The 70,685-nt window shown below is 39.1% G+C and overlaps 8 protein-coding genes and 1 non-coding gene across 16 annotated transcripts in view; 7 read left to right on the top strand and 2 right to left on the bottom strand.

Moving 5' to 3' along the window:
- Positions 1–1,630, top strand: part of LOC140855484 (protein ASPARTIC PROTEASE IN GUARD CELL 1-like) — a 1,695-nt gene extending 65 nt beyond the window's left edge. Inside the window, exon 1 of the mRNA XM_073251371.1 lies at positions 1–1,630. This exon is cut by the window's left edge and continues 65 nt beyond it. Within this exon, the coding sequence (XP_073107472.1) occupies positions 1–1,468 (1,468 nt within the window). The 3' untranslated portion in view covers positions 1,469–1,630.
- A 3,505-nt stretch (positions 1,631–5,135) lies between these two features.
- LOC140855483 (protein ASPARTIC PROTEASE IN GUARD CELL 1-like) lies at positions 5,136–6,799 on the top strand. The gene has a single exon (XM_073251370.1). It carries the CDS (start codon positions 5,144–5,146, stop codon positions 6,635–6,637), a length of 1,494 nt encoding a protein of 497 aa, XP_073107471.1. The 5' UTR covers positions 5,136–5,143; the 3' UTR covers positions 6,638–6,799.
- A 14,278-nt stretch (positions 6,800–21,077) lies between these two features.
- LOC105046502 (uncharacterized) lies at positions 21,078–29,400 on the top strand. Of its 6 annotated transcripts, XM_029266106.2 has the most exons (5): positions 21,674–22,945; positions 23,076–23,242; positions 23,405–23,495; positions 23,690–24,505; positions 27,824–29,400. In XM_029266106.2, exons 3-5 carry the CDS (start codon positions 23,469–23,471, stop codon positions 29,204–29,206), a joined length of 2,226 nt encoding a protein of 741 aa, XP_029121939.1. In that variant the 5' UTR covers positions 21,674–22,945; positions 23,076–23,242; positions 23,405–23,468; the 3' UTR covers positions 29,207–29,400. The 6 variants fall into 6 exon arrangements, with proteins under 6 accessions (XP_010923405.1, XP_010923396.1, XP_029121939.1 ...); XM_010925103.4 differs by lacking the exons at positions 21,674–22,945; positions 23,405–23,495 and adding an exon at positions 21,078–21,551 and having other exon boundaries at positions 27,869–29,400; XM_010925094.4 differs by lacking the exons at positions 21,674–22,945; positions 23,405–23,495 and adding an exon at positions 21,078–21,551.
- Positions 25,574–25,639, top strand: LOC114913059 (small nucleolar RNA snoR101). Its single transcript, XR_003799085.1, has one exon. It is a non-coding gene; the product is annotated as a small nucleolar RNA snoR101 (small nucleolar RNA).
- A 611-nt stretch (positions 29,401–30,011) lies between the features above and the next one.
- On the bottom strand, positions 30,012–33,266 carry LOC105049250 (pentatricopeptide repeat-containing protein At4g04370). Its single transcript, XM_010928838.4, has one exon. It carries the CDS (start codon positions 33,099–33,101, stop codon positions 30,801–30,803), a length of 2,301 nt encoding a protein of 766 aa, XP_010927140.1. The 5' UTR covers positions 33,102–33,266; the 3' UTR covers positions 30,012–30,800.
- Positions 33,267–37,185: 3,919 nt separating this feature from the next.
- On the top strand, positions 37,186–45,907 carry LOC105046479 (zinc finger BED domain-containing protein RICESLEEPER 2). 3 transcript variants are annotated; one of them, XM_010925071.4, is made up of 5 exons: positions 37,186–37,325; positions 37,619–37,661; positions 37,754–39,730; positions 39,819–39,940; positions 45,558–45,907. In XM_010925071.4, exons 3-4 carry the CDS (start codon positions 37,756–37,758, stop codon positions 39,938–39,940), a joined length of 2,097 nt encoding a protein of 698 aa, XP_010923373.1. In that variant the 5' UTR covers positions 37,186–37,325; positions 37,619–37,661; positions 37,754–37,755; the 3' UTR covers positions 45,558–45,907. The 3 variants fall into 3 exon arrangements, with proteins under 3 accessions (XP_010923373.1, XP_019702284.1, XP_019702280.1); XM_019846725.3 differs by having other exon boundaries at positions 37,619–39,730; positions 39,867–39,940; positions 45,558–45,740; XM_019846721.3 differs by having other exon boundaries at positions 37,619–39,730; positions 45,558–45,740.
- A 2,188-nt stretch (positions 45,908–48,095) lies between these two features.
- On the top strand, positions 48,096–53,544 carry LOC105046469 (uncharacterized). The gene is made up of 5 exons (XM_010925067.3): positions 48,096–48,386; positions 48,535–48,677; positions 48,870–48,999; positions 51,535–51,726; positions 53,113–53,544. The coding sequence occupies exons 1-5, from the start codon at positions 48,216–48,218 to the stop codon at positions 53,323–53,325; spliced, it is 849 nt and encodes a 282-aa protein (XP_010923369.1). The 5' UTR covers positions 48,096–48,215; the 3' UTR covers positions 53,326–53,544.
- A 912-nt stretch (positions 53,545–54,456) lies between these two features.
- Positions 54,457–58,842, bottom strand: LOC105046458 (uncharacterized). Its single transcript, XM_010925058.3, has 7 exons — positions 58,652–58,842; positions 56,527–56,592; positions 56,385–56,434; positions 56,251–56,315; positions 55,145–55,236; positions 54,965–55,036; positions 54,457–54,765 (listed from the first exon to the last, which is right to left on the bottom strand). The coding sequence occupies exons 1-7, from the start codon at positions 58,652–58,654 to the stop codon at positions 54,727–54,729; spliced, it is 387 nt and encodes a 128-aa protein (XP_010923360.1). The 5' UTR covers positions 58,655–58,842; the 3' UTR covers positions 54,457–54,726.
- Positions 58,843–61,688: 2,846 nt separating this feature from the next.
- On the top strand, positions 61,689–63,006 carry LOC105046452 (uncharacterized). The gene has a single exon (XM_010925047.4). The coding sequence runs from the start codon at positions 61,795–61,797 to the stop codon at positions 62,635–62,637; it is 843 nt and encodes a 280-aa protein (XP_010923349.1). The 5' UTR covers positions 61,689–61,794; the 3' UTR covers positions 62,638–63,006.
- The last annotated feature ends 7,679 nt before the right edge of the window (positions 63,007–70,685 follow it).

The raw sequence follows: 70,685 nt of genomic DNA, 5'->3' as shown, positions 1-70,685 counted from the left end.
CTCCCTCTCCCTCTCCCTCTCCTTGGCTCTCTGCCGGGTTAAAGATCCATCGGAGAGCCCTGGAACCACAACCACTCTCGACGTCACCGCCGCTCTCAGGAAAACCACCCAAGCCCTCGCCTTCGATCCACACACAGCCCATCGACAACTCCTCGACAAAGAGATCAAAACCACCACCCTTCGCTTCTCCGCCTCCACCGCCACCCTCTCCCTCCAGCTCTACCCCCGCGACTTCCTCCCGCTCCCCAACTTCACCACCACGCACAAGGACTACGAATCACTGACCCTCGCCCGCCTCCGCCGCGACTCCGACCGGGTCCGGTCCATCTTCGCCCGGGTCGCCATCGTCAACAACGGATTCGATTCCAGGGCCCCGAGGGCGGCGGCGATGCCGGGCAGCATCCGGGGCACGATCGTGTCCGGGAGCAGCCAGGGGATCGGGGAGTACTTCTCCCGGGTGGGCATTGGCCGACCAGCGAAGCCCCAGTTCATGGTGCTCGACACCGGTAGCGACGTCAGCTGGGTGCAATGCCTGCCCTGCACCGACTGCTACAAGCAGGCCGACCCCATCTACGACCCCACCGGCTCCGATACCTACACACCTCTCCGCTGCTTCTCCGAGCTGTGCCTCTCCGCCACCAACTCCGCCTGCCGGAACGCGACCTGCCACTACCAGGTCGTCTACGGCGACGGCTCCTTCTCCATCGGGGAGCTCGCCGCCGAGACGCTGACCATCGGCAACGCTCCACCCATCGAGAACGTCGCTATGGGATGCGGCTTCGACAACGAGGGCACCTTCGTCGCCGCCGGCGGCCTCCTCGCCCTCGGAACGGGGGCGCTGTCCTTCCCCTCCCACCTGCCCTCCCACTCCTTCACCTACTGCCTCGTCGATCGGGACACGCCCGGCACCTCCATCATCGACTTCGGCCCTCCGACCGCCCAGCCCGAGGCCTCCACCATCACCACCAAGCTGCTCCGCAGCAAGAAGATCCGGACCTTCTACTACTTGGAGCTGACGGGGATCAGCGTGGGCGGGACGAAGCTGGCGATCCCGCCGTCGGCGCTGGCGATGGACTCGGACGGGTCCGGGGGCGTCATCCTGGACACGGGCACGGCGGTGAGCCGGCTGAACAAGCAAGTGTACGAGCCCCTGCGGGAGGCGTTCGTGAATGGGACGCGCCACCTTTCGCCGGGGACGGGGCCGGGCATCTTCGACACGTGCTACAACATGCCGCCGATGAAGAGGGTGCAGGTGCCGTCGGTGGTGTTCCACTTCGGGGAGGGGAAGGAGCTGAGGCTGCGGCCGAACAACTTCCTCATGCCGGTGGACTCCAAGGGGAACTTCTGCCTCGCCTTCGCCAAGACGCCGTCGCCGCTGAACATCATCGGGAACGTCCAGCACCAGAGGATGCGCGTCGTCATCGACATGGAGAACTCCATCGTGTCGTTTACCCCCAATAAGTGTTAAACATGTTTAAGACTTTTGGTGTCGGTCCGTCCCCAGTGTAGCTAGCCATGCTCGTTATGTGTATGTTGCTAAAAAGAAGTGAAGTAGGTAGGTTGGGAATGCAACGGACCGGGGAGCACATCTTCATGCTATCAGTAAATAAAGACGAGAGTATTTGGTGCACTTGTTTAATTAACTTATGCTCTAATCTTTGATTGTGACTCCGGACGATAGGATTGGGTTCTTTATTTACATATGTCCATCTATACAGAGAGAGAGAGAGAGAGAGAGAGAGGGGCTACACGTCGCATTATAGAGGCTACATACAAACAAGACCTACGTCGTCAGCCTATTTAATGGTACATGCAGATAAGCAAATCATCATCACTTATTAACGATCTACATGCTGATAATTTATTGACAATAATTTTAAGTTATTGAAGATAATTTTGCATCGAAAATGATCCCTTGATGTGATGAAGCCACCATTTCATAGCTATGACATGAGAAGAAGCAAAGGACGCAAAGCGTTGAGAGAGAAAAATCCATATTTGCTCGATCAAGGTGACTCCAACTATATAATGAAGAGCCTATTCTGATAGTATAGCATTGATATGAGAAAGAAGTATCTATCCCATTCATATTATGAAGCATAGTTTGGATGCATTGGGGAAGGTGGTGGAAGTGAGCCATCAATGAAGGGCATAAGCTTATGTTCCCATAGAATTGGTTCAAAGAGAGACTTCTAAAGAAGATAGTTATTGTCATTAAGTTTGATTGAAATTAGATTTGAGATATTGGAGATGATAAAAAAGGTAGCAGGAGTGGATTCAAGTTTGGATAAAGAATGTGATAGCTAGTACTCATTCCTTCTGTCTTTACCAAAACAAGTCGCCATTTTAGATATTGTTGGGATGAAATTTTTGATATGAGAAAAAGAGTTGGGTTTAGACAAGGAAGATAGTGATGTCAAGTTATGACTCTATGAAAGAAACAATAAAATGGCTAAAAAATCTCATTTGATTCCTTGGGATTTCTTTGAGTATGTATTGAATATATAAAGTATGTACATATAAAAATAAAAAAATATTTCAGCAACAATTCAAAATTTAAATTTAAATTTAAATTTGAATGAAGAAAAAGTAGGAGAAAAATAAGAAAAGGATTACAATAACAATTTGAATTCAAAATTTAAAAATTAAATTTTGAATTGAGATAAGTTATGGCATATTATTATTTTTTAATTTAAATATAAAATAATTTTTGTAGATTAAAGATGGATAAAAGCATGATATAAGGTGGAAAGATGATATTCTAGGGTTCTGGTTTGATTACAAAAATAGAAATAGATATTAGTAATGGATGGTCTCCTAAATTGTATCAATAGTTTTTCTTACACTGGGAGAAGAAAAAGTGGTGTTTAAACTAAGTACTAAAATAAACAACTATTCCATCCCTACACTCATCAATCTTATATGGCAACAAAGGACTCACATAATATGCAAAGATTTAACTTTAAGGTTTGGTCACTCCTGATACATCATGTTAATGAATATCACTTAATTGCCATGTTAGCCATAGAACATAGAGTAATGTTGGTTAATTTTTTTTAAAATAAAATTAATTTTATCAATCTAAAGATGGGTAACAATGCGATATAAAATTGTAAGAGGATATTTTGGAATTTGGGTTGGTTCCAGAGATAGAAATGGATAATGCAATAGATGGCCTCCTAAATTGTAGTTCCTTTCCTCTCTCTCTCTCTCTCTCTCTTCCTGAAAGAGAGGATTAGAAAGTAGCATTGTGATCCATTTTGCTTCATTCACTGCTCAATTCACTGGACTTACATAGCAATAAAAGATTCACATAGTGCTAGGGTTTAGCTTTTAGCTTGGGCCATTCCCGACAAGCAATGTCGACTGATACTAACAAATTATCATCTCACCAATCGAAAATGGAACGGTGGCATTTTGCATTTTTAATTTTAAATAAAAATAATTATAAAAATATAGCAATGGGCAACAACACGACATGAAGTCGGAAGGCGACATTCCAAAGTTCAAGCTAGATTCTAGGAATAGAAATAGATAATGTTTTAAATAACATCGTAAATTATAATATTAGGTTTTTTGTTCCGAGCAGAATACTTAAAATGAGTATGACCAACCATCACTGCTTTGTTACTCAATTCATCAGTCTTATTGGCAATAAAGGATTTATATTAACATTCAAAGTTTTAGCTCTAGGCTCTGTCACCTTCAAAGTATCTTGCTCAACGTTGATTAACTGTTATATCAATTGTGAGAAATAAAATTATAATTTTTTTTATTTTAATTAAAAATAAAAAAAATTAGCAATCCAAAGGTGGACAATTATATGACATGGAAGAGGACATTTCGATGTTTATATTATATTTTAAAAATAGAAAAAGTTAATGTAATAATGCATAACCTCTTAGATTGCAGTATGTTTATTTTATTCCAGAGAGAGGGAGAAACAAGAGTTGTGAAAGACCTGTTAGCATCGTAGATATCCAAGCGGAGAAACATAATAATAAGAAGAGGGGTACAAACTATGACATTGAACCCCAATTCATAAGTCATGGTGAGTGATGTTATAGCAAACCCTTGATGTTATGCTTGTTGTATAAACTCACCTTATATCTTTTCTCCAAAAGTATGTCAAATTATCGCTCCATTAATTCTCCATTTCCAGTGTGGCATTTACCGAGCGTTCATTGGTTCTCTGGCTCTGTAGAACCGTATTTGGTAATTAATATTGCAAGTTCTTATGTAACACACACGCAAATAAAAATCACATGGTCATGAAATTAGCTCATGGACGAAATTCGAAAAAATTGAGACCCTCACGTTAATCGTACGCAACCCAAAGCAGATATAAATCAGCAATTGGTTGGATGCGCATAAGATAACCATACATGCAAATACCACAAAGTAACTTGTTTTGAGCCTGCATATTATTGTATGCAAATTCTGAATCATATTATTAATTATTTTTTAAAATTAATTATTTTTTAAATTAATATGATAAAATAATATTTATCTAGATTGTTGATATCAATTCATATTTTTTATTATATATATTAATAAATTTTAATTATAAAATATAATAATATTATATTTTATTCACATCACTTAATTCGTATACATGAACCTCAATTCAATCATTTAATACTATAATATTTTTTATTTAATTTAATAATAATTATAAATTTTTTTTGATCGATATGATATTTATAGATAATAAATTGATGTTTATACGGATAACTCAACTTGTTAATATATTTTTTTTAATTTTTATTTATATATATAATATATATATCAGATATATTAGATTGCATCAATTTTCGGTTGCGAGGCATGGCAATAAACCGAGCCGGAAAAAATGGAGACGCGCATGCGGCGGTGCGGAACTACCGACATGCGTATCGGTTGTCCTTTTTTGCACTGACGGTTGACGGGTCATAGAAAATGCCACTTACGTTCTCTTGCTTTTTACTCTTCCGTAGAAGGGATGACGTGGCCCCGCCTTCCCATAAGCTCACAAGTCACAGGCATGAAAGCCAAGCCCCCATCTCAGCCGTTTCGCCCACAGCCCACCACGTATCCTCTTCCACCTCTTTATCATGCCCATTCCATCTCTTCTCACCCATTCTCCCACTGTCGACACACAGCAATGGCGAGCCTCTTCCACCTCTTCTTCCTCCTCTCCCTCTCCCTCTCCTTGGCTCTCTGCCGGGTTAAAGATCCATCGGAGAGCCCTAAAACCACAACCACTCTCGACGTCACCGCCGCTCTCAGGAAAACCACCCAAGCCCTCGCCTTCGATCCACACACAGCCCATCGACAACTCCTCGACAAAGAGATCAAAACCACCACCCTTCGCTCCTCCGCCTCCACCGCCACCCTCTCCCTCCAGCTCTACCCCCGCGACTTTCTCCCGCTCCCCAACTTCACCACCACGCACAAGGACTACGAATCCCTGACCCTCGCCCGCCTCCGCCGCGACTCCGACCGGGTCCGGTCCATCTTCGCCCGGGTCGCCATCGTCAACAACGGATTCGATTCCAGGGCCCCGAGGGCGGCGGCGATGCCGGACAGCATCCGGGGCACGATCGTGTCTGGGAGCAGCCAGGGGATCGGGGAGTACTTCTCCCGGGTGGGCATTGGCCGACCAGCGAAGCCCCAGTTCATGGTGCTCGACACCGGTAGCGACGTCAGCTGGGTGCAATGCCTGCCCTGCACCGACTGCTACAAGCAGGCCGACCCCATCTACGACCCCACCGGCTCCGATACCTACACACCTCTCCGCTGCTTCTCCGAGCTGTGCCTCTCCGCCACCAACTCCGCCTGCCGGAACGCGACCTGCCACTACCAGGTCGTCTACGGCGACGGCTCCTTCTCCATCGGGGAGCTCGCCGCCGAGACGCTGACCATCGGCGATGCCGCACCCGTCGAGAACGTCGCCATGGGATGCGGCTTCGACAATGAGGGCACCTTCGTCGCCGCCGGCGGCCTCCTGGCCCTCGGAGCGGGGACGCTGTCCTTCCCCTCCCACCTGCCCTCCCACTCCTTCACCTACTGCCTCGTCGACCGCGACACGCCCGGCACCTCCATCATCGACTTCGGCCCTCCGACCGCCCAGCCCGAGGCCTCCACCATCACCACCAAGCTGCTCCGCAGCAAGAAGATCCGGACCTTCTACTACTTGGAGCTGACGGGGATCAGCGTGGGCGGGACGAAGCTGGCGATCCCGCCGTCGGCGCTGGCGATGGACTCGGACGGGTCCGGGGGCGTCATCCTGGACACGGGCACGGCGGTGAGCCGGCTGAACAAGCAAGTGTACGAGCCCCTGCGGGAGGCGTTCGTGAATGGGACGCGCCACCTGTCGCCGGGGACGGGGCCGGGCATCTTCGACACGTGCTACAACATGCCGCCGGTGAAGAGGGTGCAGGTGCCGTCGGTGGTGTTCCACTTCGGGGAGGGGAAGGAGCTGAGGCTGCGGCCGAACAACTTCCTCATGCCGGTGGACTCCAAGGGGAACTTCTGCCTCGCCTTCGCCAAGACGCCGTCGCCGCTGAACATCATCGGGAACGTCCAGCACCAGAGGATGCGCGTCGTCATCGACATGGAGAACTCCATCGTGTCGTTTACCCCCAATAAGTGTTAAACATGTTTAAGACTTTTGGTGTCGGTCCGTCCCCAGTGTAGCTAGCCATGCTCGTTATGTGTATGTTGCTAAAAAGAAGTGAAGTAGGTAGGTTGGGAATGCAACGGACCGGGGAGCACATCTTCATGCTATCAGTAAATAAAGACGAGAGTATTTGGTGCACTTGTTTAATTAACTTATGCTCTAATCTTTGATTGTGACTCCGGACGATATATAGGATTGGGTTCTTTATTTACATATGTCCATCTATACAGAGAGAGAGAGAGAGAGGCTACACGTCGCATTATAGAGGCTACATACAAACAAGACCTGCGTCGTCAGCCTATTTAATGGTATGTGCAGATGAGGAAAAAAAGGACAAAAAAAAAAAAGGTACAGCACGTAGTATTTATGGGATTACTATGTTAATACCCCTCAAATGCATCTTTACCAAAAAAAAAAAAAAAAAACCTTCAAATGCATCATCGCATGAGCATGGAAGAGCTGTCCAGGGAGAAACGATAATAATGGATTATGGTAACCATGCCTACTTTAAGTCGCACAAAGTGACTGGTATTTAGCATTGCTACTGAAAAAGGAAACTTCAATTTGTATGATTTGATTCGGAAGTGACATAAAACAGTCAGTCAGATGGTTGCTGCTAAAGACGGGCCTCTAATCATAGAGGAAGTTTTGTCGAGGTCACACCACACACAGCGTAGAAAGGCAAAAGCTCCTCAAGGAGGCGACGTGAAGTTTTGTCGAGGTCACTTTCTCACAACGTAGAAAGGCAAAATCTCACCGAGGAGGCAACGAGGCCGCCCCCCCTCCACCGGATGTTTCTTCCCAGACGTGATTGGCATTGAAACCCTTGGACAATTGGACGGGTGGAACTCCATAGCAGGCCTAGGCACTTCTCCTTTGCCCTCCAAGGAGGACGAGCTTAGAACCCTCTTCCCTTTTAATTTTATTGAAACATTCGGGATCTTTACAGCACCAAAGATGCATTTGATTATACTTTTTAATTTTTATTTTTTAAAAAATATTTTTTATTTTTTTAATTTTTATTATTAAATAAAAATAAAAAAGTAAAAATTATATTTGATAATTATGTTACTATAAAGCAAAAAGCAATATTTGGAGATGGCAGGTGAAGAACTCAAAAAGGAAGAAAGATTTGGGAAGGAGGGAGAAAGGAATGGGAAGGTGAAAAACTCGATGAGGAAGAAAGATTCAGACTTTTTATTTTTTGATTTAATATTTTAGACGTAGGAAAGAAAAAAAAAGTTTGAAAAATAAATAATTTTTACTTCATATATAAAATAATTATTTTGATTATTTTGATTTTTATTTTTACTTTTCATGATATTATCAAATATTATTTTTTAAATTTTATTTTTTAAAATTAAAAAATAAAAAATATATTTTTTTAATAACTAACCAAATGTACTCTAAATTTTTTTCAGTGAAGTGAACGTCATCATTGATTTTCAAGAAGATGCATCAATTTTCAGTACACCCTAGTATGTGATGTGCGATGGACTAACAATAGCTTCAAAAAAAAATTTTGATATATAAATTAAAGATCACTGCAACACAAAAATTTTAGTTTCTGCATCAATTTTATACATAGATCAAATTAAACAGTTTGGATAGCAAATTTGAATGGTCATCATTAATTTTAAAAAAAAATGTACCAATTTTCTGTACACCCTAATATAGGACAAACTCATAATAGCCTTGAGAAAAGAAATTTCCGTACATCTCAAAGTCAAAAGAAAAAATCAATGATGAACTATAATAGTCTCAAGAGAAGGAGATATCCACCCATCTCAAGTAAATTAAATATCAGCAATAAAATATCTAAGTTGAATATATATATCGTTTACCCATTTTCTACCATCGAAATTACCTAGAAACCAAGTATCACATATACGGCGGTCTTCAAGTTACTCGTCATGTGCTAGAAGATAAATTCAAATTCGAAAGTGCTCTTTCCTACTCTCGAAGAATAAGGGGCAAAAGATTGATAAGAAAATTTTCTCGTTTTTATTATAAAATCATGATTTGATCTTTTATATATATATTTGGAACAATCACAAAAAAATCTAAAGCATAAGGAGAACAATACAATGCTTAGAACAACACAATTACAAAAAATCCCAGCTACAAAAAAATATAAAGTATAAGGAGAACAACACGAGACTCACTCGAGATAGGAACGGTCACGTAGAAACATAAATTTTGATAATGACATATTACGAAAAGATGCATGAAATTGCCAAACCCAGAAGGAAATGGCATGAAAATGAAATAAGATGAGGATCTGGCTGACATGCCAATTGTGTTTGTACGCACATACAAATTTTTTTTTTTTCATAAAGAAAGGTCAATACCGACATTACAAACCAGTTGGTCGGCCTGCACCTTGCTAAATCTATCGCACACTTGAATATTGATTAAAAATGCCAAGAAACAGTTGTGCTTTATTCAAGGTTTGCCTCAAGTAGACCACATCATTTGATTGTAGAAGTTTAATTAACTTCAATCTTAAAAACAAATACCCGGTAATGTCACATGATAATTTATGTCTTACAAATCTCTGACCCTCTAAATTTTGCCGCTAAATATCTAACCAAAGAAACCTGCGTACTCTTATACCAAAACATGCATTGATGCTTTCGAAATTCTCATGCTGAAGACTTCAAGGATCTGACAAACGGTACCATTGTATAAGAAGATGAAGAGAAGACTAGATAATGCCGGATAAAAGGAGGGGTGGGGTGGTCCCAGAAAAAGGAAGAGGTAATGATGTCCTTTTCTACACTATTAATAATAAGAAAACTACCAAAATAACCAGGTTTCTATATAAGGCTTGTGTGACATATCGGTCAAGCCTACAACTGAACTAAAAGAAATTTTTTGTGCACTGACGGTGCAAAACTGCATGCACTACCTATGGTGATTAGCTCCTACACAGAGTCGGAAGAAAAAAAAAAAATTCGCACTCCATGCTCCAACTTTGCGTGTGAGCCGATCATCGCGAGTGCACCTGCGGTGCACAAAAAATTTTTCTGTAAAACTATAGCTAATCCAGTAGAGAGAATATTTTGTCTTTCTATTCCATCTGATTTTCTCTGTATCGCACTTTGAAATACTCTAAGAGTGCAGATAATCTCGCATAGCTGATATTGCATATCTGTATGAGACGAATATCTCTCTAATTCTTCGATACGACAGACTAAATTATGAATATCCAGTCTTATATTTTGCACTGCTGAAATAAGATTGTCCAATTTTGCTCGAACGAAGAAGAACTATGTATCTCACTAGGATTCATACATACAGTGCTCTCTCCTGAAGATGATGACTGAAGAATAGATACAACCTCTTAAGTGATTGCACTGACCATATCTGGAGTCATCCTCATTTGCTCAACAGGTTCCATACCATCCATAGACCTAGAAGATCCTGCTTCACTCCTCCTCCTGGAAGAAGGTCTTGCTTCACTCCTAGGTTTTTCTTCCTCAGCTGAAATATTTTCATCCACATATTCTCTCCTTCCATCCTTTCTAGTCCACTCACCATCAATTTTAAATCAATGCATTCTGTGTAGAGCTCCTTCATTGATTTTGCTACTTCAACCTAATTTTATTGATTGTTCACCCTGAATTTTTACTCCATAATGTTTAAAGACATGGATTAACATCATGGCATAAGACAAAGACGTCTGTGCCTTACCTATCACTTCTTGCATAACTTTGATTATCATTCTTGGAAGGTTGAGTGAGATACATTTGACTATATGATATATAATTGCTAAATCCCTCTCTGTTACAGTATTAAATCCTCCAGTCCGAAGTTGTATAATCCAATAAATAATTATATGGAGTAGCCTCATTTCAATATTTAAGTATCTTCCATAAATTCTCTGGAATTGATCATGATCTTCTATCCCAATAACAGTTTCTACTCTTGTAGTTCTATCTCTTCTACTATCCTGCAGCTCACCTATGGTTGGACGTTTTAAAATTTTTCTTAGTATTTCATCATCCAAATAAAATTTTTTTCCCTTAACTGAAGATGATATGGTATGTTCTTCAAATGAAATATTCTCATAAAATTCTCTAACTAACTTCATAAATATTGGGACTTCAGTAGTATAGATAAATTCTCATCCTATGGCTCTAATTAAGTTTGTAATCTCAAATCCCTCTGAATCTAAAAGGTTCATATCAACAATACGGCTGGAGAGAATATTTTTATCACTTACTGAAGTTCTCGGAGGAGGTGATCTTGAAGGAGGAGTTCTCGGAGGAAGTGATCTTGAAGAAAGAGGTGATGGTGCTTCGCTTGCTTCTCTTCTCCTTCTCCTTTTGCTTTCTTCTCCCTTTCTGCTTTCTTCACTTCTGCTTGCTCTTTGGCATTGGGGAAGATGCATCTTCGGAGCCATTAATCGAGAAGGAGATGGAAGGAGGTTTTTAGCTTGAGAAGGAGATTTTTCGTTTGAATTTAAGATGTGAGAAGAGATGATTGTGAAGATGAAAGCTAAGAATTCTGAGAGGAATGGAGGAGAAAGAAGATGAAGGAGAGGATATTCTGATCTAATTCAATGATTTGAAAATATATAAAAATGATGGAAGAAGCTACCTAAAATAGGATCGGATATAGCCGCCTAAAATCAAAAAACAACCCAGATGTAGGTGCCTACAACCGAGATGTAGGCGCCTACATTTTGGTTGTAGGCGCCTATATCTTGGTTGTAGGCGCCTACAACCTAGATGTAGGTGCCTACATCTGGGATGTAGGCGCCTATATCCCAGATCCCTCGAGGCGCCTACATCCTGGCTCACTCCTGTTGGGTCACGGGTGGGTCACGAGAACTTTAGGTCAGATCACGAGAACTTTAGATCAGGTCACAATATCTGAATGCCAAGCAAGTCATGGGTGCCTGCAACATGCAAGCGTAAGTGCACATCAGAACAGTGCTGGTTGGACATTAGCGACATCCTTAGAGATGAGCGACCGTCGGTCCAATTAGGTTACAGGCATCCACTCACATCAATGCACATCCATGATGATGATTGGATATCTTGGAGATCATCTTCCTCTCCCTATAATAGGTCGCCCTATAGTAGGGTGGCTCTATCTGATCACATCTGATCATCTAACCATGACCTTCGATCGGATCCGATCGGAGGATGAGAGCTGGGAGGATCTGATCGGAGGATGATCGGATCCGATTGGAGGATGACCGAATCCGACTGAAGGATGAGAGCTGGGAGGATTCGGATCTGATCGAAGGATGAGAGCTGGGAGGATCTGATCGGAGGATAACTGGATCTGATCGGAGGATGAGAGCAGGGAGGATCCGAATCCGACCGGAAGATGAGAGCTAGGAGGATCCGATCGGAGGATGACCGAATCCGACCGGAGGATGAGAGCTGGGAGGATCCGGATCCGATCGGAGGATGAGAGCTGGGAGGATCTAATCGGAGGACGATCGAATCCAACCAGAGGATGAGAGTTGAGAGGATCCATATCCGATCGGAGGATGAAAGCTGGGAGGATCTGACCGGAGGACGATCGGAGGATGAGAGCTGGGATGATCCGGATCCGATCGGAGGATGAGAGCTGGGAAGATCCGATCGGAGGATGAGAGCTGGGAGGATCCGGATCCGATCAGAGGATGAGAGTTGGAAGGATCCGATCGGAGGACGATCGGATCCGATCGGAGGATGAGAGGTAGGAGGATCTTCATAAAGTCGCCATGTAGTAGGGTGAGTTTATGAGTCGTCCTTTGATATGGCGACTCCTAGAGTCGCCCTTCCATACCATGATTTTTTTGGCTGATTCAGCACTCCCACATAGCGTGAGGGCGGGTTAGGTGGCATCTAAAGTCACCCTATGATAGGACGACTTTCTTTCGAACAGTATTTTCATAAATACTTTTTGAAAAATATTATTTTTATAAATTATTTTAAAATTAATAATAAATCAATAAAAAATTTAATTTGGATCGGTATAGGTCGGTACGGTACCGGTACGGGATGGTACGGGAATGATATGGATTGATTTTTTTTTTGGGCCATTGGATAGATTTTTTTGAATGGAGGGGGGTGTAACTAAGAAAATGCCATTTGTTATGGCGTCTTTGAAAACGTCATTTAAAATCACATTTTTGAAAATACCATTTGAAATAATGCTTTCAAAAGCGCCATTACAAATGACGATTTTTTTTTTATTTTTTGATTCTACGGGGGACTTGGGGAGGAGATGACGTGGAGCGAAGAAATGCCATTTCAAATGATATTTTCTATCAAAAAAATATCATTTGAAATGATATTTTATGGTTTTACATCATTCCCGTAAATAAGTTGAAAGGTATATTAATTTTATAAAAAAAATTTTTAATATTATTTGGATAAAGAACTCATGATGCAAATATAAAATTTTTTTATTCAAATAGTACAGTTTCGAATTTATTTACTAAACAAATGCAAAAGCTAAAACTATCATTTGAAATGGTATTTTCTCTTTGAGAAAATGCCATTCCAAAGACTCTTTCTGCCCAATCAGCCCAATCCTCCACAGCTTACGTGGAACCTTAAAAAAAAAGTGCCATTGTGAATGGCACTTTTAGAAGTGACATTCCGAACGGTGCTTTTAGAAGCGCTGGAGAGTTGGCGTCGGATGGAAAGGAGAAGACGGAGTAGGAAGGTTATTTTAAAAGCGCCATTTATAATGGCACTTTTATTTTTTTTTTGGGTTCCACGTAGGCTACGAAGGGTTAGGCTGATTGCATAGAAAGCACTTGAGAAATTGCCATTCTAAATGACACTTTAAATTTTTACATAGTTTGGTAAATAAATTCAAATCTATATTATTTAGATAAAAAAATTTTATATTGACATCATTTGGGTAAAATACTCGATCGGTAAGACTAGCCAACTTAAATGAAAAATATATTTTTTATAGGCTATGTTACGGAAACTTAGGCAAAGATTATTGAATTGTGCATTACTTTTAACAAAACAAAAAGATTATTGAATTTCAAATCATTTATAGAAGCCTGGAAGTATCAGGCATCACGTGCAAGGATAAAATTTTTTTTTTTTAATGAAATGATAGGACCTTTTCTATATGTTCTTTTATTTTGAAAATAATATCTTAAATTATATTTTTTATCTATAATATCTTTGATTATAGAAGCTTAGTTCTAAACAAAAGAGATTTTGGTAAGTAAATTTCTAACTAAACAAAAATAAATTAGAAAACTTTTACTTTGGTAGAATTTTAGAAAAGATATATTTTTTCCTAGTGGGATTGGGGAAGAAGAGTTCGGCTAATTTAAAATCTATGACATGGGTTGCTTGATTTTTCTATGATTTTTTAGGATTTTTTTTTTTGAATTTTGAAGATGGTAGAGCTTTCTCTCTCCTATCTCAAATATAGAGATATATCTCATATTGATAATATTATATCATATTGTAGTAGTGTATTAATATATTATATTATGTGTTATACAATAATAATATAATATGTCATATTATATCTTTTCAATATTACATGCATACTACATTATACTAAGTCATATCATACATTGTGGTATGATATTATATTATATTATATTATATTATATTATATTATATTATATTATATTATATTATATTATATTATATTATATTATATGGAATAACATAAACTGGCAAAAGAAAATTTTATAACAAAATGGCATTATAGCATATTAATGTTATTAAAAATAATAAATGATTCTTCTATTAGTAAACATAGTTATCCAAAATTATGATGAGTCATATTATGATTCAATATAATTTGAGGGTATGTTTGAAAAAAATATGATTCGACCTGGTAAGATGAGCTAGAAAATGAAAGAAGAGTGCAAGAGAGGTGGAACTACCACCAAAAAAGAAAATGGAGGAAGAGGTGGAAGGAGTCCATGTGGGAGCTATGTAGTCGGATCTCTGGTCCTCCTCACCTCCCTCCTTGTCTTGTGTGCGGCAACAAACGAGTAAATTGAATTTCCCTTTCATGCTTCCCAAGATATACAAGGCAAAGTATGGGGCAACACGAGCTGGTAACACTCAATTGTTACTCATATAGTTGCGATAGATGTATTTTTCTGCTAACATTACATTTTCGACGAAATCCTTTGGGTAAAAGATTTTATCTTATTACCTATCTCAAGGGTGGATTAAACTAACGCCTCAAAATACGCAGGTTGCATTTTGGTAGCTAGCAATCTATCCAGATTGCTGAAAATTTAATGTGATTATCTGGATTACTATATTTGATATGCTTTTTAGTTTGGTAATTCAGATTGCCTTGACAATCCAGATTACCTCTCAAGAGATAATCTGGATTACCAAGAGGAGGAGTGACTATCTAGATTAGCATTATTTTGATAATCTGATAATAAAATTTCTGAACGTAATTATCTTCGTAAAAAAATAATCAAACAAAATTCAGAAGCCAGCGGGTTGTCTCCGAGAGCCGACGGCGGAGCTAGATGATGCAGTGTTGGATGCGAGCCTGAGAATGCCCCAACGACTGTCACAGGTGGCGGACGAGAGCATCAGCCGGCGAATCCCGCGAGGCCATCGGTGCGGTGAAGGAGAGGGGAGGGGTGCGGATGAAATCGCACTAGTACTCCCACAAATCACAGAGCATCGATGTGCTCTGCGATTTTTATCAAGGAGGGAAGGAGAGGGGACAACGATGGGTCAGGCCGCAGAGGATGCAAGGGGCAGTCGCACGAGGTGCAGGTGGTGCGGGAGGTGCTCGGGGTGGTGCCGCAAGGGGTGGGGTGAAGGGGTCGAGGCTCGGGTTTGCGAGGGCCGGGGGAGGAAAGAAGAGGGGACGACAATGGGGTGGGGCCACAAAGGGTACAGGGGGCGGACGTACGAGGTGCAGGAGGTGCGGGAGGCACTCGGGGTGGTGCAAGAGGATGGGAGGAGACACAGATAGACGGAGGGTAATGCTGGAGGCACGATGATCGGAGGGCGGTGTCGAACAGTCGGGGTTGGGGGGAGGGGGGAGGGGAGTGGCATGCGGGAGAAGGAGAAGGAATGAGAAGAAAATAAAAATAATAATAAAAATAATAATAAGTATTAAAAAAATAAAAAATTAAATAATTTAATTATTTAATTTTAAATATTTTTATATAATAATTTTTATTATTAAAAAATTAAATAAATAGTTTAAAATATTAAACTAATAATAAAGATATTTTTAAAAATTTAATGTTACATGACCTGCAATCTGATTATCATAAAATATGTCAATCAAGATTTCTACTAATTTTACTGTAACATTACCTGCATATATCAAATACAGTAATTAACATTACTGACAACCTATCTAGATTGCAAGTAATCCAGATTATCACTATCTGATAATGCACCAAATATAATCAAAGAAAGGTGATGCAATACATAATGTAGTAATTATCAAAAAAAAGTTAATCCAATGCTGCAGCATCAGTTATATTGATTTCGAGGCCAGTGACCAAGCCTGCTTACAGGACCATGTCAGGCTTTGACTGCTATAGAAGTATCATATCATTTATGAGCATTGCCTGCAAATGGAACAAAATTAAAATCCATTTCTTGTACATTTATCCTGTGATTTTTTCAGGTTTTTGTCGTGTTAAAAACTTGTTACATCGAGAATATTTCCCATAAGCTTCTTAACGCTTACTTTCATGCCTATGGCCAGCAGAGGAATTATTTTTTACAAGGAACAAAGTCTACATATATTAGCTGGGAGAGCCTCGAATCTCACATGATACTGTCTGCTGTAAAGTCATCGGATCAAGCGTGTGCAATGCCAACGACAACCCTGAACAATTCCATGAGCACATGAAATTGCTGAATTGAAGTTTAATTAGAATAAGAACTGTAAAAAATAAGGTAGCACCTGTTAAGGTGGATGAAGAGATACCCGCCTTAACAGGTCCCTTGAAATAAAAAATGTCTTCTTCTCATATAGCAAGCGAACCAAATCGAGAGGAGGGGAAAAAAGATCATCAATTTTGCACAAACTCTTGGAAAATTCAGAATTCTTTTAAGGTTTGTTAGTGAAGAAAGCCATGTACATGGAAAAAGTGCAGGCGAGATTTTGCAAGCTTACATAGGCATAGACAGAAGAATAAAATCACAGATCTTACTTAACGACAGCGAAGAAAGCTGAAGTATGATACAAAGAAATCAAGTGCATCATACATACTATAGCACCAAACAAAATGTTGGTTCTTACGACATTCTGCATGAAATCCAGATATAGGGTCAATATCTCCAGCCAGCCTCCATGGTGTCAAGAACTGGGCTTGCAGACGTCCCTCATATTCACCCCACCATGACCATCAGGTAAAATATAAACTGTTTCAATCTCTGACGGCCTTGAACTATTAGTCATTGCAGAAACTTGCCCGTTGGGGTGCAAGTCTGCTATTGCCTGAAAATATGCATGGGGCCACCAACAAGCATGAACAGAAACCACAAGGTCCATTGATTTAAAAGGTGAACAGCTTTCATGGTTTAACTTCAAGAAGCACAAGTACGATGAATTAAATTCATGGCTGCACTGTTTTCACGAGAAGTCGGTGTTCCAGGTTGTGTCAAGCCGAATGGCACAACCTTTTGCCTAAAGAATTGGATGTGCTTCAGGAAATCTATTTGTTTTTCTTGCTTACATGTTAAAGTTTGCCATCACTAATTTAGCACAGGAAAATCAATTAAAGAATGACACAGGTAATATAGTTGTCAAGTACGACAATCTTCCACTAGCAAAAAACTGCATGCATAAACTTTTCATGAGTTCTTTATTTCTCGCATCTATATTGTTCTTGATTTTGTGATTTGATTCTCTCAGGCTTTCGGCATCTGACCTCTTTTTTCAAACTTTCGCAAAAGCTTCTGTTAAAGATTAGTTTGAACTACAAATAATAACTTTCTGATTGCTCTCAAAAGATTAATGATAAATGATATTAAAGGTGAGCTAAAGCATGCTCTGCAAGACAAGCAAGGCCCAAGAACAATGCTTTTCCTAATCACGGGCGAGGTGTCTTCATTCAGGTACCAATAAAGCCTCAAGGTATACATCTTTCAGAAAAGCCCAGGCACTTCCTCTATTTAATTGCAAGCATACAGTGCAGTACACTAAATGAGGTTAAGCCTTTTTTTAATAATTTAATGAGGTCAGAAAATCAATAAACATCCTATTACATGGACAACTAGACACTTCCTCAAATCTTCCTGTTGAGGTCTGTTGGGATATACTGACCGCCGACCGACGGACACCTCCGACGGACGACCCCGACCGTCGACCGACGGACGACTCCGACGGACGACTCCGACCGACGGTCCCGACAGACGGCTGCCGACAATATCCGACCGAAGGTGTGTCGGCCGAACCGATCCATGCTGTTCCCGACCGACCGAGCGGTCGAACCCATATTACCGACTCACTGTCGGGGGTGGCAGCCGACGTCCGACTTAAGCAAGACACCAGACCAGCCGACGGTGCCTTCGGGTCATCACCCGACGTCCCGGCAGCCGAATGCCGACCGACCTCACTCATGCCGACTCATCATCGGGCCTACACGTCCGATGCCCGACTTCACCGACCGACCGATCGACGGGTGTCGTTACCGATCGATCGACGGCTATCGATCGACCGAGGATACGTCGGTCGGACAGATCTTTTCCGCTCTCCCAACCGACTGCACTATGGAGTCCGATGTCCGATTCCTGCAACGTGCCCGACTGACTGTCGGAGGGGCCCAAATTTTCACCCGATGCCCCTCAGCTGGACGCCGACCTATGGTCGACGACTCCTCCAATCGCCATACTACTGTCAGAGACTGTCAGTCCTGACAACGGTATGCGACACTGCCGCCAGGGACATTATCCCACCTAGGGCATTGTCAACCCTAGTGATTTGACAGTCCCACGGCGACGTGACACTGTCACAGTGACTCTGACAGTCTACAGTGAGTTGACAATTCCTCAATTATCTGCGCCATTAATGACGGCGCCATACTACGCTCCACTATATATATCGGGGAAGGCAACAGTGCTAGAGGTCCCTTCGAGAAAACTCACAGGCTTGCCCCCTCCCTCTCTCTCTCGTTGAGTTCTTTGCTCTCTTCTCGCTGTTGCCTAGTCTCCTCTCTGACTTGACCGTCGGAGGGTCCCCGCCGGAGCCGCCTCTAGTCAGTGCAGACTTTCTTTTGCAGGCACACGTTCCCGACGATCTGGCGAAGAGGGGATTGGCCGCAACAAGGTCTAAATTGTTCTCACGGCTTTCAAGACGAGTAAGTTAGTATTTACTCATGAAATGAAAAAAAAATCTTAAACACCTAAGAGATAACTAAATCATTTTCTTATCAACCGAAAAATTAATCTTTTTAATTCATTTTTAATATACCATTAACCTTATAATAATATAATATAATATAATAATAATATAAAATAATATAATAAATTATATATTAATATTTTATAATATATTACATTATATTATTATATATAATAATATTATAAAATATATATTATCATATATTATAGTATATTAATATTTTATATTATAATATTATAATTTAACAATATAATATTATATAATATAATATTATAAGATAATATATTATAATAAGATAATATAATATTTATATAATATATTATGATAATATATAATAATAAAATAATGTACTATTATAATATATGATGATGTATTATAATAATATAATATATTATTAGATATAATAATACATAATAATATAATATAATATAGTATAATATATTATATATTAATATATTATCATATATTATAATATATTATATAATACTATAATAATAATATAATATATTTTATATATAATAGTATATATTAATATATTATATTATATTATATTATACTAATATAAATATTAATATAATATAATATATAATATTTATATAATAAAAGATGTCATGAGAAATATGAATAGATCATAGCAGAAAAATAGTAATATAAAAGAACATAGATAATAGATTTTTGAGTTATTTTTTAATGTACAAAAGAATACAGATAAATTATTTTATTATCTAAATATTATTTAAAAAATATTTATCTAAAAAAATATAATTTTTTAAATAAATTATTTATCCGTAAAAAAATGGATCCCAAAGAATATCGCATGCCTGCCTCTCAAAGCAGCATATGCCAATTTTTGGAGGGCTTCTTCTCTCTTCTGATAGAAGCCCTAACAAATCTAATGACGTTCTACGCAGGCCCATACGCAAAGGAGATTAAGTGAAAGAGCAAGGGTTTGATGGGCCCCACCTTCGACCTGCCTTATAAACCTTGTTCTATGACTTCACGGCCCATGTTAATATATTTTCATATGATCTCTTATTTTAAAATAATATTTTAAATTATATTTTTAGTCTATGAATCAAGCTTAGTTCTAAATAAAAAGAGCTTCTAATAAATAAAATTTCTAACTAAAAAATAAATTAGAAAACTTTTCTTTGGTAAAATTTTAGAGAAGTTACATTTTTTCCACAGTGAGATTGGGGAAGAAGAGTTTGCCAATAGTTAATATATAGCTGTGGTTTAAAATTATTAAATAGATTGCCTTGATGAAGACCAAAAAGTCTACTACATCTTGATTCACAATTTTAAAGTCATGGTTGAGAAAATGACTCCTGATTATAGCAAGAGACGAGCAAATCCTTGAAGCTGCAAAAGTCAGGCCCTGCTCTTCCTCATCCTCCATCTCCTCTAAGATAATCATGATAAGGTGTTAACAGGAGAAAAAAAAAAAAAAAGAAAAGAAAAATGGGAAACCATTAATATGGAAAAAAAGAGGAACAAATTTTGATGTTGAAAAAAGTGGAACAATTTTTTTTCTTGGTCAACTTGGAATATGATGGAGGCCTTATAGGGAGGCTGGAGGAGCACAAGGAGAGAGATGATTTCTTTTGAAGGGTGTAATGATTTGTTTTAGTTTTCTTCTTTATTTATTATCATATTACTAATATACTTAAATCAAATATTGTAAGACAGGTGAGTGGGCAATCTCTCTCAATTCATTTAAAAAAAAAAAAAAAAACTTTCTTTATTGTACTTCTCCACGTACAATACCAAAACAACATTTTCTTATCATCTAATAGCGTCCAGCAAAAATAACAATAAAGCTTCTTACCCAAAAAAAAAAAACAATAAAGCTCCAACCATTAGTTCGAACAATAATATCTATACAAAATTATTGACCCTATCCCAACTAAACCAGACCTTCCAAAATCAACTCACATGGACCTTTAACCCTGTCATGAACCAACCCGAAATGCCAACTCCAACCAAGATCGGCCGGTTCGGCCGGATGGTCTCTACGACAAATCAAAGCGAGGAGGAAGCTGCGCGACAGGTCTTTGCCCTAGCTTTAGGTCTCCCTATATATAATCACAAACCCGCGAGTCCGATGGATCCCATTCGAAGGCTGCGTTGGGGATATTGCCCGTTTTCCCATCAGATTGCCCCTCACCTTTTCTCCCACCGAATTGCGATCCCTTGTGCTCGCCCTCGGTCGCCTGTAACCCTAGTTCGTCTGCGATGGATCTGGCGGTGGAGGGGCGGCATGCGCTGCTGTTCGACGACGATGCAACGGCGGCGTTCGTGAACTCGCGGGACGCTCTCGTCCCCTTCGCGGCCGACGCCTCCCTCCTCATCGACCGCTACGACGTCCGCCACCTCCTCGATCGAATCCCTCCTCGCCCTCCCCACAGGAGGCATCTCCCTCACGAAGAACCTGGCGGCGGCGTATCCCTCTCCGACCTCGATCACGAGCGATACCTCGATCTCCCTCCTCCTGGCGACGGCGTCGACGACGGCGATGGCGACGGCCAGGGAGGAGACTCTTCTCTCCCTTTAGGTCCGTTTCTTCTCTCGATTCACTCAACCAACTACTCTATTCTTTGCTTGTATTTTTGGTTCTTTATATATCTGCTGATCTGGTTATTTCTTATGAATCGTACTTGCGAATGTCTGATTTAGAACGATTAATGAGGGGGAATCTGGGAACATCATTTATTCATGGGAAAAAAAAAAAGAAACTATTTTTATGCTTGCGTGTTTCGTTCTATTGATTCTTCAAACCTTATTCCTATCCCTTCATCACATCCACCACATGGTCCACCACAGTGCAATTGCTTAGTGGCACCGCTTCGAGGTGAATTAGTGTTTTTAACTACAAAATAGAGTAAGCAAGGCGAGATAAGGTGGTGTGACAGTGATCAGATTGATGGGGTTCAGCAGTCTACCTTTTGGACATGTTGTGTATTAGGAAAATAGGAAGGTTTCACTTGAATTTACGAATGTCTTTAATGGGAATTGGTAGATAAGATCCTTCTTTTATGGAAGCATTGCCGCAATTTTACACTTCTTCAAGGCCACTCACCCGTCACACTGCCCAAGAAGGAAAAGAAAAGAATATGGAGGGGAAGCAAGCAGAAAAAGAGAAGTGTAATCTTACGCATTGATTTTATAACATATATTTACTGTCAAATGCTTGAATTTTAGCTTTTTTAGTATGGGTTAGTGCAGACTAAGTATGACCTAATATTGGACCTACCCTCAGCCTGAAATAACTATGGATTTTAATTTGCGGTTGGCCATGGCCTGAAAGCTAACATCAATGTAACGCTAGCTAGACCAGCTGGAAACATTTAACAACCTGTTTTGAGGATACTAGGGGCATTTTCTCTGGGAGATGGTGCATATCTAATCTACTCTTCATTTGTTTCGGTTGTCTGTTTTTCCTCTTTCCCTGTTTGACAGAAAAAAGGGAGAGGGGAAAAAAGCACTCTTGCGAAGTAACTTGGTACTGGGATGGACAATAATCCTCACTTTTTTGTTAATATTTTCCTCTTAAGACTCATTTTGACACATCGCTGTTGGTATACACTACCCAACAGAGGTGTCTTAACTGCTCTTTTCTTTCTTTTTTTTTTTTCTTTTTTTTGGTGGGGGGGAGGGGGCGTGCCCACACACTGGTGATATCTGTTTCTGCTGATGGGTAAGTTTTTGTCAGTGGGAAGTGGTATCAAGAGACCACCTATATTTCTGACTTCCTGTCTGTCATGATCCGTCAGGGGCATGATGCATTAGTAGCTCGCCCAATAGTTATAAACACTGCTTCTTTTACTGGACTGTATAGTATGCAGAAGTGGTTGCACACTAATGTGTATGAGATTATATTGGATTTGAATTTTTAAGTTTGCAGGAAGGATGCTTAGTTTTCTTCATGAGCATTACTCACAAATTCAAGTAAGAAAATTCCACATCCTCTTCTTTCTATTTTTTGCCAGTTGCTTGGTACATGCTTGTACATCCAAACTCTTTATATGGTTTTAGATACTGTATCCTTCATTGATTTTTGTTTTCTTCTTGAATGCAGGTACAAGGAATGGTCCTGAAGCAACAGTTTCTGGTGCTTATCAGGCTGTTCCTTTCTCATATGTTGACACTGATAGTTCAGCTGATCCAAGGAACTTTGGTTCTGGGCCGAATCAATCTGGTTATCATCCACCATTTCCAGTTCCTGAAAGCTTACTGAGCAACTTAGTAAGTACATGCATGCATATTGTGATTCTTTAGTGGACATTTTTTGGCAGATAATGAAAGAAAATGTTCTTTGTAGATCATTATTAATATTTCTCCAGTTGACACAGCAATAATTGTCCAAGGTGCATATGTTCTTCTAAGGCTTACGTGTATGAGTTTCAGATGCTTGGAGCAGAGATGAAGTTCTTACTAAGGTTGCCATTCATGGGAACCATGTTTCCTTGTGATGTGTCATGACGTAAGAAATAGGCAGGTGGGATTAGAATGATATAAGTGCTATGTGCAACCAAATTTATAAAATGGGATGAGCATGCCTGTTATATTCTATTCATGTTCTTTACATATGTTATCATGAATTTCTGAGAGTCAATTTTGTATTGGAACAGTTTAGGATTTGTCACATATTCAACTATTATTAAATGAGTATGTTTTATTGTTTTTGTGCAGCCTCCTACAGAGAAGTTGCATCAGATAATTGCCAGAACTGCTATATTTGTTAGTGAGCATGGAGGACAGTCAGAGATTGTTTTAAGGGTGAAGCAAGGAGACAACCCAACTTTTGGGTTCTTGATGCCTGACCATCATCTTCATGCTTACTTTCGCTTCCTTGTTGATCATCCTCAATTTCTGAGAACTGATCTAGATTCCAGTAGAATGCAAGAAGAGAAAAAAACAGAGAATCAAGAGGATGAGGCATGTGTTGCGGCAGGTGGAGCATTATCATTGCTTGGATCTATTTATGGCTCTGGAGAGGAGGAGGATGGTGCTGTTCAAGCTGACTCTAAGGGCATGGAATCTTGCACCTCTGAAGTTGTTGCTAATGCAACACTTACTCATAGATTAGAACAAAGAGAATCCTCTGCCTCCAAGGCATCAGAAGATAAAGAAGCAATCAAGCGTCCAGCTGCTGCTGCTGCTAAAGAGAAAGTCACCTCAATCAAAAGGAATCAGCTTGCAAATGCTGCCATTGTTAATGCTGCATTGAGCAAGAAAGTAGGAGATAGCAGTTTATTGCGTTCTGGTGCTATGAACAAGCCACAAAATTCCCAACCAGGCATTTCTAATGCCAAACCAGTGATTTTGGAGCCTCCAACTTTCTTGAAAAGGATGATGGAAAAAATAGTGGAGTTCATTCTTAGAAATGGAAAAGAATTTGAAGCAGTTCTTATTGAGCAAGATAAAACAAATGGAAGATTTCCCTTTCTTCTGCCATCCAACCAATATCACTCGTATTATCTCAAACTTCTACAAGAAGCTCGCGAGGTAATGTTCCCCTAAGATTTCTGAAATGATCGACATGTTTCGCTGCTGGTAATAGCAAATCTAATTTTGGAAGGTTTCGTTCATAATCATTGAAGAACATTGCTTTGTTTTGATATGCCTGGTCTTTGATTTCTCAGTGCACCTTTCTCTTCACCTTTTGGCATTAGGAAACAATATCAGATGACCAATTTGAATTGCTGTAATAAATGCTTTATGTTATCAAGTGTTAATGTGTCAAAAGGTGAAGGCATCATTATTAAAGAGATTTTAGTAAATGAAATTCATCTCTTCCCGTTTTACTATATATATAATTTCAATGTTTGTAACACTGTCTGAAAATTGAAGTTAGTTTCTCCTTTTCCTTCTTATTTTGCCCTTCCTTTTTTTGGAGAAGGCATGTGTGGTTGTTGCATTTAAATTTTGTGTGGTTTGGACACTATGAATGCCCCTGTCAGTGATTGTATCATCAAGTGACTTCTTCTCCTTTCTGTTAGATGCACATATGTACCTTCATGTCTCATGTATATTCTACATGCTACTGATATTCAAGCCTCATATCACGCTAGAGTAAGTTGGCGTTTGATGTTTCCTTTGCTAGAGTTTTTCTATTGATCTTCTAATATTTCTTGTGACTCAATACACATCCCACACCTCAGTTTTCCTGCATTGACTTGTCAACATTGCACCCTAGTCTACATCTTCTTAAAGTAGTCTTCATCATTTCTTTGTATTCCATCCTTATTCTACACCATCCTTCTTTCAAATTAAATTACTAATCCCTTTCACTATTGTCTGGGCCTCCCATCTAGAATTTGATGGTGGGTTTGTTCGAAGATAGACATGGGATGCACGGAATTGTTGAAGAAAAATAGGGAGTAGGGAAAGTAGTCTTGTTTGCATTTTTTTTTTTCTTTTTTTTTGTCTTTTTACTCGTTGCATTTCCATGTTATTGTTTTCTTTGTTTTTATGGAACCATTCCTTTTTTCTTTATTTAGCTACTGTGGTTTCCCTATGTTCTACTTTATGTGCTCAAATTTAATTTTTGTTACATGTTTTGTGCATATGATGGCTTTACACTTGATCTCTGAACATTTCAGGTAAGTTCAAATGTTGACTAAGTTTATTGCTGATGCACTGTTTTTTCAGATTTTTATCATGCTTTTTTTTCTTTAGTTCCCATGATTTTGATAATCAGTTGGCTGCATGGACTAATTTTCTCTTAATTCAGGCAGGGTATTAAATCAGTATTAGATTTGCTTCAATTATTAGTTTTGTTTTTTACAGAAATGTTCACTATTCAAAGATTGTTTGAGGATTGCTATGTCAAGTTTCACCTTCTTTTCTCTTTGTTTAGACTAGCTTTGTTTAGAAAATTTTGTGGAGTTGCTCTGCTGTTGTATTAGCTTTAATGGTGCAACAAATAAGATAGTATCCTGACCAGGCAACTGGCCTTATTGATATTAGAACAATTCTCTGCCCTGCCCTTGGAACCTTAGCTAGGAATCTGCGAGCAGTTTGCAAAAGGCATGGTTCAGGTTTCAATTGAAACCAGGTTTTGAAGCAATGATCTGGAATTGGGGCTGTTTGGTGTTTTGATGAACTTAGGTTAGCTTATGTTGAGAATAATACTGAAATCTAGTGGAAGGAGCTTGCATATGAGATAGCTCATCATCTAATCTTCTGTTCTTGCATAAAATCTGCAATTTTTTTTTGGATATTATCATATAACTTATAAAAATAGATTTTTTAAATATTTTTTTTAAAAAAAAATTGAGTGAAGGAACTTTTTTTTATATATACATGTTTTTTAGGGAAAAGATCATGCTAAAGAATTTACAAAAGATCTGTTTTCAACTTTTCTAATTTTAGCACGATGGAATTACCTATGCAGTTCATGATTCCATGATCTTAAGCATTTTGTTGGGATTTTTTTTTTTTGTTTCGGATTTGTTTTAAATTTTGGAAGTTCAACAAAATGTCAATATTTCTTTTTTTTCGAGGGAAACAAAATGTTGGTATTTTTATGTCAACATGCTTGATCTTTTGAATTTTATTACCTTGAGCTAGATAACTTAAAAACTTTTATTGCAGAAATTTAGAAATCAGAACTAGGAACAGTGTTGGAAGTCCTCCTCTAGTGGTTGATATGATGATCTGGCTTTAGTTTTCTAGGGCTTTTGCACCTTGAAACACAGAGTTGTGGGAGATCAATATTCTTGAGAAAAGATGCGTTTTTAGACTTACTTCGGATTGGATTCTTAGTTTACATTGGGTATGTACAATGGAGATCTGCCATGCAACTTTATAGAATGAGAAGCTAAATGGCCAATCTAGTAGGTGCAAGTGAAGTTATTAAAAGCTCAATGCACATCAAGTTACCAAGGTCCCTCGGAGAGTAGATGCAAGGTGCAAAGCAAGCCATCACCTTAGCAAAGAATGGCATGTTATCTATGGATACTTACATCTGTGCATGTATGTTTTTTGTGTCTGCATCCGTGGCATGGATATCAATTAAAGTTGAAATTTTGACCTAACCTCAAAATTTGGAATTTGAATAAAAGCTGAAAAATCAACTTTTATTCTTTAGGAATTTCAATTTTAAGTATTTCTATTTAACTCAAATGCGGCATCATTCCTTATTCATATGCAATATTTTTAGTAAGTGGAACTTACATGATATTCAGATAATTTAGCTTGTGCTTGGTAGTTTGTCTGTCTATTGCTAGTTGTGTGCTTTTTCTCCTTGATTGACCCATCTTCAAATGGTGGAAAACATGAAAATAAGGGACTCGAATTTCTTTCTGTACTGGGCCTGAACTGACATGATCTTGTCGGTCTGTATCCAGTTCAGGGTCAACTGGCCTTGGTTGTACCAACATTCGGCCAGAATATGGGGGCCACAGAGATGTCGATTTTAATCCTTGATCATGACTCTCATTTAGAACTTACAAATTTTACGGACTAATGAATATATCTTACTACTAATGCAAAATAGTTTATAGCCATTATTACAAACTCTAAGTTGCTTATTGGCTAAGGTGAAAACCATTTTTCTAAACATAAATGAGGAAAATCTTTTGGATTGTTGAATATCAGTGATTAAAATCATCAAGAGCGTGTTACTGGACATCAATTCAGAATTTTCTTTGTGATGCTAATAACCGCATAACTGGCAACTGATATTTTTTGTTTGTGTGGTAGACATCTTGACTTTCAAGTTTCAGGCAAATTAATTGCCACAGGACATCAAGTATTTTGAACAAACTTTTGTTCAAATAACTTCTTTGGCTCAACATTTTTATCTTCCTTTTTGTGCAGTCCAAGCTTCTAAGTAGGAACTCTGATCAGAAAAATGATGCGCAGGGACCCGGTGGGTTTAAGAAAAAAGTGCAAGAAGCAGCTACTAAAGAATCCGCCGATTATGACCAGAACTCAGCAGAGCCATCTGAGGGGTGGTTGTACAACATGCAGAGGAAGGAGAAGTTCAAGATGGTAATTGGTGGTCCAAAGAAGGATTCACAAGAACCGTGTTCTGTGCCGGCAAGACAGTCTGGAGTGAGCACTGATGAAGCTGCTGCTATTGTCCTGGCAGCCACAAGAGGTGTGAGCCCTTCCAATGCTCGTCAAAATATTTCAATTGATGAATCTGGTCTAGGCCCCACACGTGGGAATGGTGGACGTGCCTCCAGTATGGGAAGCTTGTCCTCTTTTAAAGGTCAGAGTCTGAACTCTAAGCCTCCTTCCAACAATGAAGGAGGTGTTTCTTTGCCCGCATCCAGTGGGGAGATGAAAAGAGAAGGTTCTGGAACGATTGATGATGTATGGATTGCAGAGGCTATTGCAAAAACTGCAGCGCTTGTAGCCTCTAGTGAAGCTGACTCCTCTGAAGCTTCCCTAACCAAGGAACAAAAGCTGAAGGCTGAGAGGCTGAAACGTGCCAAAATGTTTGCAGCTATGATAAAGAGTGGCAGTCACCGCATTGAAGAATCGGTTACCTCAGCTACCGCACCAAGTGGGCCTATAGAGGCTTCAGCTGCTGGGTCAACCCTCTCTGGTGCAGATTCAGATCTTGTGACCAAGGAACGAGAAGGTAGCTCAGTGCCTTTTGATGCCGAGGCCTTAGAAAGGGTAACGTCTCGAGAGAAAGGTTCTAATTATGATCATGAGAGGGAGAACAGGTCTGGGAAGAATCACCACTTGAGATCTAAGGACCGTGATCATGAAGAAGACTTGGATGAAAACCATAAGCATTCCAGGAAGAAGCATCGATCTGAACATTCTTCAGGTCACAGCAAGGATGAACGCAAACATAGGAAGGGTCATTCTTCTTCCAAGGACAAGGAATCTAGACATCATCAAAAGCATGATAGTTCTTCAGAAGATGAGCACAGACACAGAAAACATTCCAGGTCACGACATCATCGCAAGGATCATGACATCTCTGATGATGAGGATCAAGAGAGGAAAAGATCTGGCAGGCACCACAAAAGAAAACACAACTCTCACTCTGAGAGGAAAGAAACTGAGGGTGAGGATGATCTAGCTACTGTAGGTCATTCAGAAAGGACTGTAAGATCATTAAACCGTGATAAAGAAGCAGGAAAGCCCGCAATTTCTGACGCTCAACCCTCTGATGCCACCACAGAAATTCCTAACGAGCTACGGGCCAAAATTCGAGCGATGTTACTAGAAACATTGTAGCTGGGTTCATGCTTCAAAAATAATTGTTTGGTCCTCTCTCTTGTTCGGTTATGGCTTTGCTGTGTATCGGAATGTGCTCCATAAACCGAGTCCCAGAACTTCAACATCTTTCCATCTTTTTCTTGCTTATGCCTGTGAATTTTTGGTGTTGGAAGTATCTTTTACGTTTTCTCAGAAATCCAAAATTAGTGTAAGATGATGGCGTGCATTTCACCATTATTTTATACTCTTTTTTTTTTTTTTGTGGGTCAGGTACATAAGTTGATTGGCCTTGTTAGATATGTTCTCACGGACCCTAGCATTCAGAAAGAATTGATGTGGAGGTAGACTTTCGGAGTTTCCAAAAAAAAATAAAAAATAAAAATCTTCGAAATTTGTCACCAGTTTGGAAAAACAGCTTAAAAAAAAATGTTATTTTCTAAGATCTATTGACATTTGTTTATCTAAAAAATAACAAATGAATATCTTGGGCGGTAAATATTTGTAATTATTAATTTTAATACATAAAATTTATAAATTTATTTGTAAATAAGTCATGAATAAATCATAAAATCCACATAATTCAGAAGTTATTGAATGGTGTTGGTCAAGGACTTCGCAGTCCAAATTCAGTTTGTAAGGCCATGCTACTGAACAGTTCCATGGACCGATGGCTCCCATTTCTAATAAAGAGTATTGGCGCAATCAAAATAGAGAATAAGTTAAATTGAAAGGCCGAAGAGGTCAAGAGACTACGATTTTTCTCTTTCATTAGAAACTACAATCAATATAATAGGAAATTAATTTAAATACCAAATAAAAGCAGTTGACCATAAGCAATTTATTATTGAATGAAAGTTCAGGGATTCACTTCTCCGGATTATAATAATGACAGTAGAGTTTTGCCTAATGACCTGTCACTAACGATAAAAACCGAACACCTAATGACCTGCCACTAACAATAAAAACTAATCGGAACATCTTTCTATGTATCATGCAAGAAACTAATTTAGGAACGATCCCAAGCGTCTCCCGCCAGCAGCATCCTTTCCATTGCGAGAGAACGGTCCCTTCTCTTGACCCAAGCATGTCCATTACATGTATCGGATACAAGAAATCAGAAATCCTTCAGGAACAAAAGGTCACCTTCAGCTTGCCATGCATCTGAACTGCGGCATGATATTGGCTCCACTCACGCCAGCCATCTTGCAATCCCAATATAATCAGATGATGGCTTCCTTGTCTTCATGATCCTTCAAGGTACATCTCGGGGATAAAACTCATTGGAATTCGATATATCACTGGCTGCAGTAGAGCTGACCGATTCTCATTTCTTGTTGGTGATGCAGAGGTGGTTCTAACATGTATGTTCTAAAATGAGAAGGAAATAAAAATTCCTTGGCATCTGCACTGCACATGGCAGTTCCACAACTGACAGCCCACTAGATCAACTAGTAAATCATCACAATATGCAAGTATTGCCAGAAGCTCCTTCGTCAGAGTCCTGACTGCAGTTTCAGGCATCACTGGTTGAAACCTCTACATTGTCTGACTAAATCGGTCTCCCCAAATTCGGTGCTTTTTTATCAGTATCTTCTATGACCAATATCCAATTTTAAGGTTGGGATGGCAAAGCCCAATGAGAGCATTGTTTTTCAAAGTTAACATGGGAAATTGGCACCTGTTCAAAGAATTCATGGAAATTGCAGCTGATCCCATATAGCTTAGGAGTGGAGCTTTTGCTAATTTCCCTCATCTCACCATCCAAGATCTTCAACAGTGATACCATTTCGTCATGCTGCGGATGCGAAGAATGATCTGCAAAGAATGTCGTGATGGTCCCATTCAACTCGATAAAACTCCATCCAGGTGTCTTCTTGAGGCCCAATGCTCTCATCTGTGCCCATGTCTCCCCCACACCATCCCACCTTCTCATCACAGCATAGCTATTTGCCAACTGGACATAATTTCCAGCAGATTCAGGCCTCAATCTGACAATCTCTGTCGCAACCTCTTCTGTAAGATGTACAAATCCATTTGTCCTACAAGCATCAAGAAGTATCCCTAAAACATCAGGAGTGCACTTTGATGGCATTGTCTTTATGAAGTCAAGCGCTTCTTTCACCATCTTAGCCCTACAAAGCATATCAATGATGCATGCACAATGCTCGAGCCTGGGTACCACACCATAATCCTCTTCCATGGAGTTGAATATTTTTAGACCTTCTGAAATGAGCCCTGCATGACTACAAGCCGAAAGCACAGCTAGAAACATGACATCATTTGGCTGCATTCCCTTACTGAGGAACTCCTCAAACATTTTAAGAGCAAGAATTCCCATTCCATGATTCCCATACCCTGAGATAATCGCACTCCATGACACAAGATCCTGCTGTGGCATCAAAACAAAACACGTTCTAGCAGCCTCTAGATCGCCACATTTTGAGTACATATCAACCAGAGATGTGTCAATGGAGATAGAGAGATGCAGCCCATGTCTGATTACGAAGTTGTGAACTGATTTCCCATGGTGAAGACCCCCTACAGATGCACAGGCCTGGAGGAGTGAAACCATGGTGACCGCATCGGCCCTTTGTTGCGCCAATCTCATTCTCCTGAAAAGAATGAACGCCTCTGCTAAATGGCCACTCTGACCATGACCCGAAATCACTGCATTCCATGAGACAAGATCTCGATCCTGCATCATATCAAAGACACATTGGCACAGCCTTATACGACCGCATTTTGCATACATGGTCATGAGCGAGTTCTGAGCAGCAGTATCTAATGGCATTCTCTGCCTGATGACATAGCCATGGATGGATGCCCCTGCACTAGACAAACCCAACTGAGCACAAGCTGATAAAGCACTAGCTATTGTTGTGGTTGCCGGAATGACTCCCGAGCTCAACATCTGGGAGAAAACAACCAAAGCCTTGTCAGCTCCATCATTTTGGGCGAGACCCGAGATCATGGCAGTCCACAATACAATGTCTCGATGATCCTGAGCTTGGTCGAAGAGCAGAAATGCATCATTCAATCTTCCAAATTTCAGGTACATGCTGACAAGAGCAGTCTGGACATGGGCATCCATTCCAACTCCAGAGGTGACGACCAGGGCGTGAACTGACTTGCCTAATTGTATCGATACTTCTCCTCCTCCATTCTTTGTGTTTGTGAAGCATGATATCAAAGACCCATAAGTTTGATGATCAGGATGGATGCCTTTCACGACTCTCATTCTCCTGAACAAATCAATCAATCCGGCTACACATCCGTCAGTCCGAGCGTAGCCTGAAAGCATAGAATTCCATGAGACGATGTCTCTCAGCGGCATCGAATCGAACAATCTCCGAGCGAGATCGGGTCTTCCGCATGTAGCATACACATTCAGCATCGAATTAGTGAGGACGAGATCGGCCTCAAAACCATGTCGGATCGCGGAGGCGTGCAGGCATTGCAAATGGTCGAGCCGTGAGACCGCCGCCGAGAGCAGAGATAACAGAGTGATCGAATTGGGCTGGATTTCAAGGCCGCGCATTTGGTTGTACAGAGAGAAGGCCGCGGCGGCGTCGCCTGCTCGGGAGTGCGCGGCGATGATGGCGGACCAGGGGACGACGGTGTTGCGGAGAGGGAGTGGCATTTGGTCGAATACACGACGGGCGCTGGCGAGGTCGCCGTTCTGGGAGTACATGTGGAGGAGGGAGGAGGAGATGTAAGGGTCGCAGGGGAAGTAACCAAAGATGATGGCATGGAGGTGGAGGGCGAGGCCGAGGGGGAAGAGGCCGAGGGAGGCACAGGCCTTGAGGAGGGGAGGGAAGGCGTGGGGGTGCGGGGGGATGCCATTGCCGCGGGAGAGCGCGAAGCGATACTGAGACAGGAGTTGCGGGAAGCAGTGGGGTGGTGGTCGTCGCATTGCATGGCGGTTTCGTACCGATATCCCTCGTCATCTGACGCTGCCCATGTATCTGTCATAAAATCTACGGTGATCGAATGCATGATTTGATGACCGAGATGGTGGGGCCTGGGGGTTAATTCTCGCTGCACCGAAAATATACCAAGATGATATCAACAAATACTTTACAAAATCTCCAGGAGAAAATGTTATAACACAGCACATTCTTATATTATTGGAACGGACCCTCACTTTATAATTGTCATTTTTTATTCAAATTTGTCTGGACTAAGATTATTGGGATTAAATAACGATAATTATACCAGACATTACTTATTGTTATAACGAAAAATCATAGTTGATGCATTATTTATCAAATTATTATTAATCTTATTTTTTGACTGTATAGAATAGTATCTATATAATAATAGTAAAGTAATATATAGATATTAGGGGCGACATTCTATGTTAATACGTAAGATTATAAGATGATCTCCTGCAATATTATGTATTAAGTTTTATATTTTATATTTTTTATATTTTTAAATAAAAAATAAAAGCATAAATAGTAAGATAAAAAAAATCTGTCTATCTATCTATCTATATAATCTATGTATATAATAATAGTAAAGCAATACACAAATATTAAAGGTGATATTTTGTATTGACATATAAAATTATAGGATAATCTCTCGCAATGCCACGTACTAAATTTTATTTTTTTATTTTTTATATTTTTAAATAAAAAAACTATAAATATAACTAGTGTGATAAAAAATATATATTTATATAATAATAATAAAGTAATACACGAGTATTAAAGGTGATATTCCATATTGACACGTAAGATTATAAGATAATCTTCCATAACATCACATATCAATTTTTTATATATATTTTTTAAAATAAAAAATAAAAATAAAAATAGTATGATAAAAAAATATGAAATGCAGCAATCTTTACTGGTTTGGAAGGCCATCTTTGGAAAGAAGAATTCTTAGAGACTCTTTTGATCTTATCATGAGATTAATTAGTGAGAGCAATCTTTAATGTAAAATATTATCATTTTATCAATTAAATCTTCATAATATGAAGATTGAGTGCTAGTTTTCTAGAGGTATATGAATATTTTAATTTATAAAATATTATTTTATTAATACGATCTGTCATAGAAGATAGCAACGTGAATATTATATATATATATATATATAAAGAGAGAAAGAGAGTAAGAAAGTCAGATTAGAATCAGATCGATTGGATTTGGACTCAGATCCGGTCAGACCAAAGCTTTATAATAAAGATCTTACATCAACAATTCAAATCATTGAATATGATATACTATCTCAAAATTATTTGCACATAAAAAATCATATGATTTGGAGACTCCTAACTTATGCATCAAGTAGTTAAAAATTAGACAGTCAAAATAAAGTTAAATTAAATATATTTTTTAATTACTTGATGCATAAGTTTGGGATCTTCAAATAATATGATTTTTGGTGTACAAGTAATTTTAGGATAGTAGATTATATCTAATGGCTTGGATCATCGATGTAAGACTCCATCATCCAATTTTGATCAGATCGGATCTGAATTCAAATTCGATTGACTTTATCCAAATTTGTCCCCCCCCCCCCCCCCCCCTCTCTCTCTCTATATATATATATAAAGACTGGGTGGGCATAAAAGGTCCTTAAAAGCAATTTGACACATTATTTAACAGCTTTGGGTTCCGGATAAATTTGGGTTTCTTCCTTGAAAGTGTACGTTGGTTGCTGACATATCATCAATAGAGGTTTACTTAAAACTCCAAAATGCCTCTTTTCATCTAAAGTTTGTCTCATTGTTTCACAAAACAAATTGAAAAAGCTGGAAGATCAACTGTACTTGATACACGTCTTAAAAGGATGCAAGTAATTAAGATCTGTTTGGCTCGAAATTATGTGCAGGTAGACATCGCCAATTCCTCGAAACAGGTTACTACCACGATGAAGTAGGGGCAAAGCTTCTGACAAGAGTTCAAATAGAGAGAATTTCTGTTGTTTTTTTTGCTTGTGGGAAGGTAGGACATCAAAGTAGACTATTGTCCTCAGGCCACCACGAGACCATAGAGGAGACACATTATTCAGTCAGCTCTATCCATCGTATATTGGTTGAATACAAGTGAACATCTCGTTGAAACAAGGAGGCAATCTCGTTGCCATCGTTACAAAAGCCCCTCTAGCCTTGCTTCCCCATCCAAGGTGGCTAAGGCCTGACCAAAGGGCTCCCTGGCTGATAGGATAGCAGAGAAGCCGAGTTTTGCCCTAAAGGCACACCAAGACTTATTATGGGTCACCTTCAAATACAATCTACGTGGAGTAATCCACACAGTTCACACAAAAATCCATGCAAATCTCCAAACATGTCAAGGATGACAATGATGCTAACTTACCAACAGAAGACCAAAGGTGGCTATTATTCAAATTAATGCAAGATAACTGGATCTCCTAATCATCTTGGAACAATTGAAGCCAGCCTTAGTGCAATTAAGAGGTCAAAGATAACATCTACTGAACGAGGCCCCAGAAGTTTATTTATTTATTCTTTTTAAAAAAATTGTAGTTAAAAAAAAAAAAAAAGCCAGTCAATGGAGATGTTTCAGCCATTACAGGTAAAGACTTGAAACCAAACTTAAGGAACATATATATAGGATCTAAATGCAGATTTGGATGGGATGAAAACTCTCATAAATGTTATCAAATCTCCATGTAATTGCTAATCTTGTTATCAACTTTCTTTACCATAAGAGTCGACTCTAGACAAAAGTATTACTCGGAACCATGACAACCAAGATCTATTTTGAATCAAGTTATATATTTTTTGACCTAGATCTCTATCTACCAAGTCAAATCATAAAATCATGTTTAACCTTGTTAGGGCTATCAGTCTCAATTTGGCCCAATGCTAGTAAAATTTGGAAAAATAGAGATTGAGCCATTTACATATAGCACTATTTTTGATTGGTCCATAAAGGAAAAATATAAATCCAAATCAAAAACTATATTCGATATTTGTTGGGGTCTACATAGTTTCTCACTCATTTGGGAGACTCCAGTTCGAACCATCTTTTTCCCCCATCCCCCGTCTCATGTAGTAAGACTTATCTTTGAAAATTGATGAACACTTATATCGAAATAGAATTCTTGATAGATTATTTTTCCAATGCCCATGAAGAAAACTGGCCTCTTTATGCACTAGATCACAATGCAAACTGTATTGTTGGCATGATAATTAGAAATATACTTTCTATTTTTATAGAATAATTTAGATAGACACCTCAAAGGAAAAATTTGCTTTAGATAGATGTATTAGAAATATTTGTTTAGAATGCCTTAATATAAGATTTATTTGGTTGATAGAAAGAAAATTTTTTCGTTAGATTGTTCTTCATGAAAATTGATTCTTACGGACATGATGTCTAGAAAAATAATTTTGATATGTTTGATTGATAATAAAAAAATAATATATTTCAAAATATCTTATATGAGTAAATTATGTAAAATATTTATTATAATTTTAACAAAAGAAAAGATCTTATTCAATTCTATTTGTCACTTTAAAGATATTTTTGAAAAAAAATTAATTTTTTTCACAAAAGAGCCAAAAATTCATGTCGCACATGAAATTTTTTTTTCATGAAATATACAATATTTATTTTTATGAGAATTCTATTTCTCAATCGTTCTATTTTAAAAATTTCAATCAAAAAAATGACTTCATTCTATCGTTGACTACATTTTCCCGTCAACCAAACGAGAGTCAAATGTTTATGAGGGACCAAACACAAAGTGCCAAGTCTCCTGGACTAAGCATAAATTAGCAATCAAGCCACGACTACATGTCAAGTTTACCTTGTCTGACCAGGATCCAAAACCGAAATCAAATCCAATGAGGATAAAAAATCCCAACCGGAGGAGCGGATCGACTGTCAAGATTTCCTTCTTTGACCAGGAATCAGAATCCAAATCAAATCCAAAAAAAAAAAAAATCCAAACCGTAGAAACAGATCGGATTTGAGTCGGATACGCCTGTTGGATCCGACTTGTTTAGATGCGGATGAAGAGAGACCGGAGCGGGTGGGTGGGACGACCCTGCTCTCTCCTTCTGTCTCCCTGCTGCTAAACACCGTAGGGCGCGCTGGGGCTCCCGAGCGGATCCGCGGATTCTTCTCCAAATAACACCGCCGGCCCGTCGCCGGGGGAGGTGAGTCCAATAACGCACCCCCGACCCCCATCTCCTAAATTTCCATTCCCTTTTTCCCCCTTCTAGATCCCTTCTCAAACAGAACCCTGATCCCCAACCACCGTCCTTTTATGATCTCTCTTCTAAATTTTCTTCTTCAGTACCCTTCTTCTGCTGGGTTCTGGAGATGTTGTTTCATGATTTCTGCCGGTGTTTCGGATTTAAATTCATTCCTAAGATTTTCTTCGACTGGGCCAAAATAAACCTTCCGTAAGGGGTTGGCTTTTTTTTTCTAAAAATTGTTCGTCATGCAGTGGATTGGGCAAATAATTTTTGGAGGGCAGCGTTCCACGTGAGGTAAATATTTGCATCATCAATCCGAAACAGGCATTTTATTGAAATGGAACGGGCTTTCTTTTGGTTTCAACAATGAATGTTTGATGATCCAGTTATGTCAGAATCCACCGAGATGGAAGGGTCTGGTAACACAAACGTCACTGAATCGCACAATCCTCGATCAAGAAAGCTGAGGTCGCTCGTCTGGAATGATTTCACCAAGGAGCAGAAGGCCGACGGTAGTTTCGTCGCGATCTGCAATCACTGCAAGAAGCAGCTGACGGCGAGCAGTCGGAGCGGGACGACGCATTTGAAGAACCATTTGGGGATTTGTATGTCCAGCAAGCGATTAAAGAGGAAGAAGCTGGTCGTCCGGCGGCTGGTCCTCAAGTCGACCGATGCCAAGAATGATGGTGCCCCTGGTCTGGAGCACCCTCAGTTTGATCAAGAATTGAGTCGGCAGGACCTTGCCCGTATGATCGTTCTACATGGCTATCCTTTCTCCGTTGTTCATCACGTCGGCTTTAGAACGTTTGTGAGAAACCTTCAGCCGCAGTTTAAGTTACCGTCTTATGATGTGGTGAAAGCAGATTGCATGAAGTTCTATGAGAATGCGAGGCTTAGGCTGCATGAGGTCCTCGACAAGCTTCATTGTCGAGTTAGTCTTACGGTTGATATATGGAGATCGGGTGATGGTCTGGAATATGTCTGCTTGATGTGCCACTATGTCGATGATGAATGGAAGCTTAAGAAGAAGATTCTCAACTTTGTACCTATTGAAGCTCCATTGGCTGGGGAAGAAATTAGTAAATCCATTGCGGAGAAGTTGCGTGAGTGGAATATTGATAAAAAATTAGGTAGCATGGTCTTGGATAATTGTAGCACCAGTGATATAGTGACAAGAGAGCTTCTCAAATCTCTTCGGCCGAAAGGTTTCCTTCTTTCCAATGGTGATCTATTTTGTGTGCATTCCTGTGCACATGTACTGAATCTCATGGTCCAAGAAAGTATGGAACTTGCATGTGAGCTAACTAATAGAGTCCGGAATAGTGTGCAACATGTGAAATCCTCACAAGAAAGAAGCATAAGATTTCAGAAGGCAGCAAAGCAAGTGGGAGCCCCAGAGAAGCCACTAGTTCTTGATGCTCCAACTAGCTGGGTCTCTACTTATTTAATGCTTGAAACTGCATGCCAGTATCAGGATGCTTTCTCTTGTCTGGCAGAATGGGATGCTGATTTCACAGACTTTCTATCTTCCAAGGCCTGGAGTGATGCTAAAGCTGTTACTGAATGTCTAGAAGTGCTGTACCATGTTATAGAGAAGTTCTCAGCCACGAGAGTTCCAACTGCCAATCTTTATTTCAATGATATATGTGGTATTCATTTGCTCATGAAGAGGTGGTGCATGAGCCCACATCCCATTGTTGCATCAATGGCTGCACAAATGCTTGAGAAATTCGAGCAGTATTGGGACTTGACTCGAATAGTAATGGCAATTGCTTCTATTTTAGATCCTCGATACAAGATGAAGTCTATCGAGTACTACTTCAAACTAATCTATGGTGATCCATATGAAGCCAAGGCAAGGATCGATAATATCCGTAACAGTTTTATAAACCTTTACAATGAATATGCACTTCAGTCAGCTAATTCTTCAAAAAATCAAGCACTCCTCTGCTATGTAGGAAATACTAGTGGCTACACTAGTTCTGAGAGTGGAACTGGGGGAGAATCTAAAACATCCTATCGTGTTACACTGTCTGACACACGGCGTGGACTTGATCAGTATCTTCAAGAGACTTCATCAAGTCAACCATCAAAATCTGATATGGATATGTACTTGGAGGAAGCTGTTCATCCCTCAAAAGAAGGTCTCGATGATAATTTTAACATCTTAGCTTGGTGGAAGTTTAATGCAGCAAAATATCCTGTCCTTTCTATGATGGCCCATGATATTTTGGCGATTCCTGTGTCAATTGTTCCATTAGACAGTGAAGCTAGAACGCTCAATCAGTATCTGAGTCCCATGGACCCAATTATTGTACAAGGCATTATATGTGCACAGGATTGGCTAAAAGATGAAATTGAAGGTAAGGCATCAGTTCAGAGCTAACTAGTTTTTTCCTTCCTAATTTATTATAATATTTGACTATCATTTGTTATTTCGAACTTTATTAGCATCACCAACAGTTGGACCAATGGATGCCCTTGCACTTGTTTCTGCAGCTGCTGGCTTGGAGGGTGATGATGAGTGTATGATGCCACCTAATGGAGATGAATTTTCTCCACTATCAAAATAGGTAAAAAGCATTCTTTTGAGATCTTGCTTTGGTCAGAAGTGTTCTTCACTTGCATGTCTTTTATTTAGTCAATTTATCGTGAGCATCCTTGACAAGATGCTTATTATTTAATCATATACACACACATACGGCTTGGGATGGCACTCATTATATTATTTATCTCTGGTTCACTGGCCTTTTGTCTTCATTCTTATATTTGCAGTATCATTAATGTATGCTATTTTGTTGCTGCCTTATCCCTTCAGCACATTCACATCTTTTTTTTACTCTTTACAGGCTAGATTGGTGGATTTAAGTATATGATTGACCATAGGTCTGGTTAAATGTTGCTGATTAGAAAAAAAAAAGATTGTGTATAAACGTGCTGGTAGTTCTTTATGTGTCCCTGTGATTGGACTACAGCCAACAAGCTTCTTTTCTCATGGAAATGATAGAGTATCCTTTTTATTTGAAAATATCTCTACTTTTATGTTTAAAAACCCCTCAATTGTCCAAATATGAGCAAATCGTAGCACTATAGTAAGAGAAAAATAATCGACTTAGTCATCTAAATCAGGCCCTCATTGGCTTCTCAGGCATCTAAATCAGGCCTTTATTGCCTTGTACTATTCTTGTAGAATTAGATCTTAAATATGCTCCCTCTTAACTTTCTTAAATTTGGGTGTATGATATATTCAGTCATTCAATAAAACCTATTGATAAAGGACTAATGATAGACAAGAATGCAGTTTCAGCCTTCATATTTTGTTCTACTCCCAACTTGAGCACTATCCTCATTAGGATAATTGAAGGTTAACTATTTTGAAATTTAAAATTCAGGACTTTGTAGTTGCAATAACTTTGGGTAGAACAGAGCTGTATAACTTTTAAAAATTTTTTACCCTATATGAACTTTTATTTAAAGAGACGAAAATAACTAAGAAACTGTTGCCCATTTTTAAAGGAAACTCCATCTTACGTATTGTTAGTTGTCACTGTAGGACTCTTTGGACATAATTTGACTCCAAAAACAATTCTTAAATGATCTAAAATTCCACTACACCTAAAACTTTTAAAGTAACAAATAAGCAAAAAGAAAGAAAAGGTACCATATATAAGTTGGGAGTCCAAAGCTTAAATAGGATCTAGGACTGAAAACACTAAAACTTCGCTTAAAGTCCTTCTCTGCAAAGATTTTGAGAGCACGCAGACTCCTTTGCTGGACCTAAGCTGGCCATTTGATGCTTCTAATCCTCCATCACACTCTGTTGATGGTTCTAGCAACTTGGTGAGTTCCAAAATAGCTTGATCACTTGTGATCTGGCAACATGAGCCCCCCATGGATCCAAACAATGATCAAGGCACTTCATGGCTGATTTTTGTGCTGATTTCATCCTCACTTAGGCTTTAGCAGACCATCTTTAATGATTGTAGGCATTAGTAAAACTAATCTTGACTTGATCTAGGGTTTTGAAGGGACAATGCCGGTCATGTGTAGCATGGTGTGGCTGGGGCTAATGAGAGGTTGGCGCGAGGTATCCTCATCTGTTGCAAGTTGCAGAAGTGTCTGTTTTATGGGTTTGGTTTGTGGAATGTGGTAAAGATTGGAGGGATAAAAAACACAAACCATGGGTAAAAGAGGAATTATAATATTGCATTTGATAGAAGAAGTTAGAATGGACTAGGGGAAAAAAGCTTTCTTTTGGTCGAGGCAGATGGACCGCCAGAAAAATGTGCTAGGAATACTGTAACAACTATAGACAATATTTTGAACCAGTATTTCTTGAGAAGATTTCATTATAGGATCATTAGTCATAAAGCTAGCAATTTCTTTCAATCTCATCAAAGCAATATGTATGCGCTTTACATTTATCTTCTTAAACATTTTTTCTGTCTTATGTACTGAGGAAGAAAGGTACATTAAAAAACAATTTAAAACCCTTGATTATATTTTGATGTTGCAGAATTATTTGGTTCTATCTCTTGATGTATTAGTGCAAGAAAAATGCTTCACCCAAATGTGAAAAAACAGATTCGCTTTACATTCAGATGATGCATGCTAAATGAACCTGTTCTAGTGCCCAATAATGTAGAGATAAGCAAGGTTTTTGTTGTGAAATGACAATAAGATACCAGAGGAAAATCAGAAGAAAAATTAGGGTATAAAGAAGCAGAGAGTGAAATGACTATGGTCTCCTCAATCTCAAATTGTCAACTAATGATGGATCAGAGAATTCACCTAAAAGCTTCAAAAAAAGTACATGCAATTCAATCAAAAAATATATTAAACATTGTCAACCTTACAATGCTCCTTATAAAGAGGAGAAGGGTGTTGCATAACCATAACTTGTTAGGCTTTGTCCTGGCTCTTTGGAATCTTAGTTTTCTAAATCCTGAACCAGTCATTCAAAGAGATGAAAATAATAAACCTAAAATTCTAGACCATTGGATTACAATCCATCTAATCCTGCAGGGCTCAGAACTACCTAAAGCGTCTTGTGAGATGTCACAGTATGCTCTTATAATAAGTTGTGTACTACCCAAACAGGATGAAATAAAATATACTAGAAATGGGCTACTGCATATCTTCAGGGATTTGACCCACATTTCTCTTTTGAATTATTCTTGATGCGTTTGAAAGCTAATTTACAGAGTCATTAAATGGTTTTGGTCTTGGCATCAGAATCCTTATAGATTTATTTCAAATTTTCAACTGCTTTTGATGAAGGACAAATTGCAGTGCTTACTGTTGCTTGCCTTTGATCATGAATCTGACTCATTGATCATGATTTGCTGCCACTGATTTGCATTATATATTCTTGCTGTGATTGCAATGTGTTTGTTGTTGAATTGAAGACACAGAATGCATCACAATAATGATATAAGCTAATATACGTTTATTCAATGATGAACTGCCTATGTATGTGGAACTTCTAACATAATTAGTCAATCTACTCCTACTAGTACATCATATTCTGATGCATTAAGCTCAAAAATATTTTCATACTATAGGAATAGTTGTTTGCAAGCTTACCATCTATCCAGTTTCTTCTGTGTGGTAAGGATTATGATCTACCATCTCTGATATTGTATTCTATGTTGTAAGAATAAGAACTTTACAGATAAAAAAATTCTTCTAGAATAGCATATACAATATATAAAAGTTCCAATTATGTTTATATTTGAATTCTGAACCAAAGCTAGAGAATTATTACTGTAGTTAATCATGCTTCCTATTTTTGAGCTAGAAGTGATTTCCACCAAACACTTGGAAAAGGCTTTGATAAAGTCATGTAGACTCTCTTTCAGAATATGATGGTAATGTTGTACCCAGTCAGGCTGATAATGCCTCATTTTCGGACCAATAGATAATACCAAATATCTGTAGTTTACCTAATAAGTCAGTCAGACAATTACTGCATGGATACAGTAGTCTCGAGGGCATCCAAATAATTTATGAAGTTTTCATGCAATTATTTATTGTAAAAGATTTTTTAAAAATCAAATATTTCACATATATCAGTTGTGCATGGATTAACAAAAATAATTGGAATAGTGATTAGCTGATGCTGTTTCATTTATCTCCATAATTATCTATTATTTGTTATTGATGCTTACGTGTGAGTGTATATTCTTTATTTCTTTTATATTTTTTTATGCATTCTTTTACCCATTTGCAGCATTTCCTATATTCCAAATGTTCCCCTAGCTGAATCATCATGGGTATAGAACTTGCAAATATGCCTCTCTGTTCATTCATTAATAGCTAGGACCTCTCCATTAGAAATGTAAGTACTAGAACATAATTAGAAACAGCATCCTTGCGTCATATATTAGTTGGAGATATTTTTTGTACAACTTCTGATGGAAAACAAAAATCAGAAAACTTGAAAGATGAATTGACACTCAGAACTCTTCTTAAGTTGGAAAGAGAAGTGTCGGCAAGTTACTGAGCAAGCCTTGACAAGGTTGCACCACTAAGAAAGATTGAAGGGGCACTGGCCTCATTATGATGTTCAGACAAGAAAATCATGTGAAAGAACATTAGTTTTTGATAATGTCAAAAAAAAAAAAAATCAATAACTCAAATCTTAAATCTTAAATATCACTTATTATGGGTTTTCAGGAGATCATAATGATTGATTTCACATTTTTATTGGACGATGTCTCAATATAAATTGATATTCAAGAAGCAAGGTTTAAATGCAAAAATATATCCATTAGTAAGGACATTAATCCTGCCTATGTACTTTGACACAATATATGGGACTTGGTTTCACTTATGGGTTACTTTTCTACCCACCAGCTGGCCTTTTCTGTTTGTGGCATGCATCTCTTGCCTAAGCTGCTCCAACTCTTAAATGGGCAATATTAGGTTTATAGCAAGTTCTAAAATTATATTGATCTCTATGATGATGATGACGGTGATGTATGCAAATATATGATGAGTACAATTACCTCGCTGGTGAGGAAAACCTATAAGAGAGATGCTGATGGCCCTATACTTCCATCCGAAATACATACATATGAGACCCTCATTCAAATCCATGATGAGGATAGATGAAGCAACGAGATCTCCAAGCTGTGTAACCGCTGTAATGTTGTGAATCAAATGATTGTTGATCACCCTGCTCGCTGAAGCTGAATTTGACAACGTAGGTAGCTTAACCAGGCATCCATGAAACACACTAGGAGTTACCATTTAAAGCACAGTTATCATAATAGTTATGCATGTAGCAGTTATTGCCTTTTTGTTGTTTGCATGATATATTCCTGTCCGTTTGTGAATAATAGTGATCAATATGCTTGACATTTTATTTTGTTTTCTTCCACTTTTATTTGGCAGATTTAATCTTCCTACATAAATAAAAGCTTGTTTATTGATAGTATATGATAAAAACCTGCCTTTGAAACATTAGTTTTGATAAATTACTTTGACTTTTTCATGATAATGTGCTAGACTAACCAAAACATCTTCACCACTCAAATCTATTTCCCTTTATTGTTTCTTTCTATGTTACAGTTTCTATATCAAGTGCTTCATTGAAAAGACAAGATTTATCACTCGAGTTTTTTTCTAGTTGTTGTACTTTTTCTTCTTAGGAGGTCTGTATTTAACTTTTTATCAATAGCATCATTCTGCAAGTGATATTAACTGGTTGTGGGCCAACCAGTCTTAGCTCAGCTGGTTGGCATCCCTCTCTATTTGTCAGAATCCTAGTGTTCGAACCTTGGTGGTGGCATTCGCATCATATTTCTCATAAAATAAAAGTGTTTTGGTGATGCGTAGATTTGGTCTCAACAAAACTCTGATTTGTGTGGGTTGTAACATATAAACTTTGCCCCTCTGTGGTGGAGGATTAGCCTCTGATGATGAACTTTTGGCTTTATCTTATCTCTTGGGAGCCTTCTAGAGGTCTTGTTATATGGCTATCATGCATTTGTACTTTTGCCATCCTATTTGTCAAGTTTTTTATTTTTATTTTTATTTATTTTTTATATTCTCTTTTCTTTCAGTCTTGAGTGTTATATATCTTTCAGAGTAACTGTTCATGGATTGACTGAAATTTGAATTTTTTTTTTTTTTTTTCTGAGGCATAAATTCACGTGACCTGTTTTTTTTTTTTTTTTTTTGCAGGATCCCAACAGTGGAATAAAACTAAAGAAGAATCCCTGGCGATGTCTACTGCCCCAGATGCCGACTTAAAAGCTGAAACATGTCTAATTTTTGTTACCATCTTTTGGGCATTGCTAGGAATTAGTTTTGGTAACTTTAATTTAATGAGGATATATATCAATGTACGGAGTGATTTTAGTATTACTCAATTGGTGGATGTGGCAGTGAATCGTTGGATGGAAGTAGATGTTAGCCTAAGGGTCACACTGCACCATTAGTCATATGCTGCAAGGCACCTACTCTTGGCAGAACAGTAAACAACAGACGTGTTGCTACTAACATTAGATATGAAATTTCTCAGCATCCAAGGACATGGTTTAAATGTCAACAACCCATAGATATGATGGTGTTTCATATTGGAAGAAGTAGAACTGATGTAAAGCAATGTTACAGAAAATTTGTTTGGGGTAAGCCTTGGAGAAGGGCTTTCAATCAGGAAGCGTGAACCAGAGAACTCTTTCAGTAATCCATGGGTGGCCTGAGGAGGGGGATATATCCTTTGGTCTTAAAATGCTTTAATGGATCAGATGACTCATGAAGATTCAGTGTGAAAGGGTAGTTATGATCAAATGCGATCAGCATCTCTTAGTTTGCCGTAATTTATGTGGATTATTTTGTTTTTCATATTTTTCTATATTCCAATTTTTGATTTGAAATGAAAGTCATTTTTTAGTATACAACATCTTGATGTGCAATTGACTCACCTCTCCCATATCTATTATGAGGCAAACTCTGACCGAATAGCCGGTTCTCTTTCATATTTCTAGGGTTTTTTTTTTTTTTTTAAAGATATGCATACCTTGGCTTTTAGCACTCCCTCTTCTCTCTGTCTAAAGGAGCAAGGGGATGCATCTACTTATGGAACTTAATTTTGATATTATAGAACTCTAACCCATAGTCTCAAATTCAGCATTTGGAAACAACTTGGAAAAACTGGTGAATTTATCAAAAGTAAGAAAGAGTTTGAACAATAATAATAGGTAGGAACAAAACAAAATTGGGAAAAAAAAAAAAGGCACTCCAAAATATTTGTATAATTTTTACTTAATAAAAAAGAGTCAAAAATAATAAGTGGTTGCAATATAAACGGCAATAATATATGGTATTATTAGTTTATAACGCAAGAATTTTTTCAAATTCGGTTGTGAATAAATAGTGAAATTCATTTAACATTCAGGAATAATTGAATATTTTAAATGATTATTTTGTTGAGCATAATTTGAAGAAGCATTTGGTCAAGAGGAAAAAAAGAGTAATAATTAGAGATTTCTTCAACAATTTGGATTATTTTGTCACATTGCTCCAACTAACTCCCCACATGCCATCTTCCTGTTCAATGGGATGCACAGTTTTGGTGCGACTGGCATAGCAGCACAACATGCTGCTACCCGGTTAATGCAAATTAATTTTGAGCATGTCTTATATCAAACAAAAAAAAAATAAAAAGAGGAAAAATAAAACACATAGTTTGGAGATGCATACACTTTGTCACTGCAAATCTTGTTGTAAGAGATGCGGTTTTTAATTTTTTGGGTTTACAAATGGGCCTGTCCCAAAAAGAGTGAATCGTTTGAAAAAGTATTGTTTTCATGAAGGAGAGGAATGATTTCTAATTCTTTAAAATTTATAAATTATTAAATTTTATAATTTTATATCATCTTTTTATTAAAGGGCACCTCTCTTTTAAAGAAGCATTCTATAAAATGATATGGATAAGAGATATCCCAACCATCTGTATCACCACCGTTAAAATTTGAAAAATATAGGATAATAAGAAAACAACAAAAAGAGTAGAGAATAAGGCTTGTCTCCGTGGTCATGCGAGCAAACTAAAAAATCTGAACTCAAATTGTAGATGGTGCATCCCTAAAGTTTTGGATCCGATAATATATTTTATCGATGGATTTATATCATTTAATCTAAAAAAAAAAAAAAATAATTGAAGGAAATTCTCCATTTAGAATGTTATAAGAAAGAAGAAAAATTATATTAAATTTTTCTTATTTTATCAAAAGTTATTTTTATTTATGACTAAGGATTGGGCAAGTATTGTACACACGGCAAAACAATGGTAGTGATAAAATGGAATCCATTATGATCCCGATTGTTGTGCACTTTTAGCTATAGCACCCATCTTATGCTCCACTCCTAAATGATATTGAATTAATTAGGATCTATTTTTTTCATATATCTTAAATAAATTCATGAAAATTAGTAACAGATTGCTTTTGATAGAAAATGAAAAGCATACATCATATTTTAGCAAATATGGTTTTCTAACTAGACTTTCTTGTGCGCATTATCTTGGAGATTTTTTGGTATTCCACTCCCGGCCATCACCAATTTGGCGTAACAGTTTTGGTGCAGTTTGGATAAAATGGTGGAACCTAGTTTTGATTGCGAACCAAATGTATCGGGGGATACTGGAACCTAATTTTGATCGGGAGCGGTGGAAGAAAGGGAATGCAGCTCACGATCGTTAGCGGAATATTCTAGTGAATCGAAGGTACGAGAGCGGGAGTGCGAGCGAGCGTAGAAGCCCGTCCGCACGAGGGTCGACGGGGTCACTCTCTCCTGACGTCCGTTTGTTTAAAATCCCTTGAGAACCGAACGACCAAGATGGCAGCCCTGCGCCTGCTGCTGAGAGTCAGAACCCTCGCCGCCTCTCCGGCCTCCGCTCCCCTCTCCCACGTCGCCTGCCGCCGCGTCTCCGCTCTCCGGCCACCCGTCCGTTCCATGGCCGCCGCTTCCGACGCCTTCCAGAAGGTCCAGATCCACCGCGATGACACCGTAAGCCCGCCTCCCAATCTGTTATCGTCCCTCTTCTCTCCTATTTTTCCTGTTCTTCTTTCTCTCTCTCGTTCGCGGACCACACTTTCTAATGGTGGCCTATGATGAGAATTCTGGTGAAATTAATATTTTATTTTTTAATTCGCAGACATTTGATGCATATGTAGTTGGAAAAGAAAACGCTCCAGGAATAGTGGTGTTGCAGGAGTGGTGGGGGGTTGATTTTGAGGTCAAGAACCACGCTTTGCACATTTCCCAGATGAATCCAGGCTTTAGAGCTTTAATTCCGGAGTAAGATATCGATTCCAATTGGTTAGCCTTCACAAATTGCCAACAGTTTGATGTCTTCTTGACTTATTTCAAAGCAAAGATAAATGGTTGTGAACATTCTTCCGTGCATCGCTTGCCTTCTTCGTCTTTGAGAAGACTACAACTTTCTATTACCTAATCTTGTTTGATGTCCTTTCTTTTATCTCGTTCCAGTTTGTATCGTGGAAAGGTTGGCTTGGATGTTGCTGAGGCACAACACTTGATGGATGGTCTGGACTGGCAGGGTGCTGTTAAGGACATACGTGCTTCAGTTAACTGGCTTAAGGCAAATGGTTCGTCCAAGGTGAGTGCACAGATTATGTCTTTTTGTCTCATGATTTGATGGTTTTGGTTATATTGGCTGATGATGGTGTTGCAAAGATCAAATTTATGTATGCCGTTTGAGGACATCTTTTTGGTTTGCTACCATGGCTAGGGCTATATCATAGTCACAAGTTCGGCGTTTGGGCATAATCTGGCTCAATATAATCATCGGGTTCCGAAGAAATCTGGAATATTCGTCAAAAGTTTTGAAAGGGTTTGGACTACAAAAAATAATTAAAAAAAAAACTTTAAAAGCGTTCTAAAATATTTACAGGTTTATTTACTTCAAAATAAGTATAGCCGAGGCAAAAGTAACAAAAATGATAGCAAAAAATCACCTCTAGCAATGATATATGGTATCATGAGTTTGTAACGCATAAAAATTTATTAAATCAGTCAACAATAATTTTTGAAAAATTGTAAAATTTGTATATAATTCAATTGAATAGTTCTAGATTAATTCACTTTTGGAGAATAATTTGAAGAATGATTTGGTCAAGAGAAAAACTTAGAATAAGTCAAGAATTTTTTTGAAAATTCAGAGAACATTTTAACTATGGGCTACATTAGTCTGACTGAAAGTTGATGGTATGTCAGCAATTCAATCCTCAAGTTGGTTTTTGCTTATTTATGATCATAACTTTAAATAGATAAGGCTTTAGTTGCATCTCTTGTCTACTTGTTCCTTAAGAATTAGAACTTAAGCACTTATATGGGTAAGGATTTGGTTGCATATTAGAAATTAAACTATCTGACAATATATGGTTGTTTTGGGAAGATTATTATTGCATTATTCCCATGTTCGCTAGTGAAGAGGGGATTGCAGACCACATAATTCTCTTCCAAGTTGATCGCAAATAAGGAGCCCATATAATTAATTGAAATACTATGCAATACATGAATCAGTGCCAGCGCTAATGAGAAGTAGACCCGGTTCTGCATACCGCACTTCGCAGGGAAACATGTTGGAAACACTGCTCTCCATCAAGAAAGAGAATAAACATGCGGAAAATAAATGCCCATCTTACTTCTTCTAATTGCTTTGTATCCTTGATACACTTCAATCTGTGTTTTTGAGTGCTTGCACTTAAAAATGACGGGCATAAACGTTGAATTATCATTTTGACTCATTTAAATATATTGACTTTCCAAATTACTGTGAAAACTAATTCTGATAGGCATATTATCGAATGAGAAAGATTGGCATCTTTTTTCATAATGCCAAATACAAAGATCTTTGGGCAGGTTATATTGATTTGATATATATCAACCATGATTTAAAGTCAGTCAAACTGTGAGCAGAGTACAATGCCACCAGGCATTGGAAAGCTTCTTGAGGCTGAATTGAAATCAAGTAGGATAGTCCAAGAAGATCAATAAACACTGTAAAGAGTATCAATTGCATGATAAGAATGAGCATAAGTCGATAAGAACATCTATAATCCATTTTGTGTGCGCACGCGCGCGCGAGAGAGAGAGTACCAAATAACATATCAGTTAAGGTGACACTATATGCACTTGGTAGTTTCTGTGCCCTTTCATTTTATTACTACTACTAAGTTTTAGGTGCTTGTTTGCTTATTGTTTGTATATGTCTTCTCTTCATGTGTTCGAAGAGATAATAAAGTTATATAAAAAAAATTAATCAAGGCATAATGAACGGTTGATTTATTTTGTTAATCATCAGTCATCCCTGCAGAGGTATTAGTTGAAATTAAATGATTTTCTAACCACATAATTTATGTCATAAATCGATTCAAACAATTCAACATTATAGATCATTTAAAAGGCCATTTTGTAATTCTGAAAATATTGCTCTCTATGGATGGTTTTAAGTGCCAACGTTTGCCAGGTCAGTACCCGCATCACCACCAGGTCAAGACAACACCAACATATTCTGTTTCTTTAAAATAAAAGGTCTCATTAATTTGCAGTACTTTTTTTTTTTTGTTTTAGTATGGCTTAAGTCTTGGCACATGCATACCATTCCTAAATCCTTGCTTCTATTTACTATTTGTATCATCATGTATTAGTCTTGTGTTCTATAATCTGCACATAGTGGTTGCTTTTCTTCTCTCAAAAACTTTAGCTTCCTTGTTTTCCTTTTTGTTGATATTAGGAGGGGCTAACTCCCACCTTCTATCATATACCCACCCCATTGCTTTAGGGTTGACTCTGACTGGAATCAGACCTGTGCCCACTTGCCCTAGTAGTGAGGGAGATTGCATCCGAGCACCCACTTCGTGGGCATTAGCTTTCTATTCTAGAGTTGGTGGTTCTTTCATTGGTTTTTATTATGCAATAGACAATGCAATTCTTGTTTTATACAATGCACTATTGATCAGAGTCACTTCCCTTTCTATTTGTTAATTTGGTTCAAAATGTGAAGAAAAATTTCACTTGAACCTATTAGAAGGAAAATGAATGAATTACTTTAAACTGAATCTACTTCCATTTTTTATTTTTTTTTTATTTTTTTTTTATTCTTAGCTCAGCAGTCTCTTCTGTTGCATAGGTTGGTGTAACTGGATATTGTATGGGGGGTGCTTTGTCCATTGCAAGTGCAGTTCTGGTCCCTGAGGTTGATGCTGTTGTTGCCTTCTATGGAGTTCCTTCATCAGAACTTGCTGATCCCTCCCAGGCAAAGGCTCCTGTGCAGGCTCACTTTGGGGAGCTTGACAACTTTGTTGGATTTTCTGATATCACTGTATGTCCTTCTTCACCACTTAAGTTTTTCGCTATGTTAGTTTAGGGTTATAAATTGTGCTTCCTTTGTGATTAACAACTATATTCTTTTGATAGAATCATTGAAGAAACTTGCATTTTACATAGTGTCATCTGATTAACTTATTTAATTTTCTTTAACACCAGAAAATCAGAGCATGATTATGGCAATTCATTATGTTTTAGTACTCCTGTGAATAAACTTAATGATGTTTAGGTTCAAGCAGATATGGTTTAATCAGCATCAGTAGCTCTTTATGATTGTGTTTTATGACAGCCTGTAACGTTTCCTATATAGTCATAGTTGTATCACCTGGAGTTTACTGTACCATCCTGGGGTTTTCTGCATTTTCCTTATTGATAAAAATTAAAGAAGTAAGGATAATGAAATGTTTGAATTTATTAGATAGAGGTGCAGTTAAGAGATTTCAGATGTTGCTTCCAGTGGAAATGGAGACAGCATATGGCATACCCTAACATTTGTACACTAAATTTTATATTCTAAATAATTTATCTCGGAATGAAGGATAACTTGATTAAAATTAAGCATTCTATCACCCTTTAAATGTAGGCATATTTGCCGTTTTCTGAGACTAATGATAGATTTTTGTATATTTTACTGCTTACCTCCTATGTGTAGAAAACTTACATCAGGCTTAATATCTGGTAAACAAAATTAGTATTCTCAAGCCTTTAGACTTCAACCTTGGATTTACCATGTCCTCTGTTCTTCCAGCTCCCTGCTATCCACCTAATCTCACATGATATCCAGAAATTCTTTGTGTGCGTTCAGGAAAGCACACAGTTTAAGATCTTTATGGCTGCTTCTTTTGGTTTAGTTGTTTTAAGGACCATTAAAGTTCATTATAGTTAAAAATCCAATATTGAAACAATATTAATCAGTTTGAAGTTTTAGAGTGCATGTTGAACGGTATAAAGTGATCGCCATGGTATGAATTAGATGGCAGCATCAGTTGGTTGTGATTAATTAGGGTATGGCTTATTGTCACTTTGCTAGAAGAAAAATAGCTTAAGATATAGATTATGTTTCACAGAATAAGAATTATCTTGGATCATCTGAGTGTTCTGACATTCCTGGACTCTTTCCGTCTTTCCAATTTATTACATGATTCTGATCCTCATTCATACTTGCAATATCAGTGATAATGACACAATAAAATCCTGTTTTATATATTATTTGCTTAAGGAAGTTGTGACTTATTTGTCATGCTCGCAGCATCAACGATCTTGCAACTTTGCCAGAGTTATTGTTGGCTGATTTTATAAATATGAGAAAATCATTTGTATTGTCAACAAATAAAAGTCATCTGAATGTTGGACATGGGTTAATTCATGATTTAATTTTTAGGCAGCAAAATCCTTGGAGGAAAAGTTGAAGCGCTCGGGAGTTCCATATGAGGTTCATATATATCCTGGCTGTGCTCATGCCTTCATGAATGCCTCACCTGATGGCATCAAGAGGAGGAAGGCAATGGGAATGGATGATGAGAACCCTGCAGCTACTGAGTTGGCCTGGTCTCGTTTCCGCTCTTGGATGGGTGCTTACTTGCTGTCTCCTTGAATCGTTTTTCTAGGACTTGTTCGACCCAGTAAAGGCTGTTTAATAATTTTAACTGTGACTTTGCGTGGTGTTTGTGGTATCTTTATGGCAGCTTTGTGAATTCCATGTCATGCGAACTTGGTCAGGCATCAGTGCGTAATTATGTCAATGCCCATGTGAAGTACAACAGTTAAGTGTTTAATATGCATCTTTTGGAGTGTGATGTGGTATTGAAAATGATCTTGGTGGTGTTCCTTTCATGTGATGATGGGTTGTTCATGGAGATCTGGTACTCATGTTTGATTGGTGGGTCGGTTTATTGGAATAGCTGACTTGCTATGGAGGCTATTTTGAGAGATGGGCATGGTAAATGGCATTTTGATCTGCTCTGTTGTGAAAACCTTTGTGTTGTTCCTGGAGATTTATCTCATAGTTGATTGGGTTGGTGCATTCGAATAGCTGCCCCATTATGGAAGTTCATTTGAGTGACGGATTGACGGTAGTTCCTTTCAGCTCGGAGCCTCGGACCTGGCTGCCGTTACTGGGGTGCCGCAGATTTCTTTTCCTGATCCGTGAAGAAATTTTAGCTGCCATAATGCGACACGTCTTAAAGAGTCTCACGGTTGTGCTACCGGGTCGAGCTTGGTTGTGGTTCAAATCCAAACTAATGGCGTAATAAATAATCCGCACATGCACTTAGTATTCTCCTCCTTCAAGTTAATTTATTATACATCTCGCCTTCTGGATTCGGATGTGAACCACAGGACTTGTTATGCGTTCGACACTCCATACAGAACGCTTGAACGGGTCAAATCGTCCAGAAACCTCAACTTGTATTTCTCTAGCAGATGATCAATGGGATATTCTATGCTAAATTAGTTAGGATTGACCAAATCTGCCCTCAAGCCATGCCCTTGATTTAATTATCACATGGCTAGTTACCTAAATTAACATGTTAATATCTCCAAGGGAATCCTGCAGCTAATGTTTTGCTTCCTTTGCAGCTCAATTTAGAGATCCTAATGTTCTTATCATCACCTTATACCAACAATATGTTAAATATGAACACACTTTTCAAGCAGGAAATACAGGATATATCTCACTTCAAGCAAACCTTGTTCAATCACAGCATACCTAACAAATTCCAAGAGGTGATCGGTCATCCCAACATTACTTCAAATCATTAAGTAAAACAAGTTACACTAGAAGAGCAAAGTGCTTAAATTTGAAGAGTAGACACCCCTACAAAGTTCATTCAAAAGTAGTTAAAGTTTTCATCAAGCGATAATATACTGTAGGAAGAGATTGAGCCGTCAATCATTTACAACAATATGCCCACTATTAACTCCTTGAACCACACTCTACCCGAAAAAAAAAAAAAACTCCTTGAACCACCAAAAGACAGTAGGAAGAGATCTAGACTCAATCATCATCTTCAAGAACACTCCGACGCCTTTGAATCTGATGAGGCAAAGCAAAAGTCAAACATTTTGTCCCAAACATTATAGTGCATAATTAATTCATATGGATAGAGGCAAAGAAAAGACAGTTAAGGTATGTCCTATTAACTGTTATGATTATGATTCTTTTAGGTATACCAAATAGCTCAACTTTTCTAACATTGAATAATCTAGCAGAAAAGTCAAGGTCAGCTACTTACGGTAACTTTGGTCTGTTTACTTGTTTGGTTGTTGATCTGCTCAAGAAGTGAAATAAGTCTCTCTTCAGATACCTGCAACCAAATATGAAAAAGTTGATTAAATGTTGAAGTCACATAAATGATAACCCGTAAAATTTTAAGGTGAACATCAGCTGTCCTAGGATTTACAAATTGCATTACCTTTTCAGAGATCTGTCCCGTTTGAGCAGCTCTAAGAAGCACATCTTCGACTCCTCTTGCCTTGTCAGGCTTCACCAAAGCAATACGAGCTACTGTTGATGCATAGAAGAGCTGTATTTCAATCATCAAAGCCTAGTGGAACTTGGAGAAGAACAAAAAAAACTTTTTTATTTTTCTTTTTTCTTTTTTCGTTTTGAAAATATGGTGGGTGTGCCAGTCCCAAAGTCAAACTATCCCCAGCACAAGGTATATAACTAGACACTGTGCTGACATACGAACATAAAACAGGCTCGTGGAAAGGGCAAAATTGACACTCACAAATATCTTTTGTCCCCTCCCCTCCCAAAAAAAAAGAGATATTCTCACAAATATCAGAATTATGTGTGGTACCATGTTTGGTCAATATCACGAAAGAGATCATCTGATTGCCTTTCTACATGCTTGTATGCAAGCATGCATCATTTGAATCTGAGGTTGAATATCCCCTAGACGCATAGGGGAAGTTTGGATTATATATATGGTAGGAAGATATTTTGCTGATATCCAAGACAAGTTCCCCCTCCCAAAAAGAAAGAATTTTTTTTTTTAAAAGTTTCTATAACTTAAGAAAATCATATTAACTTCCACATGCATAACTGCCCCGACCACCAAAAAAGAAAAACAGATAGCCTAATACAGTTATGTGAATAAAATTCTAGCATGGGCATATCATGGAGAGACATCTTAGCATACTGCCGGTAGTAGATAATTGTAATGGACATACAAGCATGGACTGAAGTGCAGATCAACGTGGTGCGTATGGGATGGATGTCTCGTGCACTGGCATGGTATTCTGTACAAGTGCTTGGCACACTGCTTAGTCAGTGCATACCCAACACCAGCACGATGTATGCTAGCGCCAATACCTAGATGATATGAAATATCTCAATTCTTAAGTTTCTCACTTACCCATGTGAAGCTGCCAACAAAATTTACACCACTATGAAACATCTCACAGCACAGCTCAATAACTTGTAATAGCAAGATATTATATTATTGCAGGATACACTTTTACAGTAACATTAGCAGTCCCAGTCCAAAAATATGAGCTTCAGTGAAGATCTTACATCTTTCTCTCGCTTGAGCAGACAATATCTGACTAAGCATCAACTGTCTACGTTCTTCTGCTTCCCTGTATCAGAATTTAATGACAGTTAATTCTATAGGATTACATCAGCAAGTTATTTAGAGAAAATCCCACCTTTTGGCATCTTCTTGTGCTTTCTGTTGTCCTGCATTTTGCTGACTACCCTGATTCAAAAGATGCCATGTACCAGAGAATATAAAAGAACTGAGGAAGTAATTTTTAAAGTCTTTATTTATAATGTAATGGGCTCGCTTACCATGCCATGTTGTGACATCAATTCTTGCATTCTTCTTTGCCTAATGGCTTCTAGCTCTGGATCATCCTGTTAAAACATAATAAATCAAATTTTCACTTCAAAACCCTATGAATAACATAGACATATAAATTTGTATTTAATTTTATGTTTTTTAATAATCTGTTTCAATTTTCTGTTTCATTCCTAGTTCAGTTTTGGCCTTAATCAGTTTGCAAAAATTATGTACTATCATTAATATGTAAAGGAATATCGTGTATATATAAAATAATTTATAGGACAGGACAATGCAAATCAAATCTTTAGCACATAATTAAAGAAGAAGAAGAAAATAAAAGACAAAATAGATGAAGGTCTTTATTTAGGTAAAACTGTCTGTCCTCGCAAGCAATTTTTCTCTCTTTACAAGAAGCATGGACCCAATGAAATTCATCAAGTTTTTCAACTTATTTGAATAATGTTTCATTTCTAGGAATTTAAAATTATGAAAGAGTATAAAAGAAAGAAATTGATGCATGCTACGTCCCTAAATGGCTCCACTCCCATAATTGGGCCTCTCTTTCTTGATAAGAAAGCAGATAAGTAGATCTATCTATCAACTGTTTGGAAGTCTCTAAAATAATTGACTGACCTCCAGAAAATCACCTAGCCTTTCCACTTCCAGTGTTCATGTTGAGGTTGCTTCTGTAGACCGATCCAAGTAATGGATCGTTCGACAAACAAAGGATAAGACTCCCATGCGATAACTGCAGCATGGTGAATGGTGGACCACCAGAGCAAGTTCTCTTGCAGGGCCCACATGGAATGAAGAAGATTTTTATATAAGAAACATCAAATAGTACATGGTCAAGTGGAGGCTGTTGAACCTTCTTCTATTCTTCTTCTTCTTTAAGAAGAAGCTCCTTAAGGTTTTAAACTTTTGAAATTGTAAAGCAAATAAAACAGTTAAAAGCAAGAAGCTGATCTTTGTGCTTGTACAACCATTTGTTAAATCTGATTGTTTTCTAAATACTCCACAAAAAATGATAACTGAGTCGATGTATCTGGAGGAATAGTACACAAATATCTTGAATAAGTGGGTATGATAATTGTTTCATTAGGACCCCTGAAAGAAAAGATGAATGTTTCACTAGGGATCCTATATATGAGCTTATGATGGTAGAATCTAGACTTATATGTATCTCTTTATGTTCTGTATTTATTTATTTTACCAACTGATTCAATTTTTCAAGCTTCCCATTGCTCCTATGTTTCGGATATTTTTGCACAAAATCTGAAAGGAATTTGCAATTTGCAATTTGGACTGCATCCCAATCTGCTTCGACCTTCTTTATATGATTTACAACTCAATTCCAATACTGACAACATTATGCACAATACCTATCACCAAGGGTTTAAAACTTTGTAACACAGTTTCTTTTTCAAAACTAATTTATAACAACATTTGAACCAATGCGTCAAATAAAACCACAGCACCATTACTTTCATTCAAGGACCACCATTGACACCTACAAGTTAAAAGTTAGTACAAAACTGGTACCTTTCAAGTATTAGTCCGAGATTTCAAGGGATCAAAATAGTTTGGTTCCTCCTAATTTGTAAATTTAATCTCTCCTCACCAAAAGCCATATCATAAATTATTTGAAGCATATGAATCCTCGTTACCATGCATCATCACTGGAGGAAACATACTTTCACATTCCAAATCCAATCTCACAATCATCCATGTTCATCCAAGATATGTAAGGTCCTTTTTTAATCTTTCCTACCTCTCAATACAAGGACAACTCTTCTTGTTAAGACATTTTACGCCAATAATACAAATAACGACACCATCTAAGCTGGTTTTCGACATTTACTACATGCAGCTCCGAAACTTCTTTTATGGAACTCATAGCTCCGAAACTTCTTTTACTGATATATATATATATATATATATTGGCTTTGCTCTTTCCGACCACCCACCGAATTATAATTACTCTACACGAATAGAGAATAAAAATGGATCTAACTGGTTGAAACCTATGGATCTAAGATATAATCCGAAGATGAACAAAGCCCTAATTGCCAACACATCAAAAGAATGATCGAATTCAAACGGAAGATAGGAAAAGCGGATCGTGTATACCATCTCGAGAGTTTGGATGTTAAGAGATCGAACTCCGACTCCGAGTGGATTAGGGGCCTGCTATCTGGTTCGAAGCTCCTCTCACGCTACGGCTTGCGTCACAGAAGCAGCCAGTGCCTCACGTTTTGCTTCGCCAAAACAAAAGCGCCGATGCTCTCAGCTTTTCTTTAATTTTTTACCCGAAAGCGGATGGCGATGTACGGGGCAAACTTTAGCTCAAAAAGGATGCCGATGCTAACTCTTGGGCTTGGGTTCACAATTGAGGCCCATTAACAATAAAATGAAGCCCAAATTACAGCATGATGATGTCGCATGGCTCTTGATTCGAGAACAAAAACGGTAAAACGTAAGGAGGCTCAATATTGTTGGGTCAGTTGAGCCCAATGGGAAGGGGTTGGATTTGCATCTGGTTAGACCCCAACCAGATTCACGAACGCGCTCTGTGCATGAAGAACTGGGTGCAAGCAAGCCTTGTGCTGAGCTCGAAACTTTGGGCAGCCTATTTGAATTTATCTTGAGCTCAAGTTTGATTCGATAATCCTGTATTTGGTTGGGGTCATAGAAGGATGGATAGATAGAATTAGAAGGATAGATGGCCTCCATCTACCGTTTGATTCAAAAAATTACAAAAAGGATGAATAAAAAATGAGGGATTCTTCATTCATCCTAATTCATCAATTTGTATCTTCCCAAATTAGAATGATGAAGAAAGGATGGATGGAGTATTGAAGGATGGACTTTTACATTGACAAAATTATCCCTCATTAATATTTTTAGTAAAATTATAATACTTCTTCACTTTTTCATTCATATTATTTATATATATTTTTATATATACTATTAATCATATATTATTAAATTTTATTAATCATTATTTTAATTTTAATATATAATTTTCATAATTATAATTAAATAATTAGATTTTTTATTTTTTTTATTTTTTTAATTAACTATTTATATAATATTAATTAACTATTTTAACTATATTATAAGATAATTAGTTATTTATATAATTAATTCATTAAGAATTAATTTATAAAATTATGTATTTAATTAAATTTTATATAATTTTTTATATAATTATAGATTATAAAGACTATATATTCATACATTATTTACTTCTTTAGTATAAATAAGTATTATAAATTGATAATAATAATATTTTTATCACATGATAGATTAGTAAAAATGTTATACAAGTATCAATCATCCTTCTTCTTCTTCCTCCTATATCAAACAGAAAAGAGAATCGTTTCCACCCATCCTTACATATTTAATCAAACATATGAAAGAATCGATGAAAAATTTATCAATTCTTTTTTCCATCATCCATTCTCTTCCATTCATCTTTTGTATCAAACAGAGTGTTACAGAGCCAACTCAAGTTTGACTCAGTTGTAACCGAGCTAGGTCCAAAGTCTAGCTAGTGATAGAATTAGGTTTAGGGGTTGACAGGTGTCAGTCATGGAGTCACCATGCCTTCATTGGCCAATTGGGTTGGGGGAGGTGGAGGAGGTGGATTACTAAAATGTCACTGCCTAAAATCTCTCCAAAACTTGTCCAATTTATGGTCGTTGGATTAAAGGTGGAATAAGAGAGGGTAGGAGAGGTAACTGGCTTGTTCTTTTTCAGTCTTCAAAAGATTGGAGGGCACTTCAAACAAGGCGTTGGGAGAGTTTGGAATGGGGCTGGTCATGGACCAAGCCTTGAGCGTAAATCATATTCATTTATGGTAGAGCTTCAGGTTGGCACTACTTAAAATTTGGTAAATTCTATGCCTAAGCCTAGCCCATATTTAGCTCTAATTTCGATGAAAGATAAGATAGAAGAACAGGTGGTAGGGAAAAAGGACAAGGCTGGATAGGAAGGATTAGATGCAAAAATAGAGTTTTAATATTTAGAATGTAATATAATAAGGAAATGTTTTGAAATGCTTGTCATGCACGAGTGAAAAAAATTAACCCACAAATGCTAATTTAGTAATTGTAACAACTAGCGCTTCCGGAAAATTACATTAGTTCTCTTGTGCCTTTTGGCAAGAAAACCATTCCTGTACATATAATTGGATCCATTTAGCATCACTAATTGGTGAAGCCAAAATTTATACTGGCAGCAAAATTTACAACTTACAAGATATTCCAAAATTGGCAAGCTCCCCTCATTGCTTATATGCTCCAGCCAAAATCTTCATAAGTATGCTGCACTGATTATTATATTCATATGCCAAATTATAACTCGAAATCTTCTGTTACGATAACTTTTTTGGAAATAAATCTTCTACCGGGATTGCCCGATTGGCTTGCTAATCGATCAATTTAATTATCTATTAAGCAAAGGCTACGATGATGGTTAGAAATGCAATCGAGCGAAGTAGCTGGAAATTCGAGTTTGGCTCAATTCAAAATATTTGAGTTCAAAATTTGATTCGAGATCGATCGAATCTTAATATTTCAAACTCGAATTTGATTTGATTAAAAATAATCAAAATTTGAGACCGACTCGATCCGATTAGAATATTAATTGAACTATGCTTGAACGTGAGTTCAAACTCAAAATCGAATCTTAATTTATCAATAATATATATAATAATATATATTATAAATAAAAATAATATTATTAAAAATATATATAAATTTGAGTTGATTCGTAAATTTTTGATCCGAATACTATTCGAGTCCTACTTAAAAAATTATTTAAATTATTTAAATTTGATTATAATAATAATCAGATCAAATTGGATAGCTCGTAAATAATCCGACTCATTTGCACCCCGAGCATGTTGAAATCAGCGCACCATGGGAAAGGTCTAGTTTATAGGTCAAATTATTCTCGAGGGGTCAAATGCAAAAGAATATGCAAAACGGGAAGTAACCGTCCACGGTGCACCTTCTTTTTATTTCTATGGTTCCTACATGTGGAGAGGGTTGTATCTTACGAACGAATCACCGTTGGATCACCCATGCACAGCTCTCAAAGCGATCCGATACAATCTCCTTTTGGCTCCTCCGCCTTTTTAGGTCTGGCTTTGCCTCCGTCTCGCTTTCCCTTTTTCATCTTATCCCAGTTCTACCCTCTCGTTCTCGAAGAAAGAAGATAAAGAAGCGGCGGCGCTCCGACCGACCCCACCTTCACAACCCCAAACGATGGAGGGCCAAGACGACGGTGTTCTGTACAACGGCAGCGTTGCTCTCGAGAAGGACGAATCCCTAAACCTAACCCTCGATCAATATCAAGAAGGGGACTGGGAGAAGAAGGCCGAAACCGATGCCGACGGCACCATCGATGTCCTCCGCGACGAGATCAAAGGCCTCCAGGTCGAGAAGCAGGAGGTAGAACGCCAGCTCGAGGACGCCCGGAAGGAGCTCCACCGCACCGAGGTGGAGAACCGCTCCCTCGCCGCCCAGGCGCACCGCCTTGAGGGCGAACTTGTTCGCATCCAGGAGGACTTCACCACCGCCGCCTCCGCTGCCGAGGACTTCGAGGCCGAGGTCTACCGCCTGAAGTGCGCCATCAAAGACCTGGAGGCCGACAAGGCCTCGCTCATCGCGGACAAGACCGCGCTGGAGGCCAAGATCTCCGTCCTCGAGGGGCGCCTCCTCGCTGCCGCCGAGGAGGAGGAGGAGGTCCGAGCCCTCAGGGCAAAGGCCGAGGAGCTTGAGATGAAGGTGCGGGACCTCAACGACGAGCTGAGGCTCTCCAAGGAGCAGGCGAAGGAGGCCGTGGAGGAGCAGGCCAAGATCGGGGCGGCGCGCGAGGAGGAGCTCGAGCAGGTCATTAAAGCCCTCAAGGATACCCAGACTCGATTGGAAGAGGAGCTTGCTGGATTCTGCTCCAATATCGACAGGAATCTTGGCGAGAGTGATGCTACTGTGACGGCGATGGAGAATGGTCTGAACGTCGCTTGGGTGGCGGCGGCGGCGGCATCAGTCGGAGCGGTAGTTGCGGGGGCTGCGGCTGTCTATCTCCACAAAGCCGGGCAGAGGTAAACTGGCGTGAGGCTTATGATTTCTTGGGTGCTACCTCATGAGGATTTTAGCTACTGTTTTCTTTTCATGATCGCTATCATGTTAGAATTTAAGGTCCACAGGTTTACTGCCTCTTTGATGGATAAATACATAATATAATGCCTTTCTGAGAAGCTTTATTCTTAGTACGATATATAGCTGGAGAGAGAGACATGAAGAGAGTTATGTAGTGGCAAAACAGTGCTTGCTATCTGTTGTTTTTGTTTTTTTTTGTTTTTTTTTTTTTTTTGCTGGAGATAAAAAAAACTGTAGCCAGATTTCTGTGGCAAAACAGTTCTTTGTGGAGTTTTGGTAGTCATATTGCTTAATGCGTCGATCTTTTGATGATTATGATTTCTTTTAATCTTTACTGGAAATGCATTGAAGAAGAGGTGTGCTATTCTTTTGCAATGTTGCTATGTGTTTTGCAGCTTCTTGAAATATTGGTAACTAGAATTGTATCCTTTGAATCTTTTTGTGTTGATTGGTAGATTTTTGGAAGTTGATTCGATGATCCCCAAACGTGGCAGTGGTGCACTGCATATGTCCTCCTTAGTTTTGATTCTAGAATGCTATTTCAGATTCTTTTTGCTTCATGTCATAAAATAAACCTGTGTTCTTGGGAAGCTTAATTTGAATAAGTAATACCTCTAGTCCGAGAGAAATTTGATGCTCAAGTGCGAGATGTATCATGTATCTGTATAAGCTGAGGTCACTTGTAACTGGTTGGTAAGTATGATTTGTTTTGCTTGCAATCAAGAGTTCTGTTTCGAAAAAAAGTTGCCTCTGATGGCTGATAGCCAGCTGAACTATGACTCTAGATATTGTCTGAATTTTTAAGTTATGTCTTCAATCTATCATCTCCACTTCTATATAGTGTCAAAGGCCTTAAGCACATAGTGAAAAATGATCCATTCATGTTGATGTTTTAACTTCGATGATGCTTCACTGGCAAAATGGTGTTTCTTTGTCAGTTTTTCTATGATGGTGAATCACGTGAACCCTTAGAAGTGGGATGGTATCTGTTCCACTTAATATGTGATGAGTCATAATAAGATGCAGAAACTTCTGATAAGTATAATATTGGGGCAACTTATTTGAAATATTAGCATCAGAAGGAAAAGAGTGGTGGGGCAGGCAGAGAATGGTTGGATTGGCTGTAGTCGTGTCTTTCTTCTGAAACTAGAGAAAAAGGGTAAACATAAAAGTGTCTATCTTCTTTCTTTTGGAATGGTGATCTTTATGATTTCTGGATACATATTTCATGATTTGTTTGTGGGTGATTGCCGATGTTAAGAAACATTGATGTTACCACTGGGTTGTGTCAAGTTGACCTTTTGTTGGTGTATATGTCAACTGCACAAGGAACCAGTGGCAGGCTGATATCGCACAAATCTTCTTGCGTTTGTTTTATTTTACATGTTACTTTGATTAATTTGATCTGATGACTTTTTGAACCAAGTTACCATCTTCACAAAGGTTGCATTGGTTTCATCTGTCTCCAGCATATGCTTTAGTCATTTGATCTGCAATTGTGTGCCATTGTTCAACAGATTGAAATTTATGAGATTGCACAGCCCATTGTACTTGCATGATTATTTAATTTTAAGTCACATTAACATGAATTTTTTTATACTATGTCAGAATTTTTTGATATTAGGTTAATATTTTTATCTTTCTGATGTATCTTTTGTGTGATCAGCTTGTCATTTGGTTTCTCTTATTGGTTTTATAGCTAAACGGCAGTACAGCTAGGATGTGCTGCAGATGTCATTTATTAGGAACCACTCACCATAACTTCGTGTTGCATATTTTCTGAATTTATGTGAATCTGTGACCCACATGACTGTTGATTATTATCCTTCTACTTCTTCTAAATGAGGCATAAATCCTAATCAAAATACCACAAATAGCAGATGATTTTTAAGCTTTTTCCACATACGGAGCTAACTTTTCTTAAAGCATATAATACATAGATTTTTTGGGGTTTGTGTGCTATTAATTTTAGGATGGATGAGCTCATCTAACTACTTTCATTCATGCTTGATGTCCATTATATTCTTGATTTGCAATACCTTTTAAATCAAAGAATAAGAAGGTTGGTGTATTAGTATACACAAGTACTCTTGTTTATTGAAATGGATATGCATGGATTGCTGATGCTCTATCGCATCGACTCATAGTTTTTTTTTTATGGATATTTGTGACCATTGTAGAATGTGCAACTGGATATAAATGTTGTAGAAGATGTGGTTTTTGAGAATCATGATGATGTATATGCACACTTGGTGGTGTCTGTTCTATCATATTATCCTTGTGGAAATCTCATGTATTTGGTGGGTGACCTTGGATCATGTTTTTTGTTGTACCTCTAGCTTTCATTACTTCCATCTATTCTGCCCTTTATCAGTGTTGTCATCCGGGGATAAGCAGTTGTTGACTGATCTTTGGAAGGATCTTTGCTTAATGCATAATCTTTTGATTACATGTTTATAAACTCTTGAATGGAAACATATTTAAGGAGAACAATGGTATTCATTAGTTGGGTCTTCATGGCAAGATTTTAAATCTCGTAGGATGGGACTGTCCTGATTTTTTTGTGGGATGGGATGAATTGCTGTCTTGCTCTATCTCGACATTTGAGACAGGGGATGTTTCAAAACGTTTCGATCAGGACGTTGGTGAGATGGTCCTGTCCCGATTCATGGGACGTCTCAGGGGATGTCCCACTGGGACGAAAATCCTTGCTCTATGGTACTATTCTTTCGCAATGAAAAATTGACATTATGTGTATTCTAAGTTCCTTAGTAGTTGTAACTTGAATGCTTTTGTATTTGTGTCCTTCTTTTGGAAGGATTTCTTGCGGGTTAAAGGTCTTTGGCAGGCTGTCATATAATTAATTAGTTGTTTTCATAAGGTGGAGAGTTCATACTTGTTTGGTGTGAATACATCCAATAAATTTAGGAAATAAAATATCATGTAGGCCCATCAAAACAGATGAGTGGTCAGTCTCCGGTACTCCTCTTGAGTGCTCTGTCATATAGGAGGCGTTCTAGTCCGCTGCCCTGTTTACCTCCAAATAAATATGTCTGGCCTTCAGGAAGACATACCTCCTCAAAGCACTCTAGATGCTAAAGGGAATGAATAGATATTTGCATCCATCCAGTCTTGGATCTAGCTAATGATCCTAGTAGAATCACTCTCAATGATTATATGGTCTGTCCTGGGCACCTGCTTCACATAGGTAATAACTAATTAATTATTATTCATCAGTTTAAATTTTCAAACCCTACTCTTGGTTTATTTTTCCCCTTCTCTTGCTATAGTAAAACGTTTCACCAATTCTATGGAATCCTAACTAGAATTTCTAATCAATTATATGGATTTAATTCTAGAGAGCAAGTCATGGTATGTTTCTCTTATAAGCAGATGTTGTAACCGGCCGTGCTTGCTTTTGTTTGCTAAAATCTCGAGTTTCATTTCAACACAATGATGCCCACAAGGCAGGTGACATGTGGTTTGTTTACCTTAAACGCTACCCGATTATTCGAAAGGCTTAATAGATTGTAGCACAGCAGACTCATGATTTTAGATTTAATCTAATGGTTAAACATGTCGGTGATTGGCTAGTGATGTCATCAATCATCTATGCTTTTATATGGTGCTGACGGCCTAAAGCAGAGCATGCAATGAGCACCTTGATGGTCCTAAAACTTCCACAACATTGGCAAAAGGATGTTTATTTTTCAGATTTTCTATGATGTTTATTTTTCAGATTTTCTATGACTTGCAGAATGATGCTTCCGTTTTCAGTTTCTCCGTTTGATGTGTTACCTGAATTCTCGGTCTCCGTATGGTCATCACCATTGAAAGCGCATCAGTGGGGCGGCGCGAGCCTCACCATTGGTGTATTACCTGAATTCCCAGTCTCCGTTTGTCCTTTGAAAACGATATGCTTGTGCCGGGTCTCTGAATATTATAAAAACAATTTAATAAATAGATTCGATTCTGTTGGTAGGGAGGAGGAAAGATAAGCGTGGTTGTGGAAAAAGCACGCGTGGAAAAAGTGTGGGAGCCACCACCACCCTTTCTCTACAAAATCAAAAATAAAAAAAAATAAAAAAAATAAAATATATATATATATATATATATATATATATATATATATATATATATATATATATATATATATATATATATATATATGTTGCAGTCAATTCTCTCGTCTGATCGTCGAGGACGTACATTTGCAAAAAAAATCCTCACTGACCGAAGATGTCTCCGACGGAGATCTTCCGATGCTTAAATCAGAGAGGAGGCTAGGCAACAGTGAAAAAATCAGGGACTCAGCGAGAGAGAGAGCTTACCAAAACCGTTGCCTTATCCCGTTTTATAGTAGAATACGGTATGGTCCCATCATTAATGGTGTAGACAATTGGAGAGTTGTCAAATCGTCGGAAGCTATGAAATCATCGTGGGTTGTCAGGTCATTAGAATTAATCCATATCCTTGGCAGGACAACGTCCCATGACGGTCGTACAGCATGTCTTTGGTAGGACAACAGCCCATGGCGGTTGTACGACGTTTGGATGGGCTGGTCGACTATATATGGGTATTTGGTTGTCGGGACATCGGGTGATGACTCGAAAACATCGTCGGCTGATCTGCTGCCTTGTGGAAGTTGGATGTCGGCTGCCACCCCCGACAGTGAGTCAGTGATATGGGTTCGGCCGTTCGGTCGGTTGGAAACAGTATTGGCCTGTTTGATCGGCATACCTTTGGCCGGATATTGTCGGTAGTCATTGTCGGAGTCGTCTGTCCATCCGGTGGGTAGAGTCGGACGTCGGTCGGACCGTTCCGAAGATAAGTCGGTGTATAGGGGTCAGTCGGTATATCCCAACAGTTGGCCCTCCCCACTCCTGAGTCTGATGTCGTGTTGACCCGCGTTACCACGTGGGCGATGGCCTCGGGCGAAAGGAGTGGTTTTCTATCACGTCATGCTCCGACTCTGCCGATCGTACCAACAGACGATCCGGTGTCAGACGTCTCATCGAAAATGCAAACCGTCGTCGGTTAATTAATTTCGAGACGCGGTTTTTCCGTCACGCATCGGGGGGCTATTGGGCCGGAACTGTTTGCGCGGATGGAGACGACGTGGTTCGATCTGGGATAGGTGCGTCGAATCGTCGGACCGAGGAAGGGTCCAGGCACTGCCATGTGTCAACATCCGGAAAACCCTCGTTCGGCGCACTTTCAACTCGACCGTCGAAAGGCCTTATATATATACGGCCACTCGTATCCAAAGCTTCATTTTTTACTGCCCTATTTCTGGCGCTGAGACCCTGTCGAGTTGTCCCCCAATTCCAAGTAGCTGTTTCCGTCCTCCTTTTTTGAAAGCTCTTCTCGAAGCTTTTCATTCTTGTCCCTTTGCATCTTCGCTCCCTTTGCATTTTCCTTTTTAGTCTGTTTTCTTGAGCTAGCGTTATGGCTAGAATCTCTCTTCGAGGAAGTCAGTCGGGAAACCCGACCGATGATTCCCGATCGACCCCGGAGGCGGAGGCTTCTTCACTTTCGGGGCTGAACGTCGAACGGCTTAGAGAACAATATGGTATCCCGGAGCAGTTTCGACTTTTCATCCTTGGGGCTGAGGGTCGGGTTAACAACCCACCTCCGGGCCAAATGGCCTTTTATGTTGAGGACCTTCGGACTGGTCTTCGCTTTTCGATTTCGGAGTTCGTCCGGAATGTCTTGGATTATTACGGGCTTTGCCTAGTGCAACTGACACCGAACTCAGTCCGATTAATAATCAGCTTCACTTTGTCGTGTCGGCTCTTGTCGACCTTTCCCCGCATCTCTCTCTTTCGGGCGTTCATCCTCCAACCCCACCCAAAAGCCCGAGGGTGGTGGTTCTTCAATCCTCGGAATGGCCTTTCATTCATTACCGGTCTTCCATCATCGATCCACAGATGGAAGAACCAATTTTTTTTCGCTACCCTGGGGGTTTCCTTCTCGCTGGGGCGACCCCCGAACTCAGCCGAACGAAAACAGTCGAGTGGAGACAGAAGATCGAGAGGACTTTCACTGACTGAAGGATATGTCGGTGCCGAAGCAGAGAGAGCTCGTCACCCAGCAAGCTCTCTATGACGCCGGCCTAAGTTCAGTTCTCCACTTAGGTACAGTTCGGTCTGTCGGTCGTCTTTTGACTTTTTCATCTGTCTTTGGACTTGTGCTAATCTTTCGTTGAAATTACAGGCATGCCGTCAAGAGTAAGACTAACAGATGCCGACATTCGGCAGCACACGGCGAGGAAGAGACTGACGCTCGGGGCCGGACCTTTGCGGTTACCCAAGAGGCCCCAGACATCATCCCCGACTGCCGTTGCGATGGCGGCTACGCAGCCTGACACCGAACGAGCGTCGGGCTTTGAACCAGTCATCGCCTTATCGGTGCCGGCGGTGCCACCCGAGGCACCGTCCGAGGAAGGGGCGGCGGAGGGGGTAGCCGAAGGAGTATCAATGGCCTCGCCTGTGGAAGAGGTTCGGGTCGAAGCATGAGAGCCCGAACGACCTGCGGCGGCTCCTGTCGCACCCTCGGGAGGAACTCAGTCGAGTTCAAGCTTTCCATCTTTCTCTGATCTCCAGGCCTGGGCAACTGATCGGGGGAAGGCTCCGATGGCACCGGCGAACGACTCAAGGTCGGCGGACCGCGTCGCGTCGTCCGACATTCGGGTTCCCGAGGGAGCATCGGCTCTGGCCAACCATAATTTGGCCAGGAGGTTGTGTCAGGCTACCATTCTCTCGATCGACCGAGAGCTCTAGAAGAGTCGGCAGGTGACCGAGATGCTCTCTTCATTCTACCCAACCATGATCGAGGTGAGTTCTTCTTTTTCTTTCCTCTCCATTATTATTTTCATCATTTTGACGATCGGCCTTCTACTTGCAGCTGATCTACAACATGTTTGAGTTGGAGGTCGGGTACCTGAGGTTTGGCGACATCCGAGCGGCCTGGAAGGATAGGGCGGAAACTGTCGAAGCTGAGAAGGCGACGCTGGTGGAACAGCTGAAGCTGTTGGTCGACCGCGAGGCCAGGCTCGAAGAGGAGATTTTTCGACTCACCGACAGCTTGACTGCCTCGGAGGTCGAACTTCAGTCGGCCCGCGAGCAGGCCAAGCGCAAGACCCGTTCCGTTCATCGGCTGCGGCGTGAGCGGGACGGTTGCATTAGTGAGCTCGAGGCCGAATGCGAACAACTTCGGATCAGCCTGAAAAATCTGGCTAAGGCCGAGGAGAACCTGTCCTCCGCCCAAGCCGACGCCAACATAGCGAAGGCGGAGTTGGCTAAAGAGGCGTTGAGCCGAGCAGTGGAGGACTTCTGCGGCTCGGACGAGTACCCGGAGAAGCTTCTCGAGAGCAGCTTCGCCTCCTACCGAGTGGGGCACGAGGATGCCCGGGATGCAACTCAGAGTCTATACCCGGAACTCGACCTGAGCAGCGTCGTCCCTCCGGGGTCGGAGGATCAAGCTGCAGAGGAGGAGGCCGACCCAATACCGGAGGATCAGACGGCTGTGGAGGAGGCCGTCCCTGGGCCGGTGGAACGAGCTACCGAAAGTGAGGCGGCTCCAACCTTCGATCCCACTCCGACCCGAGCGGGTGCACCGGTCACTTCCGAACCCTTCCCGATCCAGGAAGTCGATTCCGACGAGTAGTCGGAGTATCTGCTTCGTTATTTTTATTTTATTTTTATTTCACCTTTGATACTTGTAATCGGGCTTCGGCCTAATTTTGTAAGTCTAACTTCAACTAAATGAAATCGAAGATTTTTCAAATTTTTTTCTACATGCGGTTCAAAATGTATGTCTTGCCGAGACATCCTCGAGGGTATAGGTCGTAGATCCGACATACCTCGTTAGGACGTTCGGTGGGATCCAGCATAGTTGATTAAGGTAGTCAGTAGCGTGCGCCATGCTAAGGGCAGAGCAAGCCCCGATCGTAAACCGGCGTCCTGACTGTCATACAGATTGTGTAGGATCCG

This window comes from Elaeis guineensis, chromosome 2 (genome assembly GCF_000442705.2).
Source record: "Elaeis guineensis isolate ETL-2024a chromosome 2, EG11, whole genome shotgun sequence".
Classification (NCBI taxonomy): Eukaryota; Viridiplantae; Streptophyta; class Magnoliopsida; order Arecales; family Arecaceae; genus Elaeis; species Elaeis guineensis.
The sequence above is the reverse complement of the archived record's forward strand: the minus strand, read 5'-3'. Positions and strand labels throughout refer to the sequence as shown.

Coding starts and splice junctions, on each gene's coding strand:
- LOC140855483 (XM_073251370.1), top strand. CDS start 5,144: ATGGCGAGCCTCTTCCACCTCTTCTTCCTCCTCTCCCTCTCCCTCTCC.
- LOC105046502 (XM_010925094.4), top strand. CDS start 21,233: ATGGATCTGGCGGTGGAGGGGCGGCATGCGCTGCTGTTCGACGACGAT. Junction 21,552..23,075: donor AGACTCTTCTCTCCCTTTAG/GTCCGTTTCTTC, acceptor TCTTGAATGCAG/GTACAAGGAATGGTCCTGAA. Junction 23,243..23,689: donor AAAGCTTACTGAGCAACTTA/GTAAGTACATGC, acceptor GTTTTTGTGCAG/CCTCCTACAGAGAAGTTGCA.
- LOC105049250 (XM_010928838.4), bottom strand. CDS start 33,101: ATGCGACGACCACCACCCCACTGCTTCCCGCAACTCCTGTCTCAGTAT.
- LOC105046479 (XM_019846721.3), top strand. CDS start 37,738: ATGTTTGATGATCCAGTTATGTCAGAATCCACCGAGATGGAAGGGTCT. Junction 39,731..39,818: donor GCTAAAAGATGAAATTGAAG/GTAAGGCATCAG, acceptor GAACTTTATTAG/CATCACCAACAGTTGGACCA.
- LOC105046469 (XM_010925067.3), top strand. CDS start 48,216: ATGGCAGCCCTGCGCCTGCTGCTGAGAGTCAGAACCCTCGCCGCCTCT. Junction 48,387..48,534: donor AGATCCACCGCGATGACACC/GTAAGCCCGCCT, acceptor TTTAATTCGCAG/ACATTTGATGCATATGTAGT. Junction 51,727..53,112: donor TTGGATTTTCTGATATCACT/GTATGTCCTTCT, acceptor TTTAATTTTTAG/GCAGCAAAATCCTTGGAGGA.
- LOC105046458 (XM_010925058.3), bottom strand. Junction 56,435..56,526: donor TGATGTCACAACATGGCATG/GTAAGCGAGCCC, acceptor CTTTTGAATCAG/GGTAGTCAGCAAAATGCAGG. Junction 55,237..56,250: donor TGCTCAAGCGAGAGAAAGAT/GTAAGATCTTCA, acceptor ATGCATCAACAG/TAGCTCGTATTGCTTTGGTG.
- LOC105046452 (XM_010925047.4), top strand. CDS start 61,795: ATGGAGGGCCAAGACGACGGTGTTCTGTACAACGGCAGCGTTGCTCTC.